The 70,577-nt window shown below is 46.8% G+C and overlaps 6 protein-coding genes, 2 long non-coding RNA genes and 1 pseudogene across 9 annotated transcripts; 6 read left to right on the top strand and 3 right to left on the bottom strand.

The window, feature by feature from the left end:
* Positions 1-18,477: 18,477 nt before the first annotated feature.
* On the top strand, positions 18,478-29,215 carry LOC111365203 (uncharacterized). Its single transcript, NR_152230.1, has 5 exons — positions 18,478-18,596; positions 27,956-28,033; positions 28,189-28,386; positions 28,576-28,754; positions 28,848-29,215. It is a non-coding gene; the product is annotated as an uncharacterized lncRNA (long non-coding RNA).
* On the bottom strand, positions 19,454-22,778 carry LOC103643213 (uncharacterized). Its single transcript, XM_008666361.4, has one exon. The coding sequence runs from the start codon at positions 20,321-20,323 to the stop codon at positions 19,607-19,609; it is 717 nt and encodes a 238-aa protein (XP_008664583.3). The 5' UTR covers positions 20,324-22,778; the 3' UTR covers positions 19,454-19,606.
* A 1,499-nt stretch (positions 29,216-30,714) lies between the features above and the next one.
* Positions 30,715-31,631, bottom strand: LOC100274960 (uncharacterized). Its single transcript, NM_001149196.2, has one exon. The coding sequence runs from the start codon at positions 31,550-31,552 to the stop codon at positions 30,839-30,841; it is 714 nt and encodes a 237-aa protein (NP_001142668.1). The 5' UTR covers positions 31,553-31,631; the 3' UTR covers positions 30,715-30,838.
* Positions 31,632-37,176: 5,545 nt separating this feature from the next.
* LOC100276660 (uncharacterized) lies at positions 37,177-38,033 on the top strand. The gene has a single exon (NM_001150392.2). It carries the CDS (start codon positions 37,261-37,263, stop codon positions 37,975-37,977), a length of 717 nt encoding a protein of 238 aa, NP_001143864.2. The 5' UTR covers positions 37,177-37,260; the 3' UTR covers positions 37,978-38,033.
* Positions 38,034-42,321: 4,288 nt separating this feature from the next.
* LOC103643210 (uncharacterized) lies at positions 42,322-47,511 on the top strand. The gene is made up of 2 exons (XR_560893.3): positions 42,322-42,926; positions 46,789-47,511. It is a non-coding gene; the product is annotated as an uncharacterized lncRNA (long non-coding RNA).
* Positions 45,025-45,783, bottom strand: LOC100274735 (uncharacterized; annotated as a pseudogene). Its single transcript, NR_147450.1, has one exon. The product of NR_147450.1 is annotated as an uncharacterized protein (transcript).
* Positions 47,512-47,924: 413 nt separating the features above from the next.
* LOC103643211 (uncharacterized) lies at positions 47,925-48,860 on the top strand. The gene has a single exon (NM_001351650.1). It carries the CDS (start codon positions 48,012-48,014, stop codon positions 48,723-48,725), a length of 714 nt encoding a protein of 237 aa, NP_001338579.1. The 5' UTR covers positions 47,925-48,011; the 3' UTR covers positions 48,726-48,860.
* Positions 48,861-53,541: 4,681 nt separating this feature from the next.
* On the top strand, positions 53,542-54,488 carry LOC109943730 (uncharacterized). Its single transcript, XM_020547233.1, has one exon. It carries the CDS (start codon positions 53,547-53,549, stop codon positions 54,339-54,341), a length of 795 nt encoding a protein of 264 aa, XP_020402822.1. The 5' UTR covers positions 53,542-53,546; the 3' UTR covers positions 54,342-54,488.
* Positions 54,489-54,688: 200 nt separating this feature from the next.
* LOC103643212 (uncharacterized) lies at positions 54,689-56,708 on the top strand. Its single transcript, XM_020547232.3, has one exon. The coding sequence runs from the start codon at positions 55,838-55,840 to the stop codon at positions 56,558-56,560; it is 723 nt and encodes a 240-aa protein (XP_020402821.1). The 5' UTR covers positions 54,689-55,837; the 3' UTR covers positions 56,561-56,708.
* The last annotated feature ends 13,869 nt before the right edge of the window (positions 56,709-70,577 follow it).

Here is a 70,577-nt window from a genome sequence, read left to right as displayed (position 1 = left end):
TCACTGCTGCTGTTCGGCCGCTCGGAGCAGAAGTCGTTGTCGCTGCTGCTCTTCGGGCGGCGGCGAGCCATCCGTCGGTCTTCTGTTGCTCCGCAGGCCCTCCAACGTGGGGGGTTGTTCGAACCTGCGGAGGCAGAACCGGAGTTCCGTTTGTAATGGCACCTTGAGTGCCGGTGTTTGTTCATTGTGGTTGTCGAGGCCTGAACATGTATGTATTTTTTGGCATGAAGACGTGTTTTCCCCTCATTCCGAGCACTAGGTCTCGCCTGTCAGCTAACTGAACCGCTTCACCAAGTGTGAGTTGCCTCGTGCGAAGGTGACGAGTGAGGTATCCGTATCCCGGAGGCGTAGGAGTCCCTCGGCTCGGTCGACCTTGCCACCCGAGGCTTCTCTTGCTTAGTTAAGGGAACCCTCGGCCGCTCTTCGATGAGCCGAAGCCGGAGGCAGCGGTGTCAACGTGGACAGAGGCAGAGTTGGCTTAAAAAGAAGACTTCATCGGCCGGAGCCTGGCCGGGCCGTCCACTGGCGGGACCGACGCCGGAGTCGAGTTGCCGAAGCCACGAGCCGGGCTAGTGTCCTCGGAGGACAGCTGGCTGAGGCTTCGGGGCGACCGGCCGAGCCGTCTGCTCGGGCTGGATTCCTGGAGGAGACCCTGGCGGCGATGGCCTGGGCGCGGTGCTGATGTCGTCCTTTGGAGTGGAGATCCTCCGACCGCGTTGCCGTCCGAGGCTCGGTCGGACTTCGCCGAAGGTGGAGTTGACACCGAGGGTGCTGCTGCTCCCCTTTCGTCGATGTCTGAGCCTGCAGGATCGGTTCATCTTGTAGTGTGCGTATGTTTTCTACGGCTGCCGAGGCCCAAACATACTGTCGTCGTGTTGTAAAGCTGTGTTTCTTTGCCTCTTTGTTTCGAGTATCAAGACTTATTTGTCGGTAACAGAATTGTTTGTCTGAGCGAGAGTTACTTTTCACGGAAGGTGATGAGTGAGGTATCCGTATCCCGGAGGCGTAGGAGTCCCTCGGCTCGATCGGCCTTGCCGCTTACATGTACTCTTACTCGTCCGTAGGATTCTGCTAACGATGTAGTCGAGAAGGCCCGAAAAATCGTTTCGGCAGAAAGGTTTCCGAGCATTAAGACTTGTTCGGTCAGCGGAATCGCTTATCCGAGCGTGAGTTACTTATCGCAGAAGGTGATGAGTGAGGTATCCGTATCCCGGAGGCGTAGGAGTCCCTCGGCTCGGTCGGCCTTGGCTGCTTACGTGTACTCCGTCGTTTTCAGGATCCCACTTTTGAAGTAGTCAAAAAGCACGAAAACGTTCTGGCAGAAAGACTTTTTCCAAGGAAAATTTTGACGCAGAGGGGGTTCCCCCCTTCTAGCCCCCAAGGGAGGGTCGGGCTTTGCCGAGGCAAGGCTGACCCTTCCTTGATGGTTAGACTTTGTATGTGAACGAGGTGTACGAACAACTTGAAAACATCTTAAGGGTAGAAGCGACGTAGCTGTCGAATGTTCCAAGCGTTGCTGTAGACCTCGCCTTGGCTGTTGGCCAGCTTGTATGTCCCGGGCTTCAGAACCTTGGCGATGACGAACGGCCCTTCCCAGGGAGGCATGAGCTTGTGCCGCCCTCGGGCGTCTTGTCGCAGCCGAAGCACCAAGTCGCCCACCTGGAGGTCTCGGGACCGAACCCCTCGGGCATGGTAGCGTCGCAGGGACTGCTGATACCGCGCCGAGTGTAGTAAGGCCATGTCCCGAGCCTCTTCCAGCCGGTCTAGTGAGTCTTCTTGGTTTGTTCGATTGCTTTGGTCGTCGTAGGCCCTCGCCCTCGGGGAACCGTATTCTAAGTCTGTGGGCAAGATGACCTCGGCACCATAGACTAGAAAGAACGGTGTGAAGCCTGTGGCTCGGCTCGGCGTTGTCCTCAGGCTCCAGACCACCGAGGGGAGCTCCTTCATCCATTGCTTGCCGAACTTGTTGAGGTCGTTGTTGATCCGTGGCTTGAGTCCTTGCAGAATCATGCCGTTGGCACGCTCTACTTGCCCATTCGTCATGGGGTGAGCCACGGCGGCCCAGTCCACCCGGATGTGGTGATCCTCGCAGAAGTCCAGGAACTTTCTGCCGGTGAACTGGGTGCCGTTGTCGGTGATGATGGAGTTCGGGACCCCAAAGCGATGGATGATGTTGGTGAAGAACGCCACCGCCTGTTCGGACCTGATGTTGTTTAGGGGTCAGACCTCGATCCACTTGGAGAATTTGTCGATGGCGACCAGCAGGTGCGTGTTGCCCCCGGGTGCCTTCTGCAAGGGACCAACGAGGTCCAGACCCCACACATCAAACGGCCAGGTGATGGGTATCGTCTGCAGAGCCTGAGCGGGCAGGTGGGTCTGCCTTGCATAGAATTGACACCCTTGGCAGGTGCAGACAATTCTAGTGGCGTCAGCCACCGCGGTCGGCCAGTAGAAACCTTGCCGGAAGGCGTTTCCAACAAGGGCTCGGGGCGCTGCGTGGTGACCGCAAGCCCCCGAGTGTATTTCTTGTAAGAGCTCCTGGCCTTCGGTGATGGATATGCATCGCTGGAGGATGCCTGAGGGGCTGCGGTGGTAGAGCTCCTTCCCGTCCCCCAGCAAGACGAACGACTTGGCGCGCCGCGCCAGTCGCCGAGCTTCGGCTTGGTCGAGGGGCAGCTCTCCTCGGTGGAGATATTGCAGGTACGGGGTCTGCTAGTTTCGATTAGGCGTGACCCCGCTCCGGTCTTCCTCGACGCGCAGTGCCTCACCCTCAGGGGTCGAGGGTGCGTCGGGTTGAGCCGAGGGTGCCTCGGGCTGGGCCGAGGCCTTCTCGGGCTCGGGCGTGTCGTCGGTCTTGACTGAGGGTTGATGTAGGTCTCGAGAGAAGATGTCCGGGGGAACCGTTGTTCGCCCCGAGGCTATCTTAGCCAGCTCGTCCGCAGTCTCGTTGTATCGTCGGGCGACGTGGTTGAGCTCGAGCTCGTAGAACTTGTCTTCCAGACGCCGAACCTCGTCGCAGTAGGCTTCCATCTTCGGGTCGCGGCAGTGGGAGTTCTTCATGACTTGGTCGATGACAAGCTGCGAGTCGCCGCGAGCGTTGAGGCGTCGGACCCCTAGCTCGATGGCGATGCGCAACCCGTTAACCAGAGCCTCGTACTCAGCCACGTTGTTGGACGCCGGGAAATGGAGGCGCAGCACGTAGCGGAGGTGCTTTCCGAGGGGCGAGATGAAGAGCAGGCCCGCGCCTGCCCCTGTTTTCATCAGCGACCCATCGAAAAACATGGTCCAGAGTTCCGGTTGGATCGGAGCTGCTGGAAGCTGGGTGTCGACCCATTCAGCCACAAAGTCCACCAAGACTTGGGACTTGATGGCCTTCCGAGGGGCGAACGAGATTGTCTCGCCCATGATTTCCACCGCCCACTTTGCAATCCTACCCGAGGCCTCTCGGCACTGGATGATCTCCCCCAGGGGGAAGGATGACACCACAGTCACCAGATGAGACTCGAAGTAGTGTCGCAACTTCCGTCGCGTCAGGATCACCGCGTACAGCAACTTCTGAATTTGTGGGTAGCGGATCTTGGTCTCGAACAGTACCTCACTGATGAAGTAGACCGGCCTCTGGACGGGCAATGCATGCCCTTCTTCTCGTCTCTCAACCATGATCGCGGCGCTGACCACCTGAGTGGTAGCGGCGACGTAGATCAAGAGGGCTTCTCTGGCGGCGGGGGCACCAAGATGGGCGCGTTCATAAGGAGTGCCTTCAGGTTCCCGAGGGCTTCCTCGGCCTCGGAGGTCCAAGTGAAGCACTTGGTCTTTCTTAAGAGGCGGTACAGAGGTAGGCCTCTTTCACCGAGGCGCGAGATGAAGCGGCTCAGAGCCGCAAGGCATCCCATGACCCTTTGTACGCCTTTCAAGTCCTTGATGGGCCCCATGTTGGTGATGGCCGCGATTTTCTGCGGGTTGGCCTCGATGCCCCGTTCGGAGACGATGAACCTCTTGGGACTCCGAAGACGCACTTCTCGGGATTGAGTTTTACGCCTTTCGTCTTGAGACACCGGAATGTCGTTTCGAGGTCGGAAAGGAGGTCAGAGGCTTTCCTCGTCTTGACTACGATGTCATCGACGTAAGCCTCGACCGTTCGACCAATGTGTTCGCCAAACACGTGGTTCATGCACCTTTGGTACGTCGCACCCGCATTCCTCAAACCAAATGGCATAGTAACATAACAGTACATGCCAAAAGGTGTGATGAAAGAAGTCGCGAGCTGGTCGGACTCTTTCATCCTGATTTGGTGATACCCTGAGTAGGCATCGAGGAAAGACAGGGTTTCGCATCCAGCAGTGGAATCCACGATTTGATCGATGCGAGGCAGAGGATAGGGAACTTTTGGACATGCTTTGTCTAGACCAGTGTAGTCTACACACATCCGCCATTTCTCTCCTTTCTTTCTCACAAGCACAGGGTTGGCAAGCCATTCGGGATGGAATACCTCTTTGATGAACCCTGCAGCCATCAGCTTGTGGATCTCCTCGCCTATGGCTCTGCGCTTTTCTTCGTCGAATCGGCGCAGAGGCTGCTTCACGGGTCGGGCTCCAGCTCGGATGTCCAGCGAGTGCTCGACGACTTCCCTCGGTATGCCAGGCATGTCCGAGGGACTCCACGCAAAGACTTCGGCGTTCGCGCAGAGAAAGTTGACGAGCACTGCTTCTTATTTGGGGTCGAGCTTGGAGCCGATCCGGATCTGCTTGGAGGAGTCGTTGCTGGGGTCGAGAGGGACGGATTTGACCGTCTCCGCTGGCTCGAAATTGCCGGCATGGCGCTTCACGTCTGGCACCTCCTTGGAGAGGCTCTCTAGGTCGGCGATGAGGGCCTCGGATTCGGCGAGGGCCTCGGCGTACTCCACGCACTCCACGTCGCATTCGTACGCGTGTCGGTACGTGGGGCCGACGGTGATGACCCCGTTGGGGCCCGGCATCTTGAGCTTGAGGTAGGTATAGATGGGGACGACCATGAACTTGGCGTAGCATGGCCTCCCCAGCACTACGTGGTAGGTTCCTCGGAACCCGACCACCTCGAACGTGAGGGTTTCCCTTTGGAAGTTGGAGGGAGTCCTGAAGCAGACGGGCAGATCGAGTCGTCCAAGGGGCTGGACGCATTTCCCACGAATGATCCCGTGAAAAGGCGCCGCGCCTGCCCGGATTGAGGACAGATCGATCCGCAGGAGCCCGACGGTTTCGGCGTAGATGATGTTGAGGCTGCTGCCTCCGTCCATGAGGACCTTGGTAAGCCTGACGTTGCCGATGACGGGGTCGACAACGAGCGGATATTTCCCCGGGCTCGGCACGCGGTCGGGGTGATCGCCCTGGTCGAAGGTGATGGGCTTGTCGGACCAGTCTAGGTAGACTGGCGCCGCCACCTTTACCGAGCAGACCTCCCGACGCTCTTGCTTGCGGTGCCGAGCCGAGGCGTTCGCCACTTGCCCACCGTAGATCATGAAGCAGTCGTGGACCTCGGGGAACTCCTCTGCCTTGCGATCCTCCTTCTTGTCGTTGTTGTAGGCCCTGCCACCTTCCGCAGGTGGCCCGGCCTTGTGAAAGTGGCATCGAAGCATGGCGCACTCCTCAAGGGTGTGCTTGACGGGTCCCTGATGATAGGGGCACGACTCCTTGAGCATCTTGTCGAAGAGATTGGCGTCTCCGGGAGGTTTCCGAGGATTCTTGTACTCAGCGGCGACGACAAGGTCCGCGTCGGCGGCGTCGCGTTTCGCTTGCGACTTCTTCTTGCCTTTCTTCTTGGTGCCGCGCTGAGTGGACGCCTCGGGAACATCTTCCAGCTGGCGGCCCTGGGGCTGCTTGTCCTTCCGGAAGATGGCCTCAACCGCCTCCTGGCCAGAGGCGAACTTGGTGGCGATGTCCATCAGCTCGCTTGCCCTGGTGGGGGTCTTGCGACCTAGCTTGCTCACCAGGTCGTGGCAGGTGGTGCCGGCGAGGAACGCGCCGATGACATCCGAATCGGTGACGTTGGGCAGCTCGGTGCGCTGCTTCGAGAATCACCGGATGTAGTCCCGGAGAGACTCTCCCGGCTGCTGGCGGTAGCTTCGAAGATCCCAGGAGTTCCCAGGGCGCACGTACGTGCCCTGGAAGTTGCCGGCGAAGGCTTGGACCAGGTCGTCCTAGTTGGAGATCTGCCCCGGAGGCAGATGCTCCAGCCAGGCTCGAGCGGTGTCGGAGAGGAACAGGGGGAGGTTGCGGATGATGAGGTTGTCATCGTCCGTTACACCCAGCTGGCAGGCTAGTCGATAGTCCGCGAGCCACAGTTCCGGCCTTGTCTCCCCCGAGTACTTTGTGATGGTAGTCGGGGTTCGGAACCGGGTCGGGAACGGCGCCCATCGTATGGCTCGGCTGAAAGCCTGCAGACCGGGTGGTTCGTGCGAGGGACTCCGATCCTCCCCGCTGTCGTAGCGTCCCCCATGCCTGGGGTGGTAGCCTCGGCGCACCCTCTCGTCGAGGTGGGCTCGATGGTTGCGGTGGTGGTGCTCGTTGCCGAGGCGACCCGGGGCCGCAGGCGCTGTGTTGCGCGTGCGCCCAGTGTGGACCGAGGCTTCCCGCATGAATCGGGAAGTCGCGGCGCGATGCTCCGAGGGGTATCCCTGCCTTCGGGAGGCAGACCTTTCAGCCCGTCGGACCGCGGCATCCTCCAGGAGATTCTTGAGCTCTCCCTGGATTCGCCGCCCTTTGGTGGTTGATGGCTTCGGCATCACGCGAAGAAGTATTGCTGCTGCAGCCAGGTTCTGGCCGACCCCACTAGAAGCCAGTGGCGACCTTGCCCTGACGTCGTCGGCAATGCGGGGCTGGATGCCCTGGGGTAGATGACGCGCTTCTCCGGCTGGAGCTTGGTCTGCCCATCCCTGCCCGATGTTCCGGCGGAGCGGCTCAAGTGTTCCTGCTCCCTCGTCGAGCCTGGCCTGCATCTCGCGGATTTGCTCGAGGTGTGTGTCCTGACCCCCCGCAGGGACTAGGACCACAGCTAGCTCCCGAAGGATGTCAACGCGAGGCGCAGGCCTAGGGGGATCACCATTTTCCGGTATACCAAGATGGTTGCCTTTGTCGGGACCGCCTAGATCGACGTGGAAACATTCACGACTTGGGCCGCAGTCTTCGTCGCCGAAGCTGCGGCTGCCGTCGGAACAATTGGAGAGGCAGTAGTCGCATGCGGTCATGAAGTCCCGCATGGCACTGGGGTTTCCGAGCCCGGAGAAATCCCAACCAAAGCCGGGCTCGTCATATTCCTTGGAACCCGAGGGTCTGTAGGTCGAGACGGCCGTCAGCCGGTCCCAGGGTGACCGCATATGATACCCCGGAGGGTTGGTGCATACCTCTATGAAGGCTTTCACCGAAGTGGGGTCGCTTGGTGGTTCGAGGCTGAATCCAAAAGGCACGAGATGGGAATCGGTCGGTACCTCTTGGTCGACGGGCGGTGACAAAGTCGCGTCAGGGGCAGACTGCACCGTCGTCTCAGGTACGAGGGTGACGCCCAGCAAGTCCCTTGCGAGCGTGCTGGCGCATTCGTCCGCTTGGAGTTGGCGTGTTGCGGGGAAACGACGCTCGTCTTCGTCTCAGACGCGAGGTCGACGCCCGACGTGTCCCCCGTTGGGGCGCCGGCGCCGTTGACTCGCTCAACAGCCGACGAGGTGCCGCCTCCTGCTTGGCCTTGGTTGCCCCGCCTCCTCCTCCGTCGGTGGGGGAGGCAACGGGACAAACCCGAATGTTGTTCTTCCGCCACATGGGGAAGACGTCGTTGATTCCACCGCCGGCGGGCGGGTTGTCGGCCGCCATTGTCGCTGTCGCGCGGCGGAGGAAGGAGTATCATGTCGTAGCTGCCGTCGAGGGACATGAACTCAAGACTCCCAAAACATAGCACCGTCCCGGGCTGGAAAGGTTGCTGGAGACTACCCATCTGGAGCTTGACGGGAAGCTGTTCGTCAACACGCAGCAGGCCCCTACCTGGCGCGCCAACTATCGGCGTTTCGACCCCGGGGGGTCCCTGGACCAACGAGTAAATTGTCGCCGCGTGCCCCAGCCCAGATGGGTCAGCGCGAGACGGAGCACGAAGGGGGGAGACAGGCGTAAAGGGGAAACCCGCGACCTTCATGTTGTCCTGCGCCTAGGTCGGGTGCGCTTGCAGTAGGGGGTTACAAGCGTCCGCGTGGGAGGGGGCGAGAGGCCTGTACGCGCCGTCTCGTCCTCCCACGCGGCCAACCTTCTCGTAAGAGAGCCCTGGACCTTCCTTTTATAGGCGTAAGGAGAGGGTCCAGGTGTATAATGGGAGGTGTAGCAGTGTGCTAACGTGTCTAGCAGAGAGGAGCTAGCGCCCTAAGTATATGCCTTCGTGGCAGCCGGAGAGGTCTTGGCACCCTGTTCATGTGATGTCGTGGCCGTCGGAGGAGCGCTGGAGCTTTGAGGAAGGACAGCTATCGGGGCTGTCGAGTCCTTGCTGACGTCTCCTTGCTTCCGTAAGGGGCTGAGAGCCGCCATCATCACGGAGCACGCGGGGCGCCATCATTATTTGTTTACCGGGGCGAGCCAGATGGGACGCTGGTCTTGTTCCCCGTAGCCTGAGCTAGCTAGGGGTAGGGTAATGATGGCCCCTCTTGTGACGTGGTCGGTCCGAGCCCTAGGTCGGGCGAGGTGGAGGCTCCTCCGAGGTCGAGGTCGAGTCTGTCTTCCGAGGTCGAGGTCGAGTCCGAGCCCCGGGTCGGGCGAGGCGGAGACTGTCGTCCGAGGCCAAGGCTGGGTCCGAGCCCTGGGGTCGGGCGAGGCGGAGTTCGTCGTCTTCCGGGGCCGAGCCCGAGTCCGAGCCCTGGGGTCGGGCGAGGCAGAGTTCGTCGTCTTCCAGGGCCGAGCCCGAGTCCGAGCCCTGGGGTCGGGCGAGGCGGAGTTCGTCGTCTTCCGGAGCCGAGGTCGAGTCCGAGCCCTGGGGTCGGGCGAGGCGGAGTTCGTCGTCTTCCGGAGCCGAGGCCGAGTCCGAGCCCTGGGGTCGGGCGAGGCGGAGTTTCCTATGGCGCCCGAGGCAGGACTTGGCTGCTGTCAGCCTCACTCTGTCGAGTGGCACAGCAGTCGGAGCGACGCAGGCGGCACTATCTTCTTGTCAGGCCGGTCAGTGGAGCGGCGAAGTGACTGTGGTCACTTCGGCTCTGTCGACTCAAGGGCGCGCGTCAGGATAAGGTGTCAGGCCATCCTTGCATTAAATGCTCCTGCGATATGGTCGGTCGGCATGGCGATCTGGCCTAGGTTGCTTCTCGGTGAAGACTGGGCCTCGGGCGAGCCGAAGGTGTGTCCGTCGCTTGAGGGGGGCCTCGGGCGAGACGTGAATCCTCCGGGGTCGGTTGCCCTTGCCCGAGGCTGGGCTCGGGCAAGGCGAGATCGTGTCCCTTGAGTGGACCGAGCCTTGACTTAATCGCACCCATCAGGCCTTTGCAGCTTTGTGCTGATGGGGGTTACCAGCCGAGATTAGGAGTCTTGGGGGTACCCCTAATTATGGTCCCCGACAGCGCTGTCTGTCCAGTGTCAGATTTTTTTGCATTTTAGCCCTTTCTCGGAGAAAAATTCACGTTTAAACTCTAGAAAATTTTAATGTCATTTTTGGACCCTTTGCTCGGCGCCATAGCCTATGGCGCCGAGGTACGTGCTGTGCTGGCACAACTCGGACGACGTGGCGCCGACGTGGCACCGAGCTTAACGTAACCACAAAGTCTATCTAGCCCAGTCGGTAGAGCACAAATCTCTTAACCTTGTGGTTGTGGGTTCGAGCCCCATGGTGTGCGTTCGATATTTTTTTGTTTTTATCACTGATTTGTTTTTCGTTGTCTAGATTTTTCGTTTATGTCGCTGATTTATCCGTCCAATTTTTTTTACTGATTTGTTTATTCATCTAGATATTTTTTGTTTTTGTTTTTGTTACAGATTTGTCTCTTTCTACACCACGCACACCAATGATCGCAGGCAGGCATCTTTTCTATCCCCGCTTGGCCGATCCCCATTTGCCACAAAAGGCAGGCAACCACTCATGCACACGGACGAACGCGGAATTACGGGTCTCTCTAGATCGTCACTCATGACTGAGAGGGATCGACGATGCTTTTTCCCCCCTCTAAAAAAAGAACTCGCAATACTTTTCATTTTTAGGCGACACCTTTAGGTGAGCTCTGAGCGGGGGGGTGGAACGGAGATCAGGATGGCGAATGGCGCCGCCGCTTCCCTTGGCCCTCCTTTCCAGACGCCGGGGGATCCTCCGTCCGCCGCGGGCTGGGCTCGCGCCTCCCTTCTCGGCGGGCGCGGATCGGCCCCGCGCGCGACGGATTCCCCACTCGGTGACCCGGTAAGTACGATGAAGGAACTCCCTCATTCTCAGGCTCAGATCAGAGATGATTTCTGCAAGCAAACTCAAGATTCCCAAGGCAAGGGCGACCCAATTTCTCAATCGAAGCTTCAATGGTCCGTCGCGGCTGGCGATGGCTCTGTTTCAACGACCCGGGTGGATCCAAGATCAAAATCCAAAGCAGATTCGCGTCCAGTGCAGGCAGTACTTGGTGATCCTCTTCAGCAGACTTCAATGTCGCGTATCCTGGCGACTGGAAAGGCCAAAGAGGTTGCAGATCGCTCGCCGGATTTCTAGCTCTCCTGCAAGGCGGAAGGGGATTTGAATTCGGGCAACGTTTGGTCACATCGGCGTGCTGCTGGTCTCGATTCCGCGCCGCGTTTGAATGGACAGAAGCCATACCCTGCTGCGCCGGATGTCATTGAAGGGGGCTGGTCGGTGGTCAGACCGTGGTACTGGTGGCGCAAGAGCTGGACGTCTCCTGAGCGAACACGGCAATATCATCAATTCGACGTGAAGGGCACTGGTCTTTTCAAATTGAAGCTAAAGGGCAAATGTTACAACTGTTTCTCATCAGAACATCTAGCTTTTTGCTGCCAGGCTCCTTCATGCTGCTGGCTTTGCCTTCAATCCGGACATTGAGCGAGGTCCTACAACTGGAAAAGCTCTCAGGGGACATTCACTGCTGCTAGCTATATTCCTAAGCCAGCCGAGCAACCATCAAGGACCCCTACCTACCATGAGGCACGACTATGGACTGACGATCTACATAAGAACCATGAGCAACGCTGTAGGAACCATGAGCAACGCTGTAAGGCTCCACTCAGTCAACCGCCCCCCACACACAAGAAATCCTACCTCCAGGTTGTTCAGGGAGACCGAGGAATGGAGGCTCGCTACCCTGGAGACCCTCGAGGAAGACCATCGCGTGCCTTCTGCATAGTCTCGGCGACCGGCTCCTTCCGTCGCCATAGAGACGAGCTGATTGACAAGGCTGTGGTTTGCTCCTTCGACGGCAATAGCCATGAGGTTGACACATTAGCTGCAGGAGACATGCTAAGGGAGAAGTTCAACCTTCACCACGATCAGTATCAGCTAGTCAAGCACTTTCCTGAGTAGTTTTTTTATCATATTCTCGGATCAAAGGTCGAAGCTGTGGGCACTTGATAGGGGTTCGGTCTCGTATCGTGGTCGGACTTTCCATTTTGAAGATTGGTCAGAGGACAGCTATGCTAGGAAAATGAACCTGGAGTTTAGAGTTAAAGTCCGGGTTGAAGGTATTCCGGTTCACTGTTGGGGGGAAGAAGTGGCTTCGAAGGCCTTAGGCAAGAGCTGTGCAATTCACTATGTGCAAGAGGGCACAAGGCGTAGAGAGCGCACTAGGTCCTTCGATCTATGGGCATGGTGCTCTGACCCTTGTGACATACCCAAAGAGGTCCAGCTAACGGTTTTAGAACCGGACAGGGAGCTTCCACCAGTTAGCACCCCATTACCGCTTGCTGGTGCTCATCATGATGAACCTTCCGATCTGAAAGCTGGTCATGTATACACTCTTCGCAATCACATCGAGGTGGTGGAAGACCTCTCCTTCCTCCGTGGGAGGGGATCTAGGGGGGCCCTCCTAATCGCAAGCAGCGAAGAGAATTTGTCTGGAACTATGGCGCCCTGGACTCAATGGGTGAAAAAAGAGAACGTACATAAACTTTCAGAGGTAGAGAGACTGGGCGTCATGACTGGGGCCACGATGATGATGAGGGGGACTTTCAGCGTGACAGACGCAGTGGAAACCGTAGGCACCGAAGTCTTTCCGGTTGGGCGCGTTCATCGCGATGCCGGGGAGGGATGGATGACTGCTATAGCTCCAACGACAAGCATAGGCATTCAACTCCTTTCCGTCGTCATGGTCTGGGGATGACACCATCAACTCGCTGCTGGGTGCCCAAGAGAAAGGGCAAAACTGTTTCATTTGCAGACCCTGTTGTTTCTGCTGTCTGGCCGCAGGTAGGCGGCCTGGAGCTTGCTGCTGGTGTTGGAAGCACGCCAGGGTCTGTTGGCGGTGTCAACCAGGAAACCTCACATGACCCTGATGCCTCCAAGTGCAAGGTAACCAATTCTGTGGATCTTAATAATGTTTTCGCCTCAATTCTAAATAGCTTAGACAGTGTTCTGGCCCTGAACAATTCTATTGCAGCCAAGGCCCCAGCTGTCCAACCGACTGAGTTTTTACGCCCCCAACTGGTAAACGACAATCAAACTGTAGATCACAACTTGCCAGCTACTGTCCTCGACAATTTAGACAATGTTCTGACCCTGGACAATTCTGTTCCAGCCAAGTCCATAGCTGCCCAATCGGTTGAGTTGCTAGGCTCCCAACTCGTGAATGCTAATCAAGCTGTACATCACAACTTGCCAGCTGCTGAACGGGTCGGCCTAATGGGTGCCCCAACTATCCACAATTTGTCCTGCCCAGTTTTTCAGTCGGGCGTTAGCGATAACCATCCAATGTGTCAACCAGTTGACAGCAATAATCATGAAACCTTGAGAGCTCCTCCTGCTCTGAGGGCAGGGAACAGCTTAGCCGACAATACTCAGTTGACCAACTTCATCGCAGCAATAACAACGCCACCAGAACCACCACTGATCCCATCTCTGCCGAAAAGTAACACGACCAATTCATCACATACATTAAAATTTCAGAAGCAACCCACCACTAGAAGATCAAGTGTTAGGTTGGCTGCGAAGAAAAACTTTAAGACTGGTACTAACCGAGATGCAATATCCAAAGCTCAGGAAATCATTCGCGCCAAACTTAACAATTCTGCAGTTAAAATTCCAGACTGCTCTAGTTCTTCAGACTTTACTGATTTTGATGATTCATTTGAGCAGATCGCAAGTCTATTCACAAGGCCTCTTACCAAGAACCAAATGGAGGCAATCATGGAGCTGATAAATCAAGACAACGTGAAGGCAGGGAAGACTAAAAAGAAGGGTCGAAAGGTGATGCCAACCATCGAAGCCGTGAAGGATAAGGGGTTCTGAGCTGCTGCGACTGGGTTTGTTGGTGGTTCTTTTGCTGATCAATGTTTCCTCAGATGGCTAGGCGCTTTTGGCGCGGTTCCGGGTCCACCCCACCCTTTTTTCTCTTTTTAATTTCTGCTAGTTTTAGCGCGTCTGGGCAGTGCTATAGGGTCCCTGGCATGCCTTTGTATCCCTGTACTCTCAGATTGTCCTTTGGTTCTGGGCTTTGTACTAGTTCGACGAATCCTTGTTCGAAATTATTATTCACTGTTGGTTTGCTGCAGCAGGGTTCCTGGCTGGGATTTGATTGGTGGCTTCGTTCTGTCTCAATTAGAGTGGTTTTTATTACTTTATGAATCCAAAATGCACTATTTTCTCTTGGAATGTGCGGGGGTTAAATGACCATGCTAAGAGAGAAAGCGTAAGGCATACAATTCTATCCACTGGCGCATCCATTGTTTGCCTTCAAGAGACAAAGATCTCGAGCTGGTCAAATATATTATTAAAGGAAACTGTTGGTGCTAAGCTTGCAAATCAAACTTTTCATGTGCCTTCTCAGGGCGCCTCAGGCGGCATCCTAATCGCTACCGATTTAGACTACTTTGACTTGGTCCTCTTACCAGGCTCTGCAGCCTATTCGCTGTCTGTCCGGATCATTTCCAGATTGGTGGATGAAGTTTGGGATCTCACGGGTGTTTACGGCCCCCAACCGGACAATGAAAAAAATGATATTCCTCTCTGAGCTCAGAAACATTCAAACCATGGTGAGGCCAGAATGGGTAATTTTAGGTGACTTCAACATGATCAAGAGAGCAAGAGAAAAAAACAAAGGGTCAATCAACAGAAGGGTGATGAGGCAGTTCAATAGCACAATTGATGATCTGCACCTCTTAGAGCTAGATCTCACCGATAGAGCATTTACCTGGTCAAATGAACAAGCTAACCCTACCATGACTAGGATTGACAGATTCTTCACGACAACAGAATGGCATGATCTGTACCCCGCAGCTGATCTACTCTCCATGTGCTCCATGACGTCGGACCATTGCCCACTGTTAATGCAAGGCCACTCTACGGTTAAATTCTACCGGGGGTTCAGATTCGAATCGTTCTGGCCACAGATTGAGGGGTTCAATGAGGTAGTCCATCAAGCATGGAATTCTACAGTTAACACTGATGATGCAATCCTTCGCCTTCACGTGAAGATGACTCGCACAGCCAAGGCTCTTTTGACCTGGAGACGCAATACAGTTGGCAACTTCAAAGTGTGGATGGCTATCATTCAGATCATCCTCACTCTTCTGGAGAAAGCACAAGAAATTAGACAACTCTCCTCCGAAGAATTGGAATTCAGGAGGACCCTTAAAATCAAGATTCTGGATATTGCCTCCGCTCAGAGGTCACGAGCAAGACAACATTCCAGACTTACTTGGATGCGATTAGGCGATGCTAACACTAAGTTCTTTCACTTGGCGGCCAATAATAGAAGAAGGAAAAATTTAATCAGATCGCTAATTCGAGATGACACGCTGTTAACGAGCCAGTAAGACAAAATGAACGAGGTACAGCATCACTTCGGTCAGATTCTAGGCATGACAGGAAGGAGGAGCAGTGCTGTTTGTTGGGACCATCTGGGGTATGCTCCTTTTGAGCTAGCTGAGCTGGACAACTTGATTGATGATAGTGAAATTAAGGACGTGATCATGAGGCTTCAATCTGAAAAGGCTCCCGGGCCGGATGGGTTCATTGGACAGTTCTACAAATGCTGCTTTGAGTTGATCAAAAACGACCTCTCCATGGCAATAAATGATTTTTTCCAACATAGATCCAAAAGCCTGCACCAGGTCAACGAAGCAAACATCATCCTCATACCCAAGGGGGAAAATGCTGACAGAATTGATAGGTTTAGGCAGATAAGCCTGATCAATAGCTTCATGAAAATTATAACAAAAATCATGGCAAATAGGCTTGCGCCAAGAATGAACGAAATTATATCCAACGCTCAGAATGCCTTCATCCAGAACCGGTCAATACATGACAACTTTCTATACGTGCAGAGGGTGATCATGAAGCTGCATAAAAAAGGTAATCCAGCTCTATTTGTCAAGCTTGACATCTCTAAAGCTTTCGACACCCTGAATTGGGCATATCTCTTGGATGTGTTAAGGGCATGTGGGTTCTCCCAGAAATGGCGCAATTGGGTAGCTGAAATCCTGGGATCGTCCTCCTCAAGAATAATTTTAAATGGGCAACGTTCAAAGGCAATCAAACACAGACGTGGGGTTCGACAAGGGGACCCTCTATCTCCCTTCCTATTCATTTTAGCGATGGACCCGCTGCATCGGATGATTGAGAAGGCCGCTGAGGATGGACTGCTTGGACAGGTATTGCCTAGAGGAGCTAAGCTTCGGTGCTCTCTCTACGCGGATGATGCGGGTGTTTTTGTCAGAGTTGACAAATCAGACTTGGAGGTGCTGAAAGGGATTCTCAACACGTTCGAGGGGTGTTCAGGACTAAAGATCAACTATGACAAAACAGAAATTTTCCCAATTCGATATCCAGCATCATTATGGCCAACGCTAATGGACGTGTTCCCCGGAAATTACTCTAGCCTACCTGGAAAGTATCTAGGGCTACCCCTTCATTACAGGAATGTAAAAAGGACTGATCTCCAACCACTAATCAAAAAAATTAACAACAAGTTGGCTGGTTGGAAAGGTAAACTGCTGTCCAAGGCTGGTAGGGAAACTCTAGTAAAATCGGTGCTATCCGCACAGCCAATCTACCATCTAACGGTTTTTCCGCCTCAAAAATGGTTGCTGCATTCAATTGACAAAATGAGACGAAACTTCCTGTGGAAAGGGAACAATCCAGAGGCTTGCTCCGGGGGTCACTGCCTTATCAACTGGCCCACAACTTGCCTCCCAAAGAGCAAGGGGGGTCTTGGAATTCTGGATCTTGATCGTTTTGCGAGGGGGTTAAGACTAAGATGGCTTTGGTTACGATGGAAGAGCAAAAACAGGGCGTGGACTGCCATGAAGCTTCCTTGTGACAGAACTGATGAAGATCTCTTCAATGCATCCACAATGGTGACGGTTGGCAATGGAAAGATAGCTGAGTTCTGGAAATCTAGCTGGATCCAAGGTCAAGCCCCTAAGAGCATTGCACCTTCACTCTTCAGGAAGACAAAGAGGAAGAACATCACGGTTGACAAAGCACTCACTAACAACAATTGGATACGATTATGCTTCCCATGCTCGGGGGAGGTTGAGCTTAGAGAGTTCGTCTCTCTTTGGCAAGCCATAGGTAACATGCAAGAGCTCAATGGTTTGGAGGACACCATTACTTGGAGATGGTCGGCAGATGGGCAGTACAGTGCAAGCAGTGCTTACAACATCCAATTCTCATCTAATTACAGTACAATGAATCTCTGCCCTATTTGGAAGGCTAAGGTGGAACCGAGGTGCCGTTTTTTTGCCTGGACATTACTACATAAGAAAATTATAACGGCCGATAACCTTCTTAAAAGGGGTTGGCCTTGCAACCCAATATGTTGTCTCTGTAACTCAGCCCCAGAAACAATTCTACACTTATGCAAGGACTGCCCCTTTAGTAGAGAGGTGTGGAACAAAGTGTTGTCCTGGGCCAACCTTCCTCTCTCGAATGGGATTCTCAGCGACACATCTTTGTATGATTGGTGGACGGGTCTGCATAGCCTTTGCAACAGTCAGTCAAGAAGACGCTTCGACGGCCTGCTAATTCATTTTTGGTGGAATTTATGGCTGGAAAGGAATAACGGAATTTTCCAAAGTCAGCATAGAAGCGTTAATCAAGTGGCCCTTGCAGTCATCAGATATTGCTAGTAGCTGAGGTCTTGTTGGTCTGGTCTAGTGGGTTTCTGTTCTACTCTTTTTATTTTTATTTTTCTTTCTTTTCCTCTGCCCTCCAGTCGCTTTGGTTTTGTATTATCCATTTCTTTTCTCTCTAATATAATATATATCGGAGCGGCAAGTCTTTTGCCCCTTCCTTTCAAAAAGAAGAACTCGCTGAGTGATGAGCCAGCCTCTTCGTCCTCGCCATGCATACTCTGCTACCTTTTCATGCTTTTTTTCTTTTCTGATTTTCACTTTTCTCTTTGTGTCGTGTTGTAAGAAAAAAATACTCGTCCAATCTTTTTAGTTTTTCTCGTCCAATCTCCTGTATTAAACTCCTGCATAAAGAACACTCTCATGAATACTCACAAAATACCATTTCTAATAAATACATCACATAATACACTTGGAGAAATGAAACTTTACCAAATCCTCGTTATATTGTTTGCTAGTTGACCTTTGCTTTGGACCTAAATAAGCAATCGAAGATTCACTTATTGGGATTTGATTTATTAGTGTATTGGCACATGTAAAACTGAAAACAAAAGATTTAGTACCCATCTATCATGAACGCTTTGTAAAAAATAATATGAAGTGATATAACAGCAGGTTCAATTAATATACTTGTACCCTGCATTTAAATATATTAGCCAACGTTACCGCCAGCAAAGAAATAAATCAAGTGAATAAGAACACTAAAAACTGTTGTTTTTAAGTACAGTTGACAGAAGCAGCGATATGAAACATGTTTATTTTATTTGGGATGAACAATTATATGATCCTTAACAAAAAAATATGGATGAGAAATAAATCTGGACGGACAAATCAGCGAGATAAAAAATCTAGACAAAAAAAATAAATCAGTGACAAAGACAAAAAAATATTAAATGCCCACCATGAGGCTCGAACCCACAACTACAAGATTAAGAGCCTTGCAATGTACCAACTAAGCTAGATAGGCTTTGTGGTTATACAACCGAGCTCAGCGTTATAGATCTTGACGCCGAGCTCGGTGCCACGTCGGCGCCACGGCGTCCGGTTGTGCCAGCGCAGCACGTACCTCGGCGCCATAGCCTATGACGCCGAGCTGTGTTACTTCGGCACCATAGGCTATGGCGCCGAGCAAAGGGTCCAAAAATGACATTAAAATTTTTAGGGTCTAAACGTGATTTTTTTTCGAGAAAGTGCCAAAATGCAAAAAATTCGGGTCCAGTGTTCAGTGGGCGGCGACGGCGGTTCTCTAAGGTCGACTCCGGCGGAAGGATTTGGACCTCGCCACCATCGTTGATTCGTCGGATCCGCGGTCCAGAGGAGAAGGCCTGAGCCAAGGTGCGGACCACCCAACCCACCACCATCTCGAATTATTAGGCGAGGTTGCCGCCGGCCAGGAGGATGAAACGGAGGGAATGCGTTGCGTCGGAGTCCAGGTCAGGGCACGGGAAGGTGGCCTGTAGCCTATCTGTATCCCACCCCAAAGCTTCCTGCACGGGACCACGCCATGCACCTGACCAAAGAGCTAACCGCACCTTCCATTTGCATTCATCACTTTGTCCAATCGAGTTGGTTTATGGCAGCTCGAATGGATTTGCTTGGATTCGGATGTGAGATTATTTAGGGCTTATTCGGTTTGAAGGGGTTTAAGGGGGATTGGAGGGGATTCAATCCCCTTCTATATAAATTTGTATAGAAAGGGATTGAATCCCCTCCAACCCCCCTCAATCTACCTCTAACCGAACAGGGCCCGAACAGGGCCTTAGTTGTTAATTGTCTCCGGGGCTCGGGGTTTAAGAAATTTATCAATCGAGTAGATATATTCTGACTGAAGCACGATGGAATGCATGCGGCGCTGGATGGCTTGTGTATTCTTGATAGAAATGCATACACCGATACACGGGAATGTGATGTATAGACAGTAATAAACATGCTAACAGAATGATCTGCATCTTGAGGCAATTGTTCCTGTACTCGGAATAGAAATTTGTATCCGTTCTGAAAAACTAAATGTTCATTGATATTGGTATACCACACAAACATGGAAGTGGAATGTGGATGATTAATTTATTGTGCTAATCATAGCTTAACCACCCTCGTGGCTCTGGTCTGGAATGCTTAGTGTACGCTGAGCAAGATCCACAAAATAAGGATCGCAATAAAAAGTATACTGGCAGCAGAAGACCACATCGGGAAACATGAAATGGATCAAACTTATATGCCTTTCTTCCTTTCTGATTTTTTTCCTGTACATGTATTTGTACTATATACATATTACAAAATTGATCAGCTAATCCCCAAAAACACGGATGCCAATCACAGGATGTCAAAAGGCAACAAAGGAGTATCTATGAGCTAAGGATGTTTAGGAGAGAAACCCTGCTCTGGACCAATATCCTGAACAGGTGTCCTGCTCCGCTCTCAAGATCTCCAATGCTGGACTCTAACACCTGTAACTGGTCCTCCTCGCAAACAGCTGCTTTTCTCTTGGAAAATGCCTTCGAGACAAGCGACTGCTTAGGCATTTCGATTTGCTTCGACAAGAGCTGCAGCGTCGACTCAAGTAGAGAGATGGTGATCTCCCTAGCCTTGGTCAGTAGCCTGATAATTGCACAATCTGTGCTGGCAGGAGTGACCTTCTTGCATGCCTTCTTGAAAGATTGTTTAGCCTTCTTCACCAAGCGGCTATAAGACTGGATCTTGGCTTGAACGGTGGCATCATCTCCTTTTCTTAGAGCCACTTGCAGATCTTGGATAATGGCCTTCAACTCAACAAAGATCTCTTGCATGGTGTTGCAGAGATCCAGCAGCTCGAGAGAAGATTCGATTTCTGCATCCAACATTTTCCTTTGCTGGGAAGAGCAAACTTGGTTGCTTGGCAAGTGAGTCATCTCTTCAACATTGCTGTAGATGTCTCCAAGCCTCCTCAAACTTTCACACATTGTGACGATACATGTGGAAGGTGAGGAGATCACTGCCTCTAGGATGCACAGCTCTTGTTGCACTACAGCTTCGCTGGAGTGAAGCCTAGACGGCAAGCTTATCGACCTAAGATGGGAAGCCATATCGATGTATAGTCTCTGGCTTAAACTTTTTTGGTATTGAAATGAGGTGGAAGAAATGAGAAGCGATTTTTTTGCCTGATGAATCAAGTCTCTGTCGAGACCTATTTATAGAGAGAAGAGGGTATGAGGCAGCATCTTTTGATGGGTAGACAAAAGGAATCCTGCCATTTCATCTTCTCAATGCTGTCTATCAAGTTTTTAGATCTGGCAGCAGCATAAGGAATCTGTTTCCTCCATCACGCGTGTGTTTATTAATTTTTTACTGTGCCAGCTATTGCCCCAGTGATCTATCACATTGTCATGCTCCAACTATTGGCAACAAGAATCAACAGGTTAGTTATTCTACTCAGCATTCTTGGCACTATTGCATGCTCATCGGATTAGTTTAGTGATTGCTAACCGTGTATTATTGGTGAAATTTTTTTCTTGACGAGTCAAGCCTTTGCCAAGACCTATTTTATAGAGCGAGGGTATGAGTCAGCATCTTTTGAAGGGTAGACAAAGAGAATCCTGCCATCTTGATCTCCTCAGTGTTGTCTATCAAGGTTTGAGATCTGGCAGCAGCATAAGGAATCTGTTTCCTTCATCACGCGTGTGTTTATCAATTTTTTAGTGTGCCAGCTATTCTCCCAGTGATCTATCACATTGTGATGCTCCAACTATTGGCAACAAGAATCAACAGATTAGTTACTCTACTGGCCAATCTTGACGCAATTGCATGCTCCACGGATTAGTTTATTGATCTCTAACCCAATATTACTGGTGAAGTGCGTGTTACGTAGTTGCACAATCGCCAATGCCAGCAGGTATTTTATTCTGCACAGCTCATGCTACTTACACGCTCCACTTCGTGTGTTGGAGCTGGCTTGCTTTGGCTGTAGATAGCCAGATCCACTGGACAAGGATCTGCTGCTTGTTGCAGAGGCAACATGTTGCATCTGAGCAACGTGGCCATCTCATAATAAAGCCATGCAAATATCAACTTGGACAGTGCGCCCTAACTACTTTAATAACAATCACTGATGTCAAGCATCTTTGGAGTAGCATTTAAAAAAATCTGAACAAATGCTTATTTGGGTCATTGTATCACACTCGCGCACGCACATCCAAAATGTTTTTTTTCAATTGACTTTTGCATTCAGTGATGGAAAGGAGACCCTAATTTGGAAAAAAATGACAGTTTTGTTGTACAATTCTTCTTATATAGAGTGATCAGCTAATCCTCAAATCAGATGTGACAGGCTCAGAGTTGATACGACTATCTTCAAGCTGACAGTGTTGAGAAGGGAAAATGTGCTTTGGATCAGCTTTGTGAACAAAGCCTCCAGATCAACAATTTCTATCTCCAAGACCTCTAATTGCTCCACTTCACATGGAACTCTGCTCTCCTGGAATGTCTTATGGAGGATGAGAGACCACTCTAGAACTTTGCACTGCAATTAAATTCAATATGATATGTGAGTAGGGCTGGCGATTTGAGCTATCAGTGTCTCTAGTTTCACCCGCTTGACTATCCTGCAGCTCTCCTGGTTGGCTGAAGTAGACTGTTCACTGATCTTCTTGAACTGCTTCTGGATCTTCTTTGCAAAGCGGATATAGGACTGAAACTGAATGTTGGATTCAATTTCTGCGTTTTCTCCTCTTTTTACAACCAATTGTTTTTCATGGCCACCCACCTTAATACCTGAGGTGCTCTCTCGCACGCATGGCGCTGCAAAGATCGAGTAGCAGAAAAGAGTGCTCGTCCTCCGCTGCTTTCCTTTTCTTAGATTGGCGAGGGTTGACTTGGCTGCTAGGCAAGGACATAGTCTCCTCAATGCCGTTGAACATGCTTCCAAACCTCTCCAAAACACGTAAATTGTTGCAATGGTTGAAGAGGCTGAAGATACAGTTTCCTTGTGCTCTGCAACTGGTCCTCAACACTGATTTCATTGGAGCGAGAGCAACTGCTAGAAAGTGCACTTGCAGATCTTGAAGCCACTCTTGGAGCAAAAACTGCAGTGCTGTCTTCCTTTTAGAGAAGGGAAGGGTATGGTGCTCTAATGGTGTCTCTGGATATATAAGGGCTAGAAAGCGCACTTGGAGATCTTAGATGGTAAGCCATTCTTGCAGCAAAAACTGCAGTGCTATCTTCCTTCTAGAGAAGAAGGTAAGGGTATGGTGTTCTAATGGTGTCTCTCTATATATAATGAAAGAAGTAGAACCATCACACACGTGAATCAGCAGACAAGAAGAATCTTGCCGGTTGAGTTGCTTGTGACTTTGCTGCCCATCTCTACGACAGGACGATTATTTTCTTTTGGATAATTTATTGATTCAGGCATCTAAATAGTGTATAAGCCTGTCATGTCTCAATCATTGGAGGCAAACACGTACACAAGATGCATTTTTTGGATCAGATCTACATCGTGCACATGATGCTTCAACATTTCAGGATAGCTAACATTGCTATGCAACGTTGCTGTCATGTTTCAGCATCTCCATGCATGCCTGGGCACATTTTCTGCAGGGCTGATGTTGGACCTACATTGGCATTTCGCGACATGGCTTGGCCAGATAAGAAGACAGTCTGCAAGCACTGTCCAGCTGACCAGCTCTGATGCTTGAAATGAAGAGGGAAAGCGAATGTGAGAAGAACAGTGCTCCATTCTGCTATGTTCTTTTTATGTTATTCTTCTAATAAATCTATGGCAAAGCTTTTGCCACCCTATTAAAAGCACTCTGCTATTATCCCTCTGTTGCTGGCGCCGGAGGTTTTGCATAACTGAACTTTTCTTTTTACTCAAATCCACATAAAGCTACATATCATTATATTAACAACAACAACAACAACAACAACAACAAAGCCTTTTGTCCCAAGCACGTTGGGGTAGGCTAGAGATGAAACCCCGTATGAAAACCTCAGAGCTCAACCCCCAAAGAAAACAGGGGAAACAAAGGCAAAGGAGAACCGAAAACGACGAAACGGGGGAACACATAAAAGAGATAAAACCCACAAGAACCAGCAAGGTCTAAATGGGCACAAGAAAAGGTCAAACGATTAAGGAGGAAAAGCGGAACTATAAATCAAGGTTCTGGCACGTGAATTGCACACTTCCACCCCTTCCTATCCACGGCGAGCTCTTTATCAATATTCCACTCCTTCAGGTCCCTCTTCACTGCCTCTGTCCACGTCAAGGTTGGTCGACCTCTACCTCTCTTCACATTCTCGGGACGCCTAATTATTCCGATATGCACTGGTGCCTCTTCAGGTCTTCGTTGGATATGTCCAAACCATCTCAAACGATGTTGCATAAGCTTCTCCTCAATTGGCGCCACTCCTACTCTCTCTCGTATGTCATCATTCCGGACTCGGTCTCTCCTTGTGTGGCCACATATCCAGCGCAACATACGCATCTCTGCCACACACAGTTGTTGGACATGTCGTCTTTTAGTGGGCCAACATTCTGCTCCATACAACATAGCCGGCCGGATTGCTGTCCTGTAGAATTTGCCTTTTAGTTTGTGTGGCACCCGGGGGTCGCATAAGACACCCGCCGCTTGCCGCCACTTCAACCATCCAGCTTTAATTCTATGACTGACATCCTCATCGATGTCTCCATCCTTCTGAAGCATTGATCCTAAGTAACGAAAAGTGTCTTTCTTGGGTACCACTTGCCCATCAAGACTAACATCGCCATCTTCATACCCCATGGCACTGAAATCACACTTCATATACTCCGTTTTAGACCTACTAAGCCTAAAACCTTTTGCTTCCAGCGTCTGCCTCCACAATTCCAACTTTTGCGAAACACCACTCCTACTCTCCTCAATAAGTACCACATCATCGGCAAAAAGCATACACCACGGTATATCTCCTTGTATGTCCCTTGTGACCACATCTATCACCAAAGCGAAAAGATAAGGGCTCAAAGCCGACCCTTGATGTAGTCCTATGTTAATTGGAAAGTCATCGGTGTCCCCATCACTTGTTCGGACACTTGTCACAACATTAGTGTACATATCTTTAATAAGATTAATGTACTTTGTTGCTACTTTGTGTTTTTCCAAGGCCCACCACATTACACTCCTGGGTACTTTGTCATAAGCCTTCTCCAAGTCTATGAAGACCATATGCAGGTCTTTCTTTTGTTCTCTGAATCTCTCCATAAGTTGTCTTAGTAAGAAAATGGCCTCCATAGTTGATCTCCCGGGCATGAAACCAAACTGATTTTGGGTCACGCTCGTCAGCTTTCGCAGGCGGTGTTCAATGACTCTCTCCCATAGCTTCATTGTATGGCTCATGAGTTTAATTCCACGGTAATTAGTACAACTTTGAACATCTCCTTTGTTCTTGAAGATTGGTACTAATGTACTCCGCCGCCACTCGTCGGGCATTCTGTTTGTCCGAAAGATGGTGTTGAAAAGCTTAGTCAGCCATACTATCGCTATGTCTCCAAGGCATCTCCATACCTCGATAGGGATACCATCAGGGCCCATCGCCTTTCCTACCTTCATCCTTTTTAGTGCCTCCTTAACTTCATATTCTTGTATCCTTCGCACAAAACCCCTGTTGTTGTCATCGAATGGTTCGTCCAATTCTATTGTAGAACTCTCATTCCCTCCATTGAACAATTTGTTGAAGTACTCCTTCCATCTATTCTTGATCTCTTCATTCTTCACTAATAGTTGGTTTGCTTCATCCTTGATGCATTTGACTTGGTTGACATCCCTTGTCTTCCTTTCACGAATCTTGGCCATCCTATAGATATCCTTTTCTCCCTGCTTTGTGTCCAACTGTTGATAAAGGTTGTCAAAGGCTTGACCCCGGGCTCTACTAACCGCTCGCTTTGCAGACTTCTTCGCTATCCTATACTTCTCTATGTTTTCTGCACACTTGTCATGATGTAAGCGTTTGTAGCAATCTTTCTTCTCCTTGATAGCCTTTTGGACATCTTCGTTCCACCACCAAGTGTCTTTAACTTCCCTTCTGTTTCCTTGACTCAGCCCAAACTCTTCTGAAGCTATCTTTCGGATGCACATCGCCATCTTCCTCCACATGATATTTGAGTCTCCCTCTTCTGCCCAAGGGCCCTCCTCGATAACTCTCTCCTTGAAAGTTTGGGCCACATCCCCTTTAAGCTTCCACCACTTTGTTCTAGTGACCTTGTTATGCTTATTCCGTTGTAAACGAATCTTAAAACGGAAGTCAGCTACGACAAGCTTATGTTGGGTTACCACACACTCTCCAGGTATAACCTTGCAATCTAAGCAGGCATGCCTGTCCTCTTTTCTCAAGAGGACGAAATCAATCTGGCTAGTGTGTTGGCCACTACTGAAGGTCACCAGGTGGGATGTCCTCTTCCTAAAGAAAGTGTTTGCTATAAACATGTCATAGGCTAGGGCAAAGTTCAGGATTTCCTCTCCTTCTTGATTCCTAGTCCCAAAGCCGAAGCCTCCATGCACACCCTCGAAACTGGTGCTAGATGTACCCACATGGCCATTGAGATCTCCTCCTATGAAGAGCTTCTCGCCAACTGGCACACTACTAACCATGTCCTCCAGGCCTTCCCAGAACTCCCTCTTTGAGTTCTCATTAAGGCCTACTTGAGGAGCATACGCGCTGATAACATTGAGAACCAAGTCCCCAATGACTAGCTTGACTAGGATGATTCTATCTCCTACCCTCTTAACATCTACTACTCCATCTTTAAGGCTCTTATCGATCAAGACGCCTACTCCATTCTTGTTTGTTGCAGTCCCCGTGTACCACAACTTGAAGCCTGTACCTTCCACTTCCTTCGCCTTCTGTCCTTTCCACTTGGTCTCTTGAACGCATAAAATATTTACTCGTCTCCTCACCGCAACGTCAACTATTTCTCGTAACTTACCTGTTAAGGAACCTACGTTCCAACTACCTACACGGACCCTAGTTGGCTCGACTAACTTCCTTACCCTTCGCACCCGCCGAGGAAGATGCAAAGACCCTTGCTCATTTTCCACTACACCCGGGCGTCGATGTAGCGCGCCACTAAGGATGCGACGACCCGATCCTTGCTCATTTATCACCGACTCCAGATCAAGAGACGGCGCGTCACTTAAGGGGTGACGGCCCGGCCCTTGCTCATTTAACACCATACCCGGGTTCCGATATGGCGCGTCGCTAAGAGGGTTACGCCCCAACGATTTTCTTTGTGGTTTCATCTCCATAAGATTTGGCTGGTTTTTACGTTGGTTTGCCAGACCTAACACAACCCTCCTCCTTTACCGGGCTTGGGACCGGCTATGTTGAAACGACTTAAGGAAGTCTTCCAATCAACATAAACTCTACTATTTTAGATCCTTTGATTTCCCTTGGAGAATTTTGAGGGACCCCTTCATCTACCTTCTTCTATTGTCATTTTTTGGAGAATACTTTCCTTACACACAGATAAGGCTTACCTTTGAATACATACAATATCTTTTTTAGTTTATAATTCATTTTGGAGCTAATGTGCTTATGCATTTTTTTTCTCTCAGTCAGCATTACCAGTTCAAGCTGAAGTAGATATTAAGATTAGTGGATTCCAATATAACCTCATTGTAAGCAGGATTAAGCCTCTGATTAGAACAAACTAAGATAAAACTGATGGATGCGTCCTGGATCATTTGTTTGCTGCATCATTCAGCTATAAGCTCCTCCAATCTTATGGCTTACAGCTATGTACATATAATAGTTTTCTGCATTTGAGATTCATTTGTGCATTTTTCAAACCCAAAACCTGTCTATCTGTTTTCCAAACTCTGCTATTACCTATTTGTTTTAGCTAAATGACATGTTACCGACTGTGGTGATCTGAATTCACAGGTAATTTTTTTTTCAAATCTCTTCTGTAGAAGATCGAAATTTGTAAGGAATGACATAAAATTGCTGTATTAAAAGCTAATTCTCTTCTGTAAAAACTATAGATCCGTGCTTATGGGATCAAAAGTTAATTCTGTCACATTTCTCATGGACATATGTTGTATCAAAAGCCATCTCATTTCTCATAAAGAGATGTCCATGGTACATTTGATCCCATGAGCTAATTCTGTCATGTTTCTCTTCTGTCACTTTTGATGCCATCGTGACAGCGGGCTGCCGCCTGTGGTTAGGCTTTTGAACAGGTTATCTCTTGCTTTCCCCTGGTCACTTGGACATATGACCACTTGGACATATCACTATTTTCAGTTTGATCTATCTATATATTCTTATTTCAGTTTTATATTTCCTTCGTGATTATCACAGCTTCGTGGAGCCTCATGTCCTTAACATTTTTAGGAGATTGTTGTGTCCTAGTGTTCATATGCAAGAGATTGAGTTGTGAAATAGTGATTGTATATATTTTGTTGATTCCAAGTGCTTTCTCTGAACAACTATATTATATTATTGTTCTACCAACATAATACATGTCGTTGCATTGGTGACTTATGATCCTAAAATGCATAACACATGTCTTTGCATTGCTTAATGCTTGTCTCTATACCACTAAGTAAATTTGTTGCAAAAGAGTATATCGTTCTTTGTGTATTCAAGCTATTATATCTTAGCCTGGTTGGCTAGACATAATCTATCTATATTTTTGACAAGCATCTGACATGGTTGTGCCTAATGCTTTTCATGGTCCTATGCAGTGCATGATTGACATAAAGGACAATGTTCCATGAGTGGGAGGTGCCGAGCTGGTGAAGTTTCAGTGCCCTTCTTACAAGATAAGCGAATTATTGTTGGCCACCTATTTATAGTTTCTGTTTCTTCTAGTTGTAGTTCTTGAGAAGGCTCTTAGATATATATTCTTTAAGTTTAGTGCATTTATCCGGATATTCACAAATTCAATTTGTAATTGAATTCACCAATCAATCACCACTGTATCTTCAGAGAAAGACATCCCCGCACACATACAATGAAGAGAAATTGTCTAAGTTAGTGACTCTCAGCTAGGGCTAGAAACGAGCCGAGCTCGGCTCGGTGCGGCTTGGTGCCTGAACGAGCTGGGCTCGGCTCGTCCATTCCACGAGCTGGCGAAAGAGGCTCGGCTCGACCTTGACTCGCGAGCCATATTCTGGTACTTATCGTTGCATTATTTGGTGAATTAACATTATATAAATTTGAAATATAGAATCATCATTGAACATTATGAGTAAATTAAATTATAACTTGTAATATATTCATCATCGAAGACTAAAAAATGAGCTATTATCTATAAAATTATCTAATATTCATTATTATTTCATAAATTGATCATTTTTGCAAGGCTCGCGAGCCGGAACAAGCCGGCTCGGCTCGGCTCGCTGCAAAAACGAGCTCAAAGAAGGGGCTCGGCTCGGCTCGTTCGAGGCTCGCGAGCCGCTCCGAGCCGAGCCGCTCCGAGCTCGAGCCGGCTCGGGAGCCTCGAGCTTATTTTCTAGCCCTACTCTCAGCCAAGCAACTCGAGTAAGCAAACTCACCTTTGCATGCTGTAACTTCATTTTTTCATTCAATTATGGCATTTAGAATTGGCATACATTTATTTGCTTTGAATAATAGGTGTGTTTGGTTGGACGTACAAGGAGGGATCGAAGGGGGTGGCCACAGTTTCTATAGTGTTTGGATAAGAGTCACGTGGGGGCGAGGTAAACACCGTAGTAATTTTTGATGACGGCGTGATCCAAAAAAATCGAGGGGACGGTGTCGCCCTCACCTCATCCTATTTTGACCTTAAATCAAACACATACTAAGGAATCATCGAGGACATGTGAGGGTGCTCCCATTGTGCGGCAGCAAACCCCTCTTCCAGTTTACTGCTTTTTTCACTATTATTATTGCTTCTATATGTTCCAAGCACTTGTAAGCTTCTGATAACTGCGAACTAATTTAAAACCGGTAACCGTGAACTAACTTCAATTTCACTACCATTCATTTTACTCACAAGAGCTCAAGTTGCAAACCCCCACAGGTGAAGCTAATGATAGCTTTATATATCGTTTTCACGTTGGTCACATTTGTGTCTTAATGAATTAGGTTTTATCCTATTTGTCTCTAGAACTCCTCTAGCAGGGAGGAGATTTTGAAGCGAAAGTCAGCTTGTGGAGCTTGGTTTTGACAGCTGTAACACAAGCGCTCAAGCTGTTCAAAGGGAAGCATAATCGAAACTTGTCTAATGGAAAGAGAGTAGAAATTGAATTGAACCATTCTATTTCTGATTTTGTGGCTTTGGCCTTTTTCATGTTAACCTATTGTTTTCCTGTAATCAATGTAACTTTTCAAACGAGCTATGGTAATAGACAAAAGAGAACATATCTGGTGTACATGGAAGTTTAGTGCACATATTAAATCATCAGCATTCATCTTATATCTAACGTATGTAGTTGTTTGGTATATTTTACTAATCACACCCTCCAACGTGGTGGAGTGTAGTGGTGGAATGTGTTATTTATAAATTGCAATAATCAACTAGAGACGTTAGATATAAGATGAGTGGTGATGATTTAATATATGCACCATATGTACTAAGCTTCCATGTGCACTAGATATGTCCTCTAGACAAAAATAGGGAAACATTAAACAAAATGTGGAGGTTTGATGTCATTTTTTTAAATGACTATCTCATTTATACGAGTCTATTTAGATGATATATAAAAAACGTAGTAATGCACGAACATCTAACTAGTGATTTCTAATGCCTCATCAATGCCTGATATTTCACCCTGACACAAGTTTACCTTCAGTCCACAACAGTTGTTAGAACAAGCATAAAAGGGATATTTATAGACCTCTCCAAATCAGTTTGCACCCAAAAAAACAGTATGGTAATAAAAAGAGTTGTATTGGATGTTTCAATAACTGGCAGCAAAACCATCTGCACGGGTGCATAGTTTAGTGTAAGATTCAGATCGTGAGATTGGAGAGCAAAGTTGTGCAGCTGTTGGCTAGGCTAGGCTGGTTGATACATGCTAGATTGCTAGTGGAAGGAACAGTTGACTTCAGCGTTCTTGGTACTTCATGACACTGACAGGCTGGTCTGTTTCTCCTGCCTGCTGTGCGTTAAGCATTTAGAATCTGAATCCTGCAATTTCAAGATGATCACATGCCTTCCAAATTTCTTATGCGTTGGCACCTTACCGAATGCTGAACAACTATTAGTTGCATGTGCAAATCTCATGGCTAGAGTTGGCATGCTATCAGTTAAAGGAGCAAGATCCACTTTATTAGGATCTTATGTCTATCGTTAAAATTAACAGGCCGATAATGGACCGAATCATCAGCACCTTATGATAGTTTATTTTTCTGAAGAAACTTCAACTGCAGCACTCCCATTTCATTGATTGTTTTTTTTTATTTAGCTGTCCTCCATGTTGAACGAGATGAAAGATGGAAAGCGAAAATTGACAGCAGGAAAATAGACCCAAAACATCGATTTCCAGTTGAGTATATTTCTGTACACTCTCATATATATACATCAAAATTGTTTCGATGATCAGCAGATCCTCTAAAACACGGATGCTAATCGCAGGCACTAGAGTTGTTGTATGATCTATCTACAAAGTGAGAGTGTTCAGAAGAGAGACTCTGCTCTGGATCAGCGTCCTGAACAAAGTCGCAACTCCGCTCTCAAGATCAACAATGTCCAACTCCAACGCCTGCAATTGCTCCTCCTTGCACACGAATTTCTTCTTCTCAAATGCCTTGGACACAAGAGACCACTTGCTAGCGCTGGGCAACGTGATCTTCTTCGAGAGGAGATGTGATGTCGATTCGAGCATCGACACAGCAATCTCCCTTGCTTCAGCCAACAGCCTGACTATCTTGCATCCTTCAATGTCAGAGGCAGCCTTGCTGCTGATCTTCTTGAACTGCTTCTGTGCCTTCTTGGCCAAGCGAGCGTAAGACTGAACCTTGGCCTGAAGAGACACGTCGTCTCCTCTCTTGAGAGCCAGCTGCATCTCCTGGACGCTGACCCTGAGCTCTGCAAAGTTCTCTTGCATGGCGTTGCAGAGGTCAAGCAGGACAAGGGAGCGATCGAGCTCCTCCTCCACTGCCTTCCTCTGCTGACGTTGGTTGCCGGCCAAGGATGTGAGCTCGTCAATGCAGCTGTAGATGCCCACCATCTTGTTGAGACCGTCAACCATGGTTTCAATGGCCACTGAAGGTGAGGAGATGGTTGCCTTCAGGCTCTGCAGCTGTTCATCGATGTTGGCTTTGTTGGAACGAGGGCTGGAAGGCACACTCGCGGACCTAAGGTGGCAAGCCATGTCTTTGAATGGAAGCTGAAGTTGTGAAGCTTCTTTTTTCTCTTGAAATGGGGAAGAGAAGGCAAGGTGCTGCAATGGTGGTCTTCCTGGCTCTGTCTTTCCTCTTTATATAGCGAAAGCGAAGGAGGTGGAAGCAACTGCATAGCTGAGCCAGCACCCAGCAGACAGCAAGAATCGTTCTCATGTGTACCCAACTGGTGAACTTCCGCAGAAGCCACCAAACCCAAGAAGCATCACAAACTTAGCTTGATTAGGAGGATGCTATGTCTGCAATATGAGCGGCAAACTCGCCTGCACGGTTGAAGGGCAGCAAGATGAGCATCTGATCCAGATCACGAGATGATGGATGAACAGACAAGTTGTCAGTGGAGGAAGGAACAGCTAGATGCCCTTGCTCGCCTCCAGCACCAGGTTCCCAAGTTAGTCGCATTTAATCACTCGATTCCAATATAATCACATCATTACAGGGTGGATTAGCTTGTGCAGTAGCAGCGTATATGCTTGGCCACCCACGTGTTTCTGCAATTTTTATAGTGCTGAATAATTAGCATAGCATTGCATTTACCTGAATACAAGATATGGTCAGGCTACTTACAAAAACAATGTACGCACTACTGCGCTGTGACACAACTGCATTTTCTGCCCAAACAGATTGGGACGAAGGATTGCTTCCTCAAAGACCATTATGGTAGACAAAAAAATATGTGCAACAATAAAAGAATTGTTAGTCTAGAGAGTGGTGTTGAAACTTGAAAGCCTATTCTCTCATCTACCCATCTCATTTTATGTGATCCAGGTCCATGTTTAAAGGATTCCCTGATCTTTTTTACTGTAAAATGGATTTGCTAATCATCTAAATAGAACTCCATATCTATTGCATAGAGGAAGGTTACATATATAGACTTAGGGGAAACCCTAACCCTAATGGGTTGGTGGTCCAACAGTGGTGTTGTCCTACCCACACAGTCTAACATCATCCCGCAGTCGCAACGGGGGCACTGCACACAATGAGACTGGAGTAGAAACCGAAGGTAGGAGCTAGGTTGAAATCCCCCCGCAATTGCAGCGTCGTGGTGCGAATGTTGCAGCTGGAGTAGAGACCGGTGTGCACTCCAAGAAGACGATAGCCCCTGGATGCTAAGGTAGCCGAAGTCGAGGTGGCCATGGTCGGCAGACACGCAGCAGTATCCTGTTCTTCGGGAGGGGTCGACGTTCGAGCATCAGTGGTCGGCGGGGTGACAGAATAAAAAAGCACCAGGAGGCCGAGGACCTTCTTGCTTCTTCAGTCGTCCGGTCATCGAGGAGCCCTGCCGCCGCTAGGGAGGTCTGCGACAGTGCACACATTTGTGCCGATTAGCGTGGCCGCACCCACGGCAGAATAGAAGGGGTATTGACGGATCCAGCCGGGAAGGCCACGACACCGACGAATTCAACCATGAAATGGTGATCCGGCCAAAGGGACGGTGGATCTAGCCAGGAAGGTCGCGACAACGACGGATCAAACGAAGGCAGCGATGAAGGGGGAGAGCAACGAGGTGGTTCCAGCTGGGCAGGGCCTACGTCGGGCCTGGCAAGGGGGTTGACCCCGACGGGAGAAGCGCGAAGGGAGAGGCGCTGCCGGGGCGTCAGCGCGGGCAGTTAGGAGGTGGCCCAGCACGATGACGAGGGGTTGTGCGGTTGAAGATGCCGACGCAGGGGAGAGACGTGCAGGGCAGCCAAGAGGGGGGAGGCGGCTTGAAAGGTAAATGGCCTCAACATTTCCTATAATCGATTTTTGTGTTTGACGTCCATCACAAATCATATGGACTAACTAGTTTGCCTGATGAATGTTTTTCTCAGGTGCATAAAGTTCAACATAAACATACAAAGAAAATGACTTGAGGTAATTCTACAAAGTTTGGAACATACAAGATTTGGTGTAGCCTATGGCGCACCGAACACTGTTCAGTGCCCAGGCTGAAGACCTCCGCAAACTGGCCGCTCTCAGGTTTTCTCACAGCCATTCCACTAAAATTCATCGGACTGTCCGGTAAGCCAACGGAGCAATGGTCAACTGCCAACGGTCGACTGCAGAACAGTCTGACCGTCAGAAGTCAGAGACAGTCTACAATGGCAGATCGCACCGGACTGTCCGATTTGCCACCGGACTGTCCGGTGCCGCAAGAAGACAGAAGACTTCAACGGTCAACAGCTCCAAACCCCAACGGTCGGCTGACGTGGCACTCACCGGACAATGATCAGTGCAGTGTCCGGTGCACCACCAGACTGTTCGGTATGTCCATCGACAGCAAAGTCAGCCAACGGCTAGGAAGTGGTTGGAGGCTATAAATACCCCAACCACCTTCATTCAAGCCATCCAAGCATTGCAACTTCCTCATTCAATGCTAGAGCAAAAGAATACACTCCAAAGACACAATCAAAACATCAAATCCTCTCCAAGCTTCAAAATCAAGTCAAGTGATCAAAGTGCTTAGTGACTTGAGAGGGTGATTTGTGTTTGTTTTGTTGCAAGTTGTTGCTTGGTTTCTTTCTTCTTCTCACTCTAATCTTTCTAAGTGCTTTGTAAAGCTAGCAAGAGACACCTAATTGTGTGGTGATCCTTATGGGGTCTTAGTGACCCGTGTGATTAAGAAGAAGCACTCGACCGGTCTAAGTGACCGATTGAGAGAGGGAAATGGTTGGAATAGACCCGACCTTTGTAGCCTCCTCAACGGGGAGTAGGTTCCTTGGAACCGAACTTTGGGAAACAAATCACCGTGTTCATTTGTGTTGATCTTCATCACTTGATTTGTTTCTCACCTCTCCTCTCTTTCTCTAAAGTTCCCTTGCTCATAGTGTTTTGAGTTTGTTCCCAAAGTTATCCGCATTGATTGAGCAATTCATAGCAAGAGGAACTATCTTCTGCACTCCAAATTCAAGATTATTTATTTCTAACCCTAACCCCGGGTGAAGTGCGTATTCAAAGTTTATAATTTTTAGGTTTTGTCTATTCACCCCTCTCTAGGCGACTTTCACGACTGTGGATGGCCGGGGTTCATGCGGACGGCTGCGGCCGTGCCTGAGCAGGGATGGGGGGTAGTCGGGGCAGGCGCGGCGGCCGAGTCGGGGACGAGGGCGGCCGCCGTGCACGCGCCCAGAGAGGAGGGAGGGTCGCGCGGATCTGGCCATCTGGGCACCTCGCAGCGTGTGGAGGCACGCTGGCGCGCCGGCAACTCGCGCAGGGAGGGGTGCTGGAGGAGCTTGCAGTGGAGCGCTGAAACAGGACCACGCCGAGGCCGACCATGGCGCACGACGAGGTAGGGAGGGTCGACGAGCTCCATGGCGGAGGAGAAGCGGAGCATTAGAATGAGCGCATGACAAGGCTGAAGAGGAGGAGCGTAGGCTGGCGACTTCCCCCAGAGGGAAGGAATAACCTCCTGGAGCAGCGGTTGGTCGGCGGCCTTGGTGCTATCGGCTAGGGGTGGGAGAGAGCTGGCTGATGTGGGGTTGTGAGGAAGGAAAACCTAGCTACCTGATACCATATTGGAAACTAGAACTCCATATCTATTACATAGAGTAAGGTTACATATATAGACTCAGAGGAAACCCTAACCCTAATGGACCGGTGGTCCAACTGTGGTGCCGACCCACACATAGTGTAACATTAAGAACATGAAATGTATATAGCAGCTTTAATTTTTAGAGAAGTTCATATGTATATACATACAATACTTTCTTTATTTACACATGCACGTCGGACTGTCAGTGTGTGCCATTATAGCTGTTTTAATTTTCTGTGACTGATCCATTCACTCATGAAACAAGGATGGGTGATTGAGCAAGAATCCAAATGGACCTTGGTGGAAACGCAGCAACAGAGGGAAAATAGCAGACTCGAGCACTCCCCCCCCCCCCCCCCCCCCCCCCCCCCCCCCGGACAGTACTTGCAGCCTGTCTTCTTGTCTGGCCAATTCATGTTGCAAAATGCAATGTTGGTCCAACATCAGCCCGTCCGGGCTACCCAAAGATGCAACTGAAACATGACAGCAATGCGTTCCGTAATGAGGTTACACATCCCGTAATGTGCACCTAATAGATGTAACTCAGACAACATCACCGTGTACTTGTTTGCCTCCAATTAACAAGGCAACAACTGGAGACATGACAGGCTGATACACTACTTAATTAGCATGTATGAATGAATCAATAAATTATCCACAAGGGAAAAAAACAACAACCTGCCACAGAGATGGGCAGCAAACTCGTGATTCTTCTTGTCTGCTGATTCAAGCGTGTATTGCTTCTACTTCTTTCGTTATATATAGAGAGAGAAGGCCAAGGAGAGTAGACGCCATTAGAGCATCATTCCTCTCGCCTCCTCTACAAAGAAGAGAGCACTGCATCTTCCGCTCTAAGCATCGCTTGCCATATAAGATCTGCGAGGGCGCCTTCCAGCCCTCGCTCCACAACCATCTGAACAATGCTTGATGCTTTGAGCAACATGCAAACATTTAGGAAAGCAGTGGAGGACTAGCTCTGTTCTGCTGCAGCTTGATCTCTTCAGCGCTATGCAATGCAAGAGTTCAGGTGGTGCAATTGATTATCAGAAGGGGAGACACACTGCAGCAAGACATTCCTAAAGAGAAGAGTTCTGTGTGAAGTGAATCAAATACAAGTCTTGGAGCTGAACATTGTTCTTGTAGAGGGTAGGGTACTCAGGGTAGACTTGGGAGGACTATTCACAAAATTGATCCAAGGCATAGTTTCCCTTCTTGTAGATAGATGTACCAACTCCGAGCCCCTATGATTAGCATCCACCATGTAGAGGATCAGCTGATCACTGTATATGAGAAGTATTGCACAGAAATACAGTCGCTTGAAAACAGAAACACAATTTCGGACCACTTCTTTGTTGTTTTACAGTTATAAATCATATGATACAATACAATGACCCAAGCTTGGAGCATCCATCCAGAAATTCTTTATTAAGAAAAAAAAAATGATGCTCCAAATTAAAGATGCTCCATACTGGTGGCAGTTATTAAAGTAGTTAGGGCGCGCTGTTCAAGTTGATAATTACATGTCTTTATTATGAGATGCCCACGTTGCTAAGATGCAGTATGTTGCCTTAGCAACAAGCAGCAGATCCTTGTCCAATGGATCTTGCTAACTATAACTAAAGCAAACCAGCTCCAGCACACGAGGTAGAGCGTGTAAGTAGCATGAGTTGCGCAGAGTAAAATACCTACTGGCATGTGGCATCTGCAACTGCGCAACAACTGTATAACACGTAGTTCACCAACAACTGCGCAACAACTTGGTTAGCGATGACTAAACTAATCACAGGAGCATGCAATTGTGTCAAGATTGTCCAGTGGAGAGTAACTAACCTGTTGATTATTGTCGCCAACAGTTGAAGCATGACAATGTGATGGATCACTGAGAGAATAGCTGGCAACTCTAAAAAAAATGATGAACACACGCGGCGTGATGGAGGAAACAGATTCCTTATGCTGCTGCCAGATCTCAGACCTTGAGAGACAACACTGAGGAGAAGAAATGGCAGGATTCTCTTTGTCTACCATTCAAAAGATGCTGCCTCATACCCTCTGTGTATAAATAGGGTCTCGGCAGAGACTTGAATCATCAGGCAAAAAAGTTCGCTTCTCATATTACTTCTACCTCATTTCAAACACACAAGAACTTCCAGCCAGAGACTACAGGTCGATATGGCTTGCCATCTTAGGTCCATAAGCTTGCCGTCCAGGCCTCAGTCCAGCGAAGCCGCAGTGCAGCAAGAGATGTGTATTCTAGAGGCGATCATCTCCTCACCATCAACATGTATCGTCACGATGTGTGACGGTTTGAGGAGGCTTGGAGACATCTACAGCAGTGTTGTGGAGATGACTCACTTGCCGAGCAACCAGGTTTGCTCTTCCCAGCAAAGGAAGATGCTGGACGGAGAAACTGAGTCTTCTCTCGAGCTGCTGGATCTCTGCAACACCATGCAGGAGATCTTCGTTGAGTTGAAGGCCATTATCCAAGAGTTGCAAGTGGCTCTAAGAAAAGGGGATGGTGCAACCGTCCAGGCCAAGATCCAGTCTTACAGCCGCTTGGTGAAGAAGGCTAAGCAGTCTTTCAAGAAGTCAAGCAAGAAGGCCGTTTCTGACAAGACAGACTGTGCAATGGTCAGGCTACTGACCAAGGCCAGGGATATCGCCATCTCTCTACTTGAGTCCACGGTGCAGCTCTTGTCGAAGCAAATTGAAGTGCCGAAGCAGTCACTTGTCTCAAAGGCGTTCTCCAAGAGAAAAGCGGTTGTCTGCGAGGAGGACCAGTTACAGGCGTTAGAGTGCAGCATTGGAGATCTTGAGAGCGGAGCGGGACACCTGTTCAGGATATTAGTCCAGAGCAGGGTCTCTCTCCTAAACATTCTTAGCTCATAGATACTCCTTGTTGCTTTTGACATCCTGTGATTGGCATCCGCGTTTTTTGAGGATTAGCTAATCTTGATGCTGCTTTGCAATATGTGTATATAGAGTACAAATGTACAGGAAAAAATCGGAAATGAAAAAAATGACAGTTTTGATCCAATTCATTTTTGTTGACGTGGTTTTGTGCATTCAGTATGGATCGCTTTGTTTTCAGATCCTTGGTTATATTAGTGGATCTTGTCCTTCATACAAGAAGCATGCCAGATCACAGCCACAATGGTTAAGCCGAGATAGCATAATAAATTAGTCATCCAGATCCAAGTATGTAAACAGCAATACGAAGGGCATTCGAGTCTGTAAAATATACAATGATACCCAAGTCTGTAAACTGAAAGGCATTTTGTAACTTGAGATTGTACAACGATGTTGCTATTTGAGTGCTTTGTAAATTGTAACTGTGAATGAAGACTTCTAAACAGACTGGATGCAATTGAGTTAGAGGAAGATGATATGACTGAATGCAATTACAATTTCCGAGTTTCAGTTTCTTGCTTCTGTGCCTCCTCAACGCCTTGCATATGTGTAACGGCGTCGTGATCCTGTGCCTCTCCCATGCCTTGCACGAACGCACCGATCTGGTGCCCCTTCATCTCCTCCATGCCTTGAGTGATCCTTGCTGCTCGGCCTGTGGAACACCGGGGCCATCACGGCACTACACATGCCCACCAAGGACGATCGCTGCCTCAACGTGTAGCCTATCCGCGGCACAACAAGAGGTCTCCATGGCCGCTGCAACTGTTCTGCGGGATCTGTCTCCAGCAGCAGGAGGACTTCGAAGGAGTTAGGGCAGGCGGCATTCGAAGCGATCGATCACCAAAGGAAGCGCTAGGTAGTAGATCATCCATTAAATGTATCTTTTCGGAATCCTTGGTGGGATAAAATTTGATAGCATGGCACCAAGTGGTAGCAAGAGCTATCAACCTCCAACTTACCACTCAAAGACAGTGGCGGGGTGGGCAAGGTGGGCCATGGCTCCACCTCAATTTTTTAACCCCTTATACCTAGGTTTAGGTACACACCAAAATAAACAAACTTTTGTATAGTTAGCGTGGACAAATCTAATGAAAACTAGGTTCTGATCTATTTTTCTCTCGGCGTTTCATTGCTCAGTCCACTCTTCACCTGAGCCATTTGATTCTCTTGCCTAGCGCAAGCCCACTCATGGCTCACTCGCTTCTTCGATCATTGACTGACCAATAAGTCGGTGACCTAACCCGCCGCTGCAGCGCACATTGCCTTCTCATTACTCATCAGCTTGTCGACTCGTCAGGATCCTGCACACAACATTGATATTTTGCCTCCTAGTCCACACTAGCAGATGGGCAAGCTATTGGTGGGACCGTGGCGTCACCTGTCCCTCGCTAACTCATTAGGGTTCCACCGCGCCGTCGCAACACGACAATGGTTATTGCTTGGCGTCACCATCATCTATCGCTACCTCGCCTCCTGCACTTGCTCCTCTCACCTGTCGTCGTCTCACCAACGTCATCTCATGACAAATTCGATGACTCGCCAGAACGACGCGCCGATACGACTGCTCCGCCCTAGTGCCTCGTCCTCGGTGAGTCCACCTATTTTTTTCTCTCGAGCTCTCCTTTAGGTAGCCAAAAAGGTTTTTGGGTATCCATATCATTTTGGAAACACTAGATATTATCATTTTAACATTCATGTTATTATCATTAATCTACATTTATGGTCTAGTTTTATGATTTGTCTCTTGCACTGTTGGCCCCACCTAGAATTTTGTTCTGCGTCCGCCACTGCTCAAAGAGATACGATCTTTTAGTCCTTACAGAAATATGTATAAAGCTTTTATCGCTCCACATATTGTACAACAAAATCATCTCATCTGAAAGCTAAAATTACCTTTGAAAATTAAGATATTTATGTGGTATTTGATCAAGAACATTGCTCTAACTAAAGATGATCTAGCGAGAAAACGTTGGAAATGGAGTATAAAGTGTTGTGGATGTAGTTTAAATGAATCCGTTCAGCATCTCTTCTTGGATTGTTCTATTGCTAGATGCATTTGGAGAGGGGTACAAATCTCCTTTAACATATCACCATCTTTAAGCATACATCATATGTTTAGAAATTGGTTGAATGGGGTGGATGATACACTTAAGTACAAAATCTGGGAAGGAGCATGCACCTTGTGTTAGGCAATATGGCTATATCGAAATGATGTGATTTTTAACAATACACTAGTTTCTACTCCTATATAGGTAGTCTTCAGGAACCCACCGGATAAGACAATGTTCCTTTTGCAAAAAGAGGAAAACATGACACAAATCTAGTGGGGATGCCGTGCGCTTACAATGATGCAAATTTTCTCATACAACAGATAGAGTTTTAGTAATTGAATTGGTTTTTAGTAGATTACGAAATATGGTTGTTTTGAGATATTAAACATCATATGTTTTGGTTTGAGATGCAATAATTGAACAGCCACATGCATCTATTGGTGCAGAAGCTGGAATATTTCAATATATTTTGTATTTAAAAAAGGTAGTAGATCATCTCTTACCTTTATTACAGGGTCAAGTCTGCTTGCAGGGGTTATTCGTAAAACAAATTGGCTGCCAAGGAGGAGAGTTGGGAGGGAGAAAACATAAAACCCAATCCAACGTTGGATCTGAAGAGGAGGGCTCAGATTTTAAATGTGCATATGTGCACAATAACTGTTTGAGCATATGTGCACACGTTGCTAACCCGAGTTCGAGCTGGCTCATTAAGTTAACGAACCACATAGTCAGCTTCGCTCGGCTTATTTACGAGCTCGAACTGGCTCATTTAGCTCGCGAGCCCGAACAGAAAAAAATAATATATACTAATAATAATCAATTTCTAGTTAATTTCAAACTAATTTAACAATAGAAAATAGTAATTATACTTATAGTTTCACGGACAACATAAATATAACACCAAATTAAGACACCTCATTACTCATCAATTCACAATTCACACACATGTTCATCAGTTTAACCCACAATTATATTCACATAGACATAACATATAGACAGTTCAGCAATCATGAGTTAACTCATACGCCATAGACACCACACATACATATTTTTTTATAATGGAAACATGAGTTCTGACTTTAGCATGATAATGCGTACAACCAATACAAGTCGATTATTACAATCGTAAACAGTTGCATAAATAGTGAAACTAACTCAAAGGAACAAAATGACAAGACTATGGCTAACACTAGCCATACTCAATTCTTGCATTTGAGTGTCATCCATGATTTGTGAAGACTTCCATCGTCACCACTTTCAAAGCTTGACAAATATCGAGGATATGTTGTTGTGATTCCTCCTTTTGTAGAAGTCTCCATAATCTGAACCAGCGAGTACATCTAAAAATAACCTTCACAATTAGTGGAATTGGTTTATGATTAAAAGCCACCTCATTTCGACTGAGCCAAATAGCCCAAAATAAAAGCTGCTATTCCAAAGAGTAATTTTTTGTAACCCGGACCCCTATTGGTTCCCCAAGACCCGATAATATGATTAATGCTAACGACCATTTCTATTATAAGGCAAAGTAAATTATTCTCCATATGCTTTTGGCCATATAGCAGTCAAAAAGAGATGGTGAATACTTTCATTTCGATTGCAAAAGCTACATGTCAAGCTACCTTTTCATCGCCTTTTGGCTAAATTGTCTTTAGTGAGGATCGCTCCCCGATATAAATTCCACAAAAAAAACTTTTATTTTCAAGGGGAGCTTAAGTTTCCAGAGCTTCTTGCTCCATTCGTTGTTGGGAATATTCATCAAAAAATAGTACATAGATTGGACATAGAAGATTCCATTCTTATGATCATCCCAAACAAATTTATCTCTAGACACAGACAGAGTAACCACAGTTATCAAGTTTAGCATGTTGTGCCATTCCACTAATTTAATCCTCATGATTGTACGGCTTGTTAACAAACCACACATACATATAACATATAACATGTTCATCAATTGTTATGTAAATTATGTATATAGTTTCGTTTTACTGAAATGTGATAGCTCGTTTAGCTCGTGAGTTTGCTTGTTAAGAAACCGAGCTGACTAAAGGACGCGAGCTTTTTGTACGTCGTATGCCTATTTTTTTTGAAACATTTCCGGTCATTTTGGTAGATGAAGAGGGAATTGTGAGAGCGGACATTCCTTCTAGAAGAGCAAAATCCAAATATAGTGTTGAACAAGTAGACATAACGGTGGAGTTCTATGGTGGCAAATTTAATGGAGTAAGTTATTCTGATCCTACTACTGTAAAAAAAAATATGCGCAGCGTGCTCAATTAGGGGAAATTTTTGAATTAGATCGAGCTACTTTGAAATCAGATGGTGTTTTTCGTAGCAGACCAAGGGGTTGGTTCACTTTTGGTCATGCTACCTATGCTTTGCTCTCGCATCACGCACGAACCTTGTTCCGAGATGTTTTTGATGGTATTGGGAATAGGCAGCCTGATACCACATTGCTATTGCCATGGTATCTTTCACCTCCATTTTTTGTTTGATTTGACATGAGGAACATCTCCTGAACCTTACACGTTGCCATCAAAATCATCGCTCTACCACTCTACTAAGGATGGAATCTCATTTTCAGAAAATACATTCGTTCCGAGTTGGACCCTTGGACAGTCGCCGTCCGGCGGCGGCGGGATAAAGTCCGGTGCCACCCCACCACCAATGCAACGCTGAGTAGCCGAGTCCGTGGCCTCGAGGTGGAGAAGGCGGCGGGGTCGCCGACGCCCGACGACGAGGACGAAACGGGTGGGAGGACCGCGAGGAGCGCTCTACAATTCGAAAGCCGCGGCGGAGCCAATTCAGGGGACGGGAAGTTGAATTCTATCACTGACCCCCAAAGCTCCCTGGTCCCTACACACACAACTCCGTCTGGTACGGACCATGCCATTTGGCTCCTCCCGATCTGTAAGGGCGACACGCACCTTTGCCTCGCCTTCAACTTGGCTGATTCAGCTGGTTTAGGGCGGCTGAAATTTGGTTTACTGCACCAACGTGGTAGGGGGAATCTGGATGATTAATTTATTCTGCTATTTCAGCTTAACCATTGTGGCTGTGATCTGGCATGCTTCTTGTACGCAGGGCAAGATCCACAAATTAAGCATCCGAAAACAAAGCAATCCTTACTGAATGCACAAAATCACGTCAACAAAAATGAATTGGATCAAAACTGTGTCTTTTTTTTTCCTTTCCGATTTCCCCCCCTATACATTTGTACTCTATACATATTACAAAACTGCATCAAGATTAGCTAATCCTCAAAAACGCGGATGCCAATCACAGGATGTCAAGAGCAACAAGGAGTGTCTATGAGCTAAGGATGTTCAGGAGAGAGACCCTGCTCTGGACCAATATCCTGAACAGGTGTCCTGCTCCGCTCTCGAGATCTCCAACGCTGCACTCTAACGCCTGTAACTGGTCCTCCTCGCAGACAACTGCTTTTCTCTTGGAAAACGCCTTTGAGACAAGTGACTGCTTCGGCACCTCAATTTGCTTTGACAGGAGCTGCACCGTGGTCTCAAGTAGAGAGATGGCGATCTCCCTGGCCTTGGTCAGGAGCCTGACCACTGCACAGTCTGCCTTGTCAGAAGTGGCCTTCTTGCTTGACTTCTTGAAAGACTGCTTAGCCTTCTTCACCAAGCGGCTGTAGGACTGGATCTTGGCTTGAACGGTTGCGCCATCTCCTTTTCTTAGAGCCACCTGCAGCTCTTGGATGATGGCCTTCAACTCAACAAAGATCTCTTGCATGGTGTTGCAGAGATCCAGCAGCTCGAGGGAAGATTCGATTTCTCCATCCAGCATCTTCCTTTGCTGGGAAGAGCAGACTTGGTTGCTTGGCAAGTGAGTCATCTCCACAACGCTGTTGTAGATGTCTCCAAGCCTCCTCAAACCGTCACACATCGTGACGATACATGTTGATGGCGAGGAGATGATTGCATCTAGAATACACAGCTCTTGCTGCACTGCGGCTTCGCCGGACTGAGGCCTAGACGGCAAGCTTATCGACCTAAGATGGCAAGCCATGTCGATCTCTAGTCTCTGGCTGGATGTATATTGAAATGAGGTGAAGTAATGAGAAGCGAAAATCTTTGGTTGATGATTCAAGTCTCTGGCGAGACCCTATTTATAGACAGAGGGTATGAGGCAGCATCTTTTGAATGGTAGACAAAGAGAATCCTGCCATTTCATCTCCTCAGTGTTGTCTCTCAAGGTTTGAGATCTGGCAGCAGCATAAGGAATCTGTTTCCTTCACCACGCGGCGTGTGTTTATCATTCTTTTTAGTGTGCCAGCTATTCTCCCACTCTCCCAGTGATCTATCACATTGCCATGCTCCAACTAATGGCGGCAACAAGAATCAACAGGTTAGTTACTCCACTGGACAATCTTGATCTTGACACAATTGCATGCTCCTGGGATTAGTTTAGTGGTCGCAGACCAAGTATTATTGGTGAAGTACGTGTTGTATGGTTGCTGCGCAGTCGCAGATGGCAGTAGGTATTTTACTCTGCGCAACTCATGGCTCATGCTACTTACACGCTCTACCTCGTGTGCAGGAGCTGGTTTGTTTTAGTTATAGTTAGCAAGATCCACTGGACAAGGATCTGCTGCTTGTTGCTGAGGCAACATATTGCATCTCAGCAACGTGGGCATGTCATAATAAAGACATGCAATTATCAACTTGAAGAACGCACCCTAACAACTAGCTACTTTAATAACTGTCACTGGTATTGAGCACCTTTGGAGCATCATTTGTTCTTAATAAAGTATTTTCTTGATGGATGCTACAAACTTGGGTCATTGTACCATATGGTTTATAACATAAAACAAGTTCAAAATTACGTTTCTGTTTCCAAGTGACTGTTTTTCTGTACAATATTTCTCATATATGTGCAGTGACCAGCTGATCATCTAAAAGGGGGGTGCCAAAGGGTTGAGTTGGTACATCTATCTACAAGCTGAGAGTGTTGAGAAGGGAAACTCTGCTTTGGATAGTTTTTTTTTAGAACAAAGTCCCAAATCTACACTGAAGATATACAATGTCCAACTCCAAGGCTTTAGGCTTGTAACTGATCCACTTCACATAGAACTCTTCTCTTTAGGAAATGTCTTGTGGTTGAAAGACCACTTGCTAGAACTTTGCTGCAATCTGCTTTGACAGGAAATGTGACGAGGACTCGAGAATTGAGACAGCAATATCTCTAGCTTCACCCAACAGCTTGACCACCCTGCAGCTCTCCTGGTTAGCTGAAGGTAGACCTATTGTTAATCTTCTTGAACCTCCTCCAGCTCTCTGCATCTTCTTTACAAAGCATATTTAGGGTTCGAAACTGAATCTTGGCTTCAACGTCTCCCCTTTTGATAATCAGTTGCACCTCCTGTCTCCTGAATGCTCGAGCTTGCTCTCTTGCATGGCACCGAAGAAATCAAGCAACAGGAGAGAGAGAGGGAGCGCGCGCTCAACCTCGTCCTCCACTGCTTTCCTTTGCTTTGGTTGGCACAGGCTGACTTGGTTGCTAGTCAAGCACATGATCTCCTAAATGTCGTTGTAGACACACTTCCAAGCCTCCTCGGATGGTTTCGTTAATGAATCTGCAGCTGATCCTCGATGCTGGGTTCGTTGGAGCAACGGCTGGAAGGCGCACTCGCAGATCTTGTACGGTAAGCCATGCTTGGGGCGAAAAATGCAGCGCTCTCTTCTTTTGGAGGGGAGAGGAATGCTGCTCTAATGGTGTCTACTCTCCGTGGGCTTCTCTCTCTATATATAATGAAAGAAGTGGAAGCAACACACAGTTGAACCAGCAGACAAGAAGAATCATGCCAGTCCATTTGCTTGTGAGCTTGCTGTCCATCTCTGCGGCAGGTTGATTCTTTTATTCTGAATAGTCTGTCGGTTCAGACAATAAATAACGTATGAGCCTGTCATATCTCGATTGTTGGAGGCAAACAAGTACACAAGGATGTAGTTTGGGTTACATCTACGTGCACATTATGCTTCCACAACATTGCTGTCATGTTTCAGTTGCATCTTTTGTTAGGACATACCACATTTTCTGTGGGGTTGATGTTGGACAACATTGGCATTTCGCAACATGAATTGGCCAGACAGGAAGACAGGCTGCAAGCACTGTCCAGCTCTAATGCTTGAAATGAAGAGGGAAAGGAAGTATGGAAAAGAAAAGAAAAGCAAAAACAGTGCTCCACTCTGCTATTTTCTCTCTGTTGCTGTGTTTCCACCATGGTCCATTTGAATCCTTGCTCAATCATCCGTACGTCCTTGTTTCATACTTTCATGAGTGAATGGATCAGTCCCAGAAAATCAAAACAGCCATAACGCCGCACACTGGCACACATGCATAATAAAGTAACTATGGTATGTATATACATACGAACTTCTCTGAACATTTTAAAGTTGCTATGTACATTTCCTGCCCTGTTTATTTAACATCTATTTATATGATTAGCGAATCCTTTTTGCATGAAAAAAAAAGATTGGTGGATCCTTTGGAGGATCACATAAAATCATATGGGTAGATGAGAAAATAGGCTTTCAACAACCACTCTCTAGACTGCAATTCTTTTATTCTTTCATATAATTTGACTTAATGTTTTTTTCTTCGACGAAGCAAAAATCCTACTGGCCACTTTGCATGCTCTCGTTCTCAATATGCTTGGGCAGAAGATGCATTATTGATTCAGAGCCGAGACATGACAGCAGGACTATCATTATTTTCACAGATGAACCGTGCAATGACATGATTATATTGTATCGGGGTGATTATATGCAACTACTTGGGAACCTGGGGTTGGAGGCAAGCAAAGGCATCCAGTGGCAAGTTGCCTGTTAATCAATCATCTCGTGATCTGGTGGATCACATGCTCATCTTGCCGCCGTGCAGGCAAGTTTGCCGCCCATACCGCAGACATGACAGCCTCTTAATCAAGCTAAGTTTGTGATGCTTCTTGGGTTTGGTGTCTACTGTTGCAGTTCACCACTTGGTTACACATGAGAAGGATTCTTGCTGTCTGCTGGTCAAGCGTACACGCTGCTAGTGCACAAGCAATGGAGAGCAGAGACACGACTACAGGACTAGCAATATCATCAATAATCCACCTTGCAGTGATGTGATTATGTTGGAATCAGGTGATTAAATGCAACTAGCCTGGGAACTTGAAGCTGGAGGCTAGCAGAGGCATCTGGTTGTAGCTTCCTACAGTGGCAACTTGCCTGTTGATCAGTCATCTCATCATGATGCTCATCTCACTGCCCTTCAACCGTGCAGGCGAGTTTGCCGCCCATATTGCGGACATGACCAGTGTTATTAAAACTACGTTTAAACGATGTTTAAACTACGTTTAAACGTCAAAACTCTAATTAGAGGTTGAAACCACGTTTTAGCGTTTTGGCGTTCTAAACTGTAAAACGCAGTGTTTTATGCATTTTAGACCATTAGCTACTTTTGGGCCCAGTCTATTAGTTACTTTTGAGGTTCAATCCAACTCATTGGTGAAGTTTTGGTACGCCAGTAACCTCTCTGTTTTGGTATTTAACTTCATATTATTGTATGAAATTATGATGTATTGGTATTTTTCCTATGTTGTTTAAAACTACGTTTAAACAAAGTTTAAACGTTTAAAAGTCAAAATTTCACCCATGAGCGTTCCAACGTTTTATCGTTTTAATAACCTTGGACATGACAGCCTCCTAATCAAACTAACTTTGTGAATTGTGATGCTTCTCGGGTTTGGTGGCTTCTGTTGAAGTTCACTAGTACTCGGTTACACATGAGAATGATTCTTGCTGTCTGCTGGAATAGCTATGTTGTTGCATCCACCTCTTTCGCTATATAAAGAGGAAAGCCAACGCCCAAAGCACCACCATCACAGCAGCTTTCCTTCTTCCTTCTCTTCTCCATTTCAAGAAAAAAAGAAGCTACACAGCTTCAACCTTCATTCAAACCATGGCTTGCCACCTTAGATCCGCGAGCGTGCCTTCCAGCCCTCGCTCTAACAAAGCCAGCATCGATGAACAGCTGCAGAGCCTGAAGGCAACCATCTCCTCACCTTCAGTGGCCATTCAAACCATGGTTGATGGTCTCAACAAGATTGTGAGCATCTACAGCTGCATTGACCAGCTCACATCCTTGCTCGGCAACCAACGTCAGCAGAGGAAGGCAGTGGAGGAGGAGCTCGAGCGCTCCCTTGTCCTGCTTGACATCTGCAACGCCATGCAAGAGAACTTTGCAGAGCTCAAGGTCAGCGTCCAGGAGATGCAGCTGGTTCTCAAGAGAGGAGACAACGCGGCTCTTCAGGCCAAGGTTCAATCTTACGTACGCTTGGCCAAGAAGACACAGAAGCAGTTCAAGAAGATCAACAGCAAGGCTGCCTCTGACATCGAAGGTTGCAAGGTAGTCATGTTGTTGGCTGAAGCAAGGGAGATTGCTGTGTCGATGCTCGAATCGGCATCACATCTCCTCTCGAAGAAGATCGCGTTGCCCAGCGCTAGCAAGTGGTCTCTTGTGTCCAAGGCATTTGAGAAGAAGAAATTTGTGTGCAAGGAGGAGCAATTGCAGGCGTTGGAGTTGGACATTGTTGATCTTGAGAGTGGAGTTGCCACTTTGTTCAGGACACTGATCCAGAGCAGAGTTTCTCTTCTGAACACTCTCACTCTGTAGATAGATCATACAACAACTCTAATGCCTGCGATTAGCATCCGTGTTTTAGAGGATCTGCTGATCATCGAAACAATTTGGATGTACATATATGAGAGTGTACAGAAATATACTCAACTGGAAGTCAAATTTTTTAGTCTATTTTCCTGATGTCGTTTTTCCCTCTTTCGTCTCGTTCAACATGGAGGACAGCTAAATAAAAAAAAACTTTTTTTTTGAGAGGGAGAGACAAAAGACTTGCCGCTCCAATATATTAGAAGGAGTAGAACTAACAGAAAATTACAAGAAACCAAGACGACTTACAAGACTAGAAGCGAACTCCTGAACAAATTTACTAAGCGGACCTACTAGCCAGCCGGGCCATGGAAATAAAAAAAAACTACCAATGAAATGGGAGTGCTGCAGTTGAAGTTTCTTCAGGAAAATAAATTATCATAAGGTGCTTGTGGTTATTGGTCCATTATTGGGCTGCTAATATTAACAATAGACATAAGATCCTAACAAAGTGGGTCTTGCTCCTTTAACTGATAGCATGCCAACTCAAGCCATGTGATTTGCACTTGCAATTAATAGTTGTTCAGCATATGGTAAGGTGCCAATGCATATGAAATTTGGAAGGCATGTGGACATCTTGGAATTGCAGGATTCAGATTCTAAATGCTTAACGTACAGAAGGCAGGAGAAACAAACCAACCTGTCGTGAAGTATCAAGAACGCTGAAGTCAACTCTTCCTTCCACTAGCAATCTAGCATGTATCAACCAGCCTGCCAACAGCTGTTCTAGTTGCACATCTTTGTTCTCCAATCTCATGATCTGAATCTTACACTAAACTATGCACCCGTGCAGATGGTTTTTTTTAGATAATAGAACCCTAGTCCGACCTTGGCCTCATAAGAGGTTACAGCCAATTATTACAACTGAAGGCAGCATATTACCTTGACCCATCACACGTCATCACCAAAGAACGCCAACTACTAAATCAAAGATACTACAAAGTTAAACGCAACGAAGACCCCAATCCAAAATTGCGAAATAAAAGTAGCAGCAACTCCTGCCAGTTATTGAATCATCCAATGCAACTCTTCTTTATTACCATACTGTCTTTTTGTGCAAAATGGTTTGGAGAGGGCTATAAATATCCCTTTTATCCTTGTTCTAACAAATGTTTTGGACTGAAGGTAAACTTCTGTCGGAGTGAATGATCCGGCATTGGTGAGGCGTTAGAAATCAAGTGTAAATTCAGGAAATGTTAACTTGCAAGTCCCTTTCCCTCTGAAAACCACTGTGAATAAAATAGGGATTTGTTCATTTCTGCTGTTCTGCCCTTAGAAAACTGATATATCTATTCTCTCACGATGTAAGAGACATGGACATCTCTGGCAAAGCGTGCACATATTATGAGCTAGAACAGATCCTTTGCTGCCGGTACTTGTGTTGTTTTCAATGTGTTGCCCTCTCCTGGTCCCAGCACACACACCTTATATTCAAGTAGGTCATTTACATTTAATCTATTTACACCAACACTCTCCCTCAAGATAGACTAAATATATTCAACATTCTCATCTTGTTACATACCAACTCATTATTCTTAGGACCTAAATCTTTTGTGAGACTATCTGCTAACTGATTAGACTTAACATATTTCAACTTCAGAGCCCTACTATTAATCTTCTCCTTGATGAACCTATCAATCTCCACATGTTTCATGTGGTCAAACTAGACAAGATTATTTGCTATGTTGATTGCTGCTACATTATCACAATGAAGTAACATAGTCTCATTCTTCAACACCCAAAGCTCCTTAAGAAGACCTTTCAACCACATCATCTCACATAAAGCTAGAGCCATTGCTCTATGTTCGGCCTAGTAGACCGAGACACCACTGCTTGCTTCTTCTCCACGAAACTAGATTACCACTCACAAAATCGCAATATCCAGATGTGTATCTCCAATCATCCCTACTGCTTGCCCAGTCAGCATCACAATAGCCTTCTAGATTGGTTTGCTCTAAACCACAAACCCTTGTTGAGGGTTCCCTTCAGGCATTTCAGGATTTGATAAACTACCCTCATATGCCCAGCTCTAGGATCATGCATATACCTACTCACCACACTCACTGCATAAGCAATGTCCGGCCTTGTATGATAGAGATATATCAATCGACCAAATATCCTCTGATATCTTACTCGATCCACAAGGTCATCTGATTCAACATAAATTTGGTGATTCTTATCAATGGGTGAGCCACATGGACGACACCTAAGCATTCCTATCTAAGCCAACAGATTAAGGACACTTCCTTTGATAGAATAATTCCCTTAGATGATCTAGCAATCTCAACCCCAAGGAAGTATCGAAGTGGTCCAAGATCCTTTACCTCAAAGGTTCTACCTAGCCTTTCCTTCAGTTTCTTGATCTCCTCCATATTATCTCTAGTGATCAGTATATCATCAACATAAACAACAAGAATAGTGATACAAGGGCTTGATGTTTGTAGAAGACCGTGTGATCTCCATTGCATTGATAATAGCCCATATCACATACTGCTCGCCTAAATTCAAAGCGCAATAGTGCATACAATGTCCTGAACTATTCAGGTAAATGCAAGGCTATGCTAATTATCCAGGACTACAAAAGTTGTAGAAACACGAGGACAATCAACCATATACATTGCGAAAGGGCCTCTAGCCGAGTTGGTTAGGTGGTCTGAGTAGCACTCCTTAGTCTTGAGTTCGAATCCCGGTGGGAGCGAATTTCAAGCTGGGGTTAAAAAAGGTCACTCGTTGGTTCCCCTAGTCGTGTGCACATGAGATGGACTGACCTATGTGGGCGGATCCTCGTGTAGGCGCTGGGAGGGCTCAAAACACGAGTAAAGTTCTGGCCTATAGGGGGCGGACCCTCATATTGCACGGGGGATCAGCTTTCGTGACCTTTCTCGGCCGGGACTCAGATTTTTTTTGAACGAAAACGGCAGGAGCTTTGTCCATCATTTAAGGGAAAAGAGTTTAGAGAGTACAAACAACGGTCTAAGACCGGACAAGCCACACCCGAGCACACTCAAAGGGAGGCTAAGCCTCACACCCTAAATCCTCCAGGCTAGCCGGAAGCGGCTATATGAAAATTACATGGGAAGCAAAGCCCGCCTAAATTGTGAAACATCTTCTTTAATTCTTAAAGCGACTTGAACCGGGGGAAGGGCGACACTTTCAAAAATCCTGCGATTCCTCTCCTTCTAGAGGTTCCACATTGTGTAAATCACAATTCCATTGAAAGCGCATTTCTGATTTTTTGGTAGTGGGGGAGTCGCAGTTTCCCACCACTCCCGGATGTTGGTGGCGGAAGCAAGGTCAGACTGCGCAGGGAAGATTACACCTTCCCAAGCCAGGATTTGTCTCCACAACGCACGGGCGAAAGGACAATGTAGACACAGGTGAATACCAGTCTCAAGGGTTCCGTTGCAGAAGGCACAAGACGGTTGATGAGGCCACCCACGGGTGGCGAGATTGTTGGCCGTGAGGAGTTTTTCCTGCAGGAGAATCCAAGTAAAAATTTTGCATTTTGGTTCTGCGCGTGCCTTCCAGACAAGGTTAGCATTAAGGTGACTGTACGAGCCAATGAACTGTGCTCTGTAGGCCAATTTAACTGAGAAGATACCATCAGAAGACCGATTCCAGGAAATGGTATCCGGTGAGTCAGGTTGCAGCTGGAAATCCTAGAGTCTAGTCCAAAGAGAGACAAACTCCTCAATCTGAACAGTGGAAGTGATCCTACTTCTTAGTGTTTTGATCCAATGCTGTCCGCTAAGTTCGCGGGCAACCGAATTGTTCTTTCTCGAGATTAGGTCGAAGAGGTGCGGGGCTATATTCCTTGGAGCCATGCCATCGAGCCAACTATCGTGCCTGAACTTGGCCGTCTTACCGTCCCCTACCGGCTCCGATTGAGCTTCTTCTTAATATAATATCGTGGGGGTGATCTTACCCCTACCGGCTGAGTCAACCATATACATTGCTAGTGAACAAGCAATAAAGAGCCGAGACATAACAGCAGGACTACCACTATTTTCACAGATCAACCGTGTAATCACATGATTATATTGTATAAGGATGTAGGGATGATTAAATGCAACTACTTGGGAACCTGGGACTGGAGGCAAGCAAAGGCATCCAGTGACTAGTTGCCAGTTAATCAATCATCTCATGATCTGGAGGATCCGTGCTCATCTTACCGCCCTTCAACCGTGCAGGCAAGTTTGCTGCCCATATAGCAGACATGACAGCCTCTTAATCAAGCTAAGTCTGTGATGCTTCTTGGGTTTGGTGGCTTCTGTTGCAGTTCACCACTTGGTTACACATGAGCATGATTCTTGTTGTCTGCTGGTCGAACATTTACGCTGCTAGTGCACAAGCAATGGAGAGCAGAGACATGAGTACATGACTACCAATATCTTCAATAATCCACCGTGTGGTGACGTGATTATGCTGGAATCAGGTGATTTGCAGCTAGCCTGGGAACTAGGAGCTGGAGGCGAGAAGAGGCATCTAGTTGTAGCTTCCTACAGTGGCAAGTTGCCTGTTGATCAATCATCTCATCACGATACTCATCTCACTGCCCCTCAACCGTGCATGCGAGTTTGCCGCCCATATTGCGGACATGACAGCCTGTAATCAAACTAACTTTGTGAATTGTGATGCTTCTCGGGTTTGGTGGCTTCTGTTGAAGTTCACCACTCGGTTACACATGAGAACGATTCTTGCTGTCTGCTGGTTCAGCCGTGCTGTTGCATCCACTTCTTTCGCTATATAAAGAGGAAAGCCATAGCCCAGATGACCACCGTTGCAGGAGCTTTCCTTCTCTCCCCGTTTCAAGAAAAAAGAAGCTACACAGATTCAACCTCCATTCAAACCATGGCTTGCCACCTTAGATCCGCGAGCGTGCCATCCAGCCCTCGCTCTAACAAAGCCAGCATCGATGAACAGCTGCAGAGCCTGAAGGCAACCATCTCCTCACCTTCAGTGGCCATTCAAACCATGGTTGATGGTCTCAACAAGATCGTGAGCATCTACAGCTGCATTGACGAGCTCACATCCTTGCCCGGCAACCAACGTCAGCAGAGGAAGGCAGTGGAGGAGGAGCTCGAGCGCTCCCTTGTCCTGCTTGACCTCTGCAACGCCGTGCAAGAGAACTTTGCAGAGCTCAAGGTCAGCGTCCAGGAGATGCAGCTGGTTCTCAAGAGAGGAGACAACGCGGCTCTTCAGGCCAAGGTTCAATCTTACGTACGCTTGGCCAAGAAGACACAGAAGCAGTTCAAGAAGATCAACAGCAAGGCTGCCTCTGACATCGAAGGATTCAAGGTAGTCATGTTGTTGGCTGAAGCAAGGGAGATTGCTGTGTCGATGCTTGAATCGGCCTCACATCTCCTCTCGAAGAAGATCGCGCTGCCCAGCGCTAGCAAGTGGTCTCTTGTGTCCAAGGCATTTGAGAAGAAGAAATTTGTGTGCAAGGAGGAGCAATTGCAGGCGTTGGAGTTGGACATTGTTGATCTTGAGAGTGGAGTTGCCACTTTGTTCAGGACACTGATCCAGAGCAGAGTTTCTCTTCTGAACACTCTCACTCTGTAGATAGATCATACAACAACTCTAATGCCTGCGATTAGCATCCGTGTTTTAGAGGATCTGCTGATCATCGAAACAATTTTGATGTACATATATGAGAGTGTACAGAAATATACTCAACTGGAAGTCAAAGTTTTGAGTCTATTTTCCTGATGTCGATTTTTCCCTCTTTCGTCTCGTTCAACATGGAGGACAGCTAAATAAAAAAAAACTACCAATGAAATGGGAGTGCTGCAGTTGAAGTTTCTTCAGGAAAATAAATTATCATAAGGTGCTCGTGGTTATTGGTCCATTATTGGGCTGCTAATATTAACAATAGACATAAGATCCTAACAAAGTGGATCTTGCTCCTTTAACTGATAGCATGCCAACTCAAGCCATGTGATTCGCACTTGCAATTAATAGTTGTTCAGCATATGGTAAGGTGCCAATGCATATGAAATTTGGAAGGCATGTGGACATCTTGGAATTGCAGGATTCAGATTCTAAATGCTTAACGCAAAGCAGGCAGGAGAAACAAACCAAGCTGTCGTGAAGTATCAAGAACGCTGAAGTCAACTGTTCCTTCCACTAGCAATCTAGCATATATCAACCAGCCTACCCAACAGCTGTTCTAGTTGCACATCTTTGTTCTCCAATCTCATGATCTGAATCTTACACTAAACTATGCTCCCGTGCAGATGGTTTTGCTGCCAGTTATTGAATCATCCAATGCAACTCTTCTTTATTACCATACTGTCTTTTTGTGCAAAATGGTTTGGAGAGGGCTATAAATATCCCTTTCATCCTTGTTCTAACAAATGTCTTGGACTGAAGGTAAACTTCTGTCGGAGTGAATGATCTGGAATTGGTGAGGCATTAGTAATCAAATGTAAATTCAGGAAAATTTAGAACCACTGTGAACAAAATAGGGAATTGCTCTTTTCTGCTGTCTGCCCTTAGAAAACTGATATATCTATTCTCTCACGATGTTTTAATGTTTAAGAGACATGGGCATCTCTGGCAAAGCGTGCGCATATTATGAGCTAGAACAGATCCTTTGCTGCCGATACTTGCAACATGACAGTGCGACAATAATAAGCTAATTATTCAGAGCTGCACCTAATGGTCTAGAATCAGATGATTAAACACGTCTTGGGAGCCTGGATGTGAGCGAAGTCAAATAGCTGTCCATGCTTCCACCGGCAACTTGCATGTTAATTAACGGATCACATGATATTAGTGTGAATCTGATGCTAATTCAATGCCCCTTCACCCGTGCTGCTCATTTTGCCACCCATAATGCAGACATGACAGCAGACAGACTCCTAATCAAGCTCAGCTAGTGATGCCCCTTGGCTCTTGCCGTCTGCTTATTCAGCTGTGCAGTTGCGTCAACCTCTTTTCCCTATATAAAGAGGGCACCCAAAGCTATGAAGACACCATAGCAGTTGCAGCAGCTTGACTTCTCTTCCATCTCCAGCGAGAAGAGGTTCTGTAGCTTCCGTTCCATCCCAAGCATTATGGCCTGCCACCTGAGATCCGCAAGTGTGCCCTCAAGCCCTTGCTCCAACAAAACCAGCGTCGAGGAGCAGCTCCAGAGCCTGAAGGCGACCATCTCTTCACCCTCTGCGACAGTCCAAACTATCACCAATGGCCTGTCCAGGCTCGGGAGCATCTACAGCTGCATCGATGAGCTCGCGTGCCTGCCCAGCACCAGCAGCCAGCGTCAGCAGAGGAAAGCAGTGGAGGAGGAGCTGGAGCGCTCTCTCGTTCTGCTCGACCTCTGCAGCGCCATGCAAGAAAGGCTGGCAGATCTCAGGGTGATCGCCCAGGAGATGCTGCTGGGTCTGAAGAGAGGAAACAACGTGTCTGTCCAGGCCAAGGCTCAGGCTTATGCCCGCCTGGCCAAGAAGGCGCAAAAGCAGTTCAAGAAGACCAGCAGCAACATTGCTCTTGACGACACTGAAAGCTGCAGGGTGGTCAAGCTGTTGTCTGAAGCGAGAGAGGTCGCTCTCTCGATGCTAGAGTCGACATTGTACCTACTGTCAAGGGAGATCGTGATGCCGAGCGCCTCCAAGTGGTCTCTTGTCTCCAAGACATTCCAGAAGAAAAGAGTCGAGTACAGGGAGGAGCAACTGCAAGCGTTGGAGTTGGAGATTGCTGACCTTGAGAGCCAGGTTCAGGTTGTCTTCAGGAGACTGATCCAATGCAGGGTCTCTCTTCTGAATGCTCTTAGCCTGTAGAAAGGTCATGCCCCAACCAACCAACTCCGATGGCCTGCGATTAGCTTCCGCCTTTTAGAGGATTGGCTGATCATCAGAACAATTTTGATGTATATATGAGACAAAGTGTACAGAAAAGTAGTTGATGAAAGAGCAAGGTTTTGATTAATATCATGTTCCCAAACTGCCCGCTACTCTCTATTTCTTCTCCTAACTTGACCTCGAAAACAGAAAAACGATCAGCTGAAATTGGGAGCTTTAGCTTCTGAAGTTTAGTTCGAAAAAATATACTCACAAGATGCTCTTCGTATTTTGTTGATTCAAAGAAATTAGTCGATGAGAAGCCCACGTTTATATTCACATGGGATACGCCTCAACAACAGGCACAAGATCCTTGTAAAGTGGATCTTGCTCTCCTTAACCAATAACATGCCAGCTCCAGCCACAAATTTTAAGTTTGTTGCAACCAATTGTTGATCAGCACAGCACTAGAGTAAGCTGCCATACGGATTCTTGTTGCTAATAGTTGGAACATGACAGTGCGATTGATCATGTGCGCGGTACACCAAATGCTCAAGAAATTTGGATGGCATATTGATCATCTTGCAATCATAGATTTCAGAGATCATTGTAAATGCTGACGGCACAGCAGGCGTGCGAAACATGCCAGCATTGCAAGACAACATGAAGAATAATCAAGAACATTGAATTCAAATGTTGCTTCTGCTAATATGCAGCATCCAGCTATCCTTTCTTCGTGCGATCTAATCTAACATTAAACTACACAATCGTGCAGGTGATTCTGCTTCCGGTTATCTAGACATCCCAAGCTGGACACAGGCTCAAGCTCAACATAGCACCGATTCCACCTGCCAGCATGAGAAACAACCAGGAAACAAGGCAGCAGCTGTGGGCGAAGCTAGCAAGTCAATCGTTCTTTCCCTTGTTTCCTTGCACGCTCAGTGATCTCATGATCTAGATCTCAATATAAACAACAGAATACCTGCCATATCAAATTCCAGCAAATGGTCCCTTGTCTCCAAGGCAATTAAGAAAAGAAAAGTTGTTCGCAAGGAGAAATTGCAAGAGACAGTTGGTCATTGTATATCTTGGGAGCAGAGTCGAGACTTTGTTCAGGAAATTGATCCAGAGCAGAGACTCTCCTCAACGCTCTCAGTTTGTAGATAGATTATGCACCAGCCCAAATCCCTTGCGATTGATTATAATTTTGTAGCATACCTGTACATGAGCATCTGTACAGAAAGTAACTGAAAACGTCACAGGTTTTGGTCAATCTACTGTTACCAATTTTACTGTTTATGGATTCTCTCAAAAGTATTGTTGTCAAGTTTTAACTGTTTTAATTATGTTAAAAGATGTTCGTCATTATTGTTGGGAGAATAAAAACTCTAACCCTAACTAGGGTTGTGCTGCTATATTAATAGATGAAATAGTATATTGGTTGGGCCTAAGCCCATTACGGTTAAGACACACATGTTTCCCCCCTAGTCTCAACTCTAGGCATTATAGATATTGAGACTGGACCGAAACTCCGAGAACACCGTAGAGCGGAGCTCCCTTGGTGAAGATGTCAGCGAACTGCGAAATGGTCGGTACGAGGACGCATACATTGCCGACGGCGACACGCTCGCGGACGAAGTGGAAGTCTATATCCACATGATTTGTGCGTTGGTGCTACACAGGGTTGATGGAGAGGTAGACCATGTTGACATTGTCGCAGTAGACGAGTGTGACGGCATGCGTGAGGGGGCTTGTGGAGATCCTGGAGAAGCTGACGAAACCAAGACGCCTCAACCATGTCGTTGGCCACAGTGCATACTCAGCCTCAGCGCAGGAGATGAGCGCAAGAGATGATAGACTTCCGCTTCAAGGACCAAGAGCCCAGGAACACGGTGTAGCAAGAGGTGGACAGACGCGTGTCGTAACAGCCGCCTCAATCAGCATCTGTATAGACGAACAACTTAGAGGTCGGAGAGGCTGAAGAAGGTTGTAGTCCAGGGTGCCACAGAGGTAGCGAAGAATCCACTTGGCAATAGTGAGGTGGGGCTCTCGTGGGGTGTGCATGTCAAAAGGCACACCTGGTGAACTGTGTAGGCGATGTCAGGCCGGTGAAGATGGGATACTGTAGAGCCCTAGCGAGGCTTCGGTAGGTCGTCACGTCATCGACCGGGGCACCGTCGTCATCGAAGATTTTCGCCTAAGTGTCAACAGGCGTGGAGCAGGGCTTGCAGTCGGACATGCCAGCCCACTCTAGAATGTTGATGGTGTACTGACGCTGGTAAATGAAGAGGCCCTGTGTAAGGCCCAGAAATTGGTATAAGAAAAAAAAATATAATAATCATAAAGTAAATAAAGAAATAAAATAGTAGAGTGAGATATCTTCAATCTATACTTGAGCTTTGGATTTTGAGGACTGAGCTTTTCAAACGAAGAATGAATGTAGAAAGGTTTTCTATCCAACTAAATGATTATTCATTTCATTAAAAATGAAACATTATAAGCATTTATTTAAATGAGTATGGACATATAAGGATAGTATTAAAGTTTGATGACTCAAATCTAAACTGGACATTTAAAGTTCTAAACATAATGCGAAACTCAGAAAAATAAATAATAATGAAAGGAGAATTTATCTTTACATTAAAATTATATTTGAGATCCTAAAAATTCAAACAGGGTTTTGAATTTGAAGTGGATATTTGAGACTTGAAATAGGAAACTTAAATTTAAATTGAATTTGAAGCACAAACTTGAAAAGAAATAGGAAAAGAAAATAGAAAAGCCTTGAAATGACTTTGGGCCGGTTTTCCCCTGCCTCGGCCCAAATCCCAACCTTTCTCTCTGCGGCCCAGTTCCAATGCGTCATACCTGTGGCTGGCTGTCTTGGGTTGTTACACCGGCGGGTGGGACCCACTTGACAGCCACTCTTGAGCACATACCAAGTCACCTATCAATCTGACATGTGGGTCCCCATGGTCGGACTCGTCTTCCCCTCCACAACAGACCCACGCGGCGTCCACGGCAACGGCCGCCGCGATTCTTGCGGAGAGCAAAACCGCGCAGCCCAGTAGGACTTGGAGCCTATCAAGCTACGCATGCGCACCACGTTCGTTACAGTCGCCGATGGGTAGGCCCAGGCTTCCAGCGCGTTCACCTCACGCGAATCGCGCCGCGACGTGCAGATGGGAGACCGGGATCTCGGGATTCCGTTGATGATTCCTGGCCGCCTAAGAGTATATACGTGCGCTCCCGACATCCTCCCTTTCTACTAGAACCCAGGAGAATAGCGCAGAAGGTGATTGAGAGGGAGCCAGCATTGAGATCGGGATTGGAGAGTTCGATGTAGACATCGTCTACCATCGATGTTGGAGTGTAGAGTGCGCAAGGCACACAGGGTTGTCGCAAGAGGCGCGCTGGAGGAAGTCGCGGTGCCGCTGCGTGCGTTGGACAAGCCTCGGGTGACGAATTGCTCGTCGGCATTCTCTACGCCTCGCTAATCGCCTCCCACCGCGACCAATCCGCCTCTGCTGCTCCCAACCGTTGGTATGGCTTCGATCGGATTCTATTTCTCCACACCTCTGCATAGATTCAATCGTATCTAGGTTTAAGACCCTGGGTGCTCTACTTGCCGGAGTGCGCCACCGTGTGGATCGCCGCTGTCGCTACTGGATTCTAGAGGTAGATGACAACCTGTGAGCCGTAGATCGCGTTACCAGTGGCCAGGATTAGAAGATAGGGCCAACTCGACATGAGCCTATCTCCACCGTTGGATCCTCGGCCAACGTTTGGGATTGGACCCGTGCATGCCCCTTCGCGCTTCTAATCCAAACCGTAGATCTAGGATGGACGGTTGAGGGCGATCTAGCGCATAATAATATTGGGACCAGAGGATTTGGATCCGACGGTCTTCGCTCCGTACCTATTCATTTTAAGTACGATCTAATCCTAGCCCTTGGTTTCTAATCTTGTGGCCAGATTTCGCGGATACCTCTTTGGCCATGATATTTTGCTAAAGAGTCCCTGAACTTCCTAGGAACCAACCCGCCATCCCTCGCGATTGTACTCTGGGTCTTGGGATTGTTATGCAGAGGCCCCTACGTTTATGTCTAATACACGTGCAGTCCAGAGAATTATAAAATCCAGAAAAAGGAATTAGAAAATGATTTTAATACAAAAATAAATGCTAGAACTTGTTTAATTCATAGAAAATTCATATGATGTCCAAATTAGTTCGTTCCAATTTCTATAATTCTAAAATATTATTGTCTATCAAATAGTACCACTGTTTTGACATGAAAGTCATATTAAAATTTATCTCCTATTAATCTTGTACAAAACACATAGAATCTTCAGAAATTCATAACTTCTCCGTTTCAACTTCGATTTGATCCGTTCAAGTCGCGTTAGCTTCGATAACTATTTACTACGTAATAGCAACAATTATTATAACATGTCTCATACTTTTATAATTAGATATTTATTTATCCTATGTTAATTGGATTAATTTTCGATCCTATGGTTATAATTTAACTAGATGATCTTTAATTAAATAATGACTTAGATTAAAGTTAAGATGCCTATTTATGGAATAATCTCTCATATGATATGTACTAACCAATTTCTAATGTAGCTTAATGTTTTAATCACATAAATCCCCTATAAAATCATAACTCCTTAACCGTAACTCCGATTTTAGTGGTTCTCGTTCCCGCGATCCCGTAGCAACGTGTAGATCATTATTATGCAGTGTGTTCTTATGTTTGGTGTGATGTTAATTTTGTCTATACCATGTATGTTTGTATCGCTACGACTAGCGAGGGGTTTCGAGGATTTGAAGAATCACCCTGGTAACTGGAATCTCAAGTGCCAGGCAAGTTGTGCCCTTGATCACATTTGTTACCCAATAATATTCTTTAATATCACTTATTCAATGCATAGGTTTAATTTTGATGGGACCCAATAGGTCATCCTAGACTGTTTATCCTTTTACCTTGTTTACCCCTGAATCATTGGGTAGTTATGCTATTGCTTTACACGGTTTTCGGGTTAATATTTCATTATATCCATGTTCCAATTATTATATTATGTTATTTATGTTCATGATAAGATCATTATATTAATTGGAACATGGAGCGACCACCCGGGAAAACAGTGCTACCACAAGGGTTTAATGGGACGCCCTTGGCTGATTAACTAGGAAAGCTAGTGGAGGTCTTCCTTACCCGAAAGGGGCAAGGACAGTAAGGGGGTGGTCAGTGTAGGGAGGTCCTTGGGTTGACTTTGCTGCGATGGCGGTCAGGCAAGAACCCTGCATTGGAGCTTCCTATAAACTGTAGCGGGATTTCTGAAGCTAGTGGAACTTTGTAAAGGCCTCGTAGTGTTACCCTGCCTCGCTTCCTTGGTAGAGGTGTATGGGATTCATGACCCCTTGGCAGATGGGTAACACGGCTTGTGGGTAAAGATGCGCAACCTCTGCAGAGTGTAAAACTAGTATACTAGCCGTGCTCACGGTCATGAGCGGCTCGGACCCTCACATGATTAATTTATGGAACCTAAACTCAATTTGTCATATGCATTTGCATGGGATTATTTATTAATTTTGTTCTATTATTTATTATGGTTTGGTATTTACTTACATCTAGTAATTGCTAATAAAAGTTTGACCAACATTAAAAGCAATGCTCAGCTTCAACCTCTATTTTGTTGATCAGCCTTACACTTCACATGAACTCCCACCTTTTGTGAGTTCATGTCACATTATTCCCCACAACTTGTTGAGCGATGAACATGTGTGAGCTCACCCTTGCTGTCTCACACCCCCCCACAGGAGAAGAACAGATGGTTCAAAAGGAGCCGCATATCGAGGAGTTCGATTCGATCTAGGTGGCGTCTCCTAGTTGACTTTCTGGCGCCAAGGATGGATTTTAGATCCTGTTATGTTTATCCTTTATTTTGTAAGACTTCCGCTATGTATTAAGTACTCTGATTATATTGTGACATTTATCTCTATACACTCTGTTATTATATATGTTGTCTTCTTTGGCGCATGTATGAGATGCACCCGGCTTTGTTCCTTAAAACCGGGTGTTACACCCTGGGGGCGGCGCTCCACGGTGACCCCGAGGAAGTGGTGGAGAAGGTTAAGGTCCTTGATAGTCGCCTAGAGGGGGGGTGAATAGGGCGAAACTGAAATTTACAAATATAAACACAACTACAAGCCGGGTTAGCGTTAGAAATATAATCGAGTCCGCGAGAGAGGGCGCAAAACAAATCGCAAGCGAATAATGAGGTGAGACACGCGGATTTGTTTTACCGAGGTTCGGTTCTCTCAAACCTACTCCCCGTTGAGGAGGCCACAAAGGCCGGGTCTCTTTCAACCCTTCCCTCTCTCAAACGGTCCCTTGGACCGAGTGAGCTTCTCTTCTCAAATCACTTGGGAATCAAACTTCCCACAAGGGCCACCACACGATTGGTGCCTCTTGCCTTAATTACAAGTGAGTGTTTGATCACAAGAAAGAATGCGAAAGAAAAGAAGCGATCCAAGCGCAAGAGCTCAAATGAACACTACGAATCACTCTCTCTAATCATTAATGCTTTGTGTGGAGTTGGGAGAGGATTTGATCTCTTTTGGTGTGCTTTGCAATGAATGCTAGCTCTTGTATAGTGGTTGGAAGCTGGAAAACTTGGATGCAATGAATGGTGGGGTGGTTGGGGTATTTATAGCCCCAACCACCAAAAGTGGCCGTTGGGAGGCTGTCTGTTCGATGGCGCACCGGACAGTCCTCCGCCACGTCATCACTGCCGTTGGATTCTGACCGTTGGAGTTCTGACTTCTGGGCCCGCCTGGATGTCCGGTGGCGCACCGGACATGCACTGTTCACTGTTCGGTGCGCCAATATGGGCGACTCTGACTTCTGCGCGCGCTGCGCGCGCATTAAATGTGCTGCAGGTAGCCGTTGGCGCCGAATAGTCGTTGCTCCGGGGTTGCACTGGACAGTCCGATGCACACCGGACATGTCCGGTGAATTATAGTGGACTAGTCGTTGGAGATTCCTGAAGCTGGCGAGTTCCTGAGGCCGCTCTCCCTTGGAGCACCGGACACTGTCCGGTGTACACCGGACAGTCCGGTGAATTATAGCGGAGTTGCCTCTGGAAAATCCCGAAGGTGGTGAGTTTGCGTTGGAGTCCTCTGGTGCACCGGACACTGTCCGGTGGCACACCGGACAGTCCGGTGCGCCAGACCAGAGGTGCCTTCGGTTGACCCCTTTGCTCTTTTGTTGAATCCAACTCTTGGTCTTTTTATTGACCAAGTGTGAACCTTTAACAACTGTATAACTTATTCACTGGAGCAAACTAGTTAGTCCAATTATTTGTGTTGGGCAATTCAACCACCAAAATTAATTAGGGACTAGGTGTAAGCCTAATTCCCTTTCAATCTCCCCCTTTTTGGTGATTGATGCCAACACAAACCAAAGCGAATATGGAAGTGCATAATTGAACTAGTTTGCATGATGTAAGTGTAAAGGTTGCTTGGAATTGAGTCAATATAAATACTTACAAGATATGCATGGATTGTTTCTTCATCTTTAACATTTTGGACCACGCTTGCACCACATGTTTTGTTTTTGCAAAAATCTTTTGTAAAGCTTTTCAAAGTTCTTTTGCAAATAGTCAAGGGTAAATGAATAAGAGTTTGCAAAGCATTTTCAAGTTTTGAAATTTTCTCCCCCTGTTCCAAATGCTTTTCCTTTGACTAAACAAAAAACTCCCCCTAAATGAAATCATCCTCTTAGTGTTCAAGAGGGTTTTGATGATTCAAATTGAAATACAATTTTCTCCCCCTTTTGAACTCAATAAGATACCAATTGAAAAATATTTTTGGAAAACACGAAGTTTTTGAAATTGGTGGTGGTGCGGTCCTTTTGCTTTGGGCTCAACTTTTCTCCCCCTTTGGCATGAATCGCCAAAAACGGAATCATTAGAGCCCTTGAAGTGCTATCTTCCCCTTTGATCATAAATAAATGAGTTAAGATTATACCAAAGACGAAGTCCTTTTGCTCTCTCCCCCAAAGATGGAGAGTCTCTTGGAGCGACGGCGAAGGATGAGTTACGGAGTGGAAGCCTTTGTCTTCGCCGAAGTTATGACTCCAATCCCCTTTCAATACACTTATGACTTGGTTTGAAGTAGACTTGAAAAACACATTAGTCATAGCATATGAAAGAAATGATCAAAGGTATATTTATGAGCTATGTGTGCAAGTTAGCAAAAGAAGTTCCTAGAATCAAGAATATTGAGCTCATGCCTAAGTTTGGTAAAAGTTTGTTCGTCAAGAGGCTTGGTAAAGATATCGGCTAATTGATCTTTAGTGTTAATGTACGAAATCTCGATATCTCCCTTTTGTTGGTGATCCCTAAGAAAATGATACCGAATGGCTATGTGCTTAGTGCGGCTATGCTCGACGGGATTGTCGGCCATTTTAATTGCACTCTCATTATCACATAGCAAAGGGACTTTGGTTAATTTGTAACCATAGTCCCGCAGGGTTTGCCTCATCCAAAGCAATTGCGCGCAACAATGACCTGCGGCAATATACTCGGCTTCGGCGGTTGAAAGAGCGACCGAATTTTGCTTCTTTGAAGCCCAAGACACCAAGGATCTTCCCAAGAACTGGCAAGTCCCCGATGTGCTCTTTCTATTAATCTTACACCCCGCCCAATCGGCATCCGAATAACCAATTAAATCAAAAGTGGATCCCCGAGGGTACCAAAGCCCAAACTTAGGAGTATAAGCCAAATATCTCAAGATTCGTTTTACGGCCGTAAGGTGGGATTCCTTAGGGTCGGATTGGAACCTTGCACACATGCAAACGGAAAGCATAATATCCGGTCGAGATGCACATAAATAGAGTAAAGAACCTATCATCGACCGGTATACCTTTTGATCCACGGACTTACCTCCCGTGTCGAGGTCGAGATGCCCATTAGTTCCCATGGGTGTCTTGATGGGCTTGGCATCCTTCATTCCAAACTTGTTTAGAATATCTTGAGTATACTTTGTTTGGCTGATGAAGGAGCCCTCTTGGAGTTGCTTTACTTGAAATCCTAAGAAGTACTTCAACTCCCCCATCATAGACATCTCGAACTTTTGTGTCATGATCCTACTAAATTCTTCACATGTAGATTCGTTAGTAGACCCAAATATAATATCATCAACATAAATTTGGCATACGAACAAATCATTGTCAAGAGTTTTAGTGAACAAAGTAGGATCGGCCTTGCCGACTTTGAAACCATTAGCTATAAGGAAATCTCTAAGGCATTCATACCATGCTCTTGGGGCTTGCTTTAGCCCATAAAGCGCCTTAGAGAGCCTATAGACATGGTTAGGATACTCACTATCTTCAAAGCCGGGAGGTTGCTCAACATAGACCTCTTCCTTGATTGGTCCATTGAGGAAGGCACTTTTCACGTCCATTTGATAAAGCTTAAAGCCATGGTAAGTAGCATAGGCCAATAATATGCGAATTGACTCAAGCCTAGCTACGGGTGCATAGGTTTCACCGAAGTCCAAACCTTCGACTTGGGAGTATCCCTTGGCCACAAGTCGTGCTTTGTTCCTTGTCACCACACCATGCTCATCTTGCTTGTTGCGGAAAACCCATTTGGTTCCTACAACATTTTGATTAGGACGTGGAACTAAATGCCATACCTCGTTTCTCGTGAAGTTGTTGAGCTCCTCTTGCATCGCCACCACCCAATCCGAATCTTGTAGTGCTTCCTCTACCCTGTGTGGCTCAATAGAGGAAACAAACGAGTAATGTTCACAAAAATGTGCAACACGAGATCTAGTAGTTACCCCCTTATGAATGTCGCCGAGGATGGTGTCGACGGGGTGATCTCGTTGGATTGCTTGGTGGACTCTTGGGTGTGGCGGCCTTGGTTCTTGCTCATCCTCCTTTTCTTGATCATTTGCATCTCCCCCTTGATCGTTGCCGTCATTTTGAGGTGGCTCATCTTCTTGATCTTCTTGTTCAACATCTTGAGCCTCATCCTCAATTTGGGTTGGTGGAGATGCTTGCATGGAGGAGGATGGTTGATCTTGTGCATGTGGAGGCTCTTCGGATTCCTTAGGACACACATCCCCAATGGACATGTTCCTTAGCGCTATGCATGGAGCCTGTTCTTCACCTATCTCATCAAGATCAACTTGCTCTACTTGAGAGCCGTTAGTTTCATCAAACACAACGTCACAAGAAACTTCAACTAGTCCTGAGGACTTGTTAAAGACTCTATATGCCCTTGTGTTTGAATCATATCCTAGTAAAAAGCCTTCTACAGTTTTAGGAGCAAATTTAGATTTTCTACCTCTCTTAACAAGAATAAAGCATTTGCTACCAAAAACTCTAAAATATGAAATGTTGGGCTTTTTACCGGTTAGGAGTTCATAGGATGTCTTCTTGAGGATTCGGTGAAGGTATAACCGGTTGATGGCGTAGCAAGCGGTGTTGACCGCTTCGGCCCAAAACCGATCCGGTGTCTTGTACTCATCAAGCATGGTTCTTGCCATGTCCAATAGAGTTCGATTCTTCCTCTCCACTACACCATTTTGTTGTGGAGTGTAGGGAGAAGAGAACTCATGCTTGATGCCCTCCTCCTCAAGGAAGCCTTCAATTTGAGAGTTCTTGAACTCCGTCCCATTGTCGCTTCTTATTTTCTTGATCCTTAAGCCGAACTCATTTTGAGCCCGTCTCAAGAATCCCTTTAAGGTCTCTTGGGTTTGAGATTTTTCCTGTAAAAAGAATACCCAAGTGAAGCGAGAATAATCATCCACAATAACTAGACAGTACTTACTCACGCCGATGCTTATGTAAGCGATCGGGCCGAATAGATCCATGTGTAGGAGCTCCAGTGGCCTGTCACTAGTCATGATGTTCTTGTGTGGATGATGAGCGCCAACTTGCTTCCCGGCTTGGCATGCGCTACAAATCCTGTCTTTCTCAAAATGAACATTTGTTAGTCCTAAAATGTGCTCTCCCTTTAGAAGCTTATGAAGATTCTTCATTCCAACATGGGCTAGTCAGCGGTGCCAGAGCCAACCCAAGTTAGTCTTAGCAACCAAGCAAGTGTCGAGTTCAGCTCTATCAAAATCTACCAAGTATAGCTGACCCTCTAACACTCCCTTGAATGCTATTGAATCATCACTTCTTCTAAAGACAGTAACACCTACATCAGTAAATAGACAGTTGTAGCCCATTTGACATAATTGGGATACGGAAAGCAAATTGTAATCTAAAGAATCTACAAGAAAAACATTGGAAATAGTATGGTCAGGTGATATAGCAATTTTACCCAATCCTTTGACCAAACCTTGGTTTCCATCCCCGAATGTGATAGCTCGTTGGGGATCTTGGTTTTTCTCATAAGAGGAGAACATCTTCTTCTCCCCTGTCATGTGGTTTGTGCACCCGCTGTCGAGTATCCAACTTGAGCCCCCGGATGCATAAACCTACAAAACAAGTTTAGTTCTTGACTTTAGGTACCCAAATGGTTTTGGGTCCTTTGGCATTAGATACAAGAACTTTGGGTACCCAAACACAAGTCTTTGACCCCTTGTGTTTGCCCCCAACAAACTTGGCAACTACCTTGCCGGATTTGTTAGTTAAAACATAAGATGCATCAAAAGTCTTAAATGAAATGCTATGATCATTTGATGCATTAGGAGTTTTCTTCTTAGGCAACTTGGCACGGGTTGGTTGCCTAGAGCTAGATGCCTCACCCTTATACATAAAAGCATGATTAGGGTCAGAGTGAGACTTCCTAGAATGAATTTTCTTAATTTTGCTCTCGGGATAACCAGCAGGGTACAAAATGTATCCCTCATTATCCTGAGGCATGGGAGCCTTGCCCTTAACAAAGTTAGACAAGTTTTTAGGAGGGGTATTAAGTTTGACATTGTCTCCCCTTTGGAAGCCAATGCCATCCTTAATGCCAGGGCGTCTCCCATTATAGAGCATACTTCTAGCAAATTTAAACTTTTCATTTTCTAAGTTATGCTCGGCAATTTTAGCATCTAATATTGCTATATGATCATTTTGTTGTTTAATTAAAGCCATGTGATCATGAATAGCATTGATATCAACATCTCTACATCTAGTACAAATAGAAGTGTGCTCGATGGTAGATGTAGAGGGTTTGCAAGATTTTAATTCTACAACCTTAGCATGAAGTATATTGTTCTCATTTCTAAGGTTAGAAATAGTAACATTGCAAACATCAAAATCTTTAGCCTTAGCAATTAATTTTTCATTTTCAATCCTAAGGCTACCAAGAGAGATGTTTAATTCTTCAATCTTAGCAAGCAAATCATCATTATTATTTCTAAGATTGGGAATTGAAACATCACAAACATGAGAATCAACCTTAGCAATTAAACTAGCATTTTCATTTCTAAGGTTATCAATGGTCTCATGGCAAGTGCTTAGCTCACTAGACAATTTTTCACATTTTTCAACTTGTAGAGCATAAGCATTTTTAACCTTAACATGCTTTTTATTTTCCTTGATTAGGAAGTCCTCTTGGGAGTCCAAGAGGTCATCCTTTTCATGGATGGCACTGATTAGCTCATTTAGTTTTTCCTTTTGTTCCATGTTAAGGTTGGCAAAAAGAACGCGCAAGTTATCCTCCTCATTGCTAGCATCATCCTCATCACTAGAGGTTTCATATTTAGTGGAGGATCTTGATTTTACCTTCTTCTTTTTGCCGTCCTTTGCCATGAGGCACTTGTGGCCGACGTTGGGGAAGAGGAGTCCCTTGGTGACGGCGATGTTGGCGGCGTCCTCGTCGGAGGAGGAGTCGGTGGAGCTCTCGTCGGAGTCCCACTCGCGGCACACGTGGGCATCGCCGCCCCTCTTCTTGTGGTACCTCTTCTTTTCTCTCCTCTTTCCCTTCTTGTCGTTATCCCTGTCACTTGATAATGGACATTTAGCGATAAAGTGACTGGGCTTACCACACTTGTAGCAAACCTTCTTGGAACGGGATTTGTAATCTTTCCCCTTCCGTTGCTTGAGGATTTGGCGAAAGCTTTTGATGATTAAAGCCATCTCCTCATTGTCGAGCTTGGAGGCGTCAATTGGTTGTCTACTCGGTGTAGACTCCTCCTTCTTCTCCTCCGTCGCCTTAAATGCCACCGGTTGTGCTTCGGACGTGGAGGTTTCATCAAGCTCGTTGATCTTCTTGGAGCCCTTGATCATACATTCAAAGCTCACAAAATTCCCGATAACTTCCTCGGGGGTCATTTGAGTATATCTAGGATTACCACGAATTAATTGAACTTGAGTGGGGTTAAGGAAAATGAGTGATCTAAGAATAACCTTAACCACCTCGTGGTCATCCCATTTCTTGCTCCCGAGGTTGCGCACTTGGTTCACCAAAGTCTTGAGCCGGTTGTACATGTCTTGTGGCTCTTCCCCTTGGCGAAGACGGAACCGACCGAGCTCTCCCTCGATCGTTTCCCGCTTGGTGATCTTGGTGAGTTCATCACCCTCGTGCGCGGTCTTGAGTAGGTCCCAAATTTCCTTTGCATTCTTCAACCCTTGCACCTTGTTGTATTCCTCTCTATTTAGAGAGGCTAAGAGTATGGTTGTGGCTTGGGAGTTGAAGTGCTCGATTTGGGCCACCTCGTCCTCATCATAATCCTCATCCCCTACTGATGGTACCTGTGCTCCAAACTCAACAACATTCCATATACTTTTGTGGAGTGAGGTTAGATGAAATTTCATTAAATCACTCCACCTAGCATAATCTTCACCATCAAAGGTTGGTGGTTTGCCTAATGGAACGGAAAGTAATGAAGTATGTCTAGATGTACGAGGATAGTGTAAGGGGATCTTACTAAACTTCTTACGCTCTTGGCGTTTAGAAGTTACGGAGGGCGCATCGGAGTCGGAGGTCGATGTAGATGAAGTGTCGGTCTCGTAGTAGACCACTTTCCTCATCCTCTTGTGCTTGTCGCCTTTCC

The sequence above is a fragment of the Zea mays genome, chromosome 1 (assembly GCF_902167145.1).
Source record: "Zea mays cultivar B73 chromosome 1, Zm-B73-REFERENCE-NAM-5.0, whole genome shotgun sequence".
In the NCBI taxonomy this organism is placed as follows: domain Eukaryota; kingdom Viridiplantae; phylum Streptophyta; class Magnoliopsida; order Poales; family Poaceae; genus Zea; species Zea mays.
The sequence above is the reverse complement of the archived record's forward strand: the minus strand, read 5'-3'. Positions and strand labels throughout refer to the sequence as shown.

Bases quoted from the DNA above. Each gene is read 5' to 3' on its own strand.
- LOC103643213 (XM_008666361.4), bottom strand. From the start codon at position 20,323: ATGGCTTCCCATCTTAGGTCGATAAGCTTGCCGTCTAGGCTTCACTCC.
- LOC100274960 (NM_001149196.2), bottom strand. From the start codon at position 31,552: ATGGCTTGCCACCTTAGGTCCGCGAGTGTGCCTTCCAGCCCTCGTTCC.
- LOC100276660 (NM_001150392.2), top strand. From the start codon at position 37,261: ATGGCTTGCCATCTTAGGTCCATAAGCTTGCCGTCCAGGCCTCAGTCC.
- LOC103643211 (NM_001351650.1), top strand. From the start codon at position 48,012: ATGGCTTGCCACCTTAGATCCGCGAGCGTGCCTTCCAGCCCTCGCTCT.
- LOC109943730 (XM_020547233.1), top strand. From the start codon at position 53,547: ATGACCACCGTTGCAGGAGCTTTCCTTCTCTCCCCGTTTCAAGAAAAA.
- LOC103643212 (XM_020547232.3), top strand. From the start codon at position 55,838: ATGGCCTGCCACCTGAGATCCGCAAGTGTGCCCTCAAGCCCTTGCTCC.